General features: G+C 41.5%; 1 protein-coding gene across 1 annotated transcript; it reads right to left on the reverse strand.

The window, feature by feature from the left end:
* Positions 1–18,890: 18,890 nt before the first annotated feature.
* Positions 18,891–56,819, reverse strand: E2F7 (E2F transcription factor 7). Its single transcript, XM_030323285.1, has 13 exons — positions 56,700–56,819; positions 55,919–56,011; positions 48,724–48,999; positions 45,187–45,355; positions 41,356–41,646; positions 39,809–39,967; positions 38,200–38,334; positions 29,114–29,299; positions 28,557–28,629; positions 25,298–25,799; positions 23,675–23,930; positions 21,800–22,221; positions 18,891–20,503 (listed from the first exon to the last, which is right to left on the reverse strand). Exons 2-13 carry the CDS (start codon positions 56,009–56,011, stop codon positions 20,333–20,335), a joined length of 2,733 nt encoding a protein of 910 aa, XP_030179145.1. The 5' UTR covers positions 56,700–56,819; the 3' UTR covers positions 18,891–20,332.
* Between the last annotated feature and the right edge of the window lie 8,514 nt (positions 56,820–65,333).

Raw genomic sequence — 65,333 nt, forward strand, 5'->3', positions numbered from 1 at the left:
ACGCTCAACCGCCTGAACCACCTGAGCACCCCTGGATTTTCTTTTAATATAAGACTCATGATGCAAAGCTTAAGCCACTCATGAGAACTGTGCTTCCCTAGAAAGTCGGAGTTTTTTAAAAGAACACCTGTGAACCATACGCAATTAATAAAGACTTCCCTTAAAGCAGAGGCCAGCCAGGATCCTGCTCTGTTGTGTTCTGCCACAGACAGTAGAAGTGGTCTTGTTTCTTGCATTCCCACCACCAGTTACTGTGTGTCCACTGACCATACTTCCCAAGTATGGGGAGTGGGGCAAAGAGTGCTGGAAACAGAGGGGTTATTATGGAAGTAACTTGGTGACAAAGAACATACAGGTGCATATCTTAAGGGAGCCTGGTCTAGTGGGTACTTATTTTTATGTGTGACAGTAAAAATGCTTAACAACCAGGATGGCCTGGCTTACAAGGATGCTGGCCTTGGTAGTAACATAGCCTGTGTCAGCCTTGACCCACCCCACCCACTTCAGTCTTTGATCTGGAAATCACCTTAATCCCACTCTTCATACAGCAGAGAGTCGACCTCCTTCAAGGCAGAAAAAGTAGAGTCAGCCTCTAAAATGACTACTTAGAAGCAGAATTGAAAGCCAGAGTTCTGGTTTGGGCCTCCTTGGTCCCCATACCCAGACCTGGGAAAGCTCACCTAAATCCCCTTGCCCCAGGTGGCAAATACAACCAGAATCTTTCTGAGTTACTTGTCAACTGTCTTGGTTGGGGGAGACCAAACCACAATGGCTCTAGCACAGTAGAAGTGTATTTCTCTGTCAGTCAACAACTGGAACAAGCTTAGCAAGTAATTCTCGTCTCCATGTGGAGAGCCAGTAATTCAAGTTCCTTCCCTCTTAAGTCTTGACCGGCCCCCAGAGTTGTCTTCTCACCTGCAACAAGCTAGCTGAAGGAGAGAAGAAGAGAGAGAGGAGGTTTTGAATCAGACACATTTGAGGGCAATTATGAGCTCCACCATTTGCAAATGACAGCCTCAGCATGAACCCTCTGAGCCTGGCTTCCTCATCTGAGGGTTAAATGAGATGTCATGTTTAGTGCAGTGCTCAGCTCAATAAGTAGTATTTATTATTAGGTGCATGGAATACTTCCCTAGAAATCACTCTGTGACATTAGTATTATCCCCATTTTACAGTGGAGGAAACTGAGGTCACACAGCAGATAAATGGCAGAGCTGAGACTGGAATCTAAAACACGGGCTCCTAACGACGGAACAATACTTTCTCATAAATGGGGGAATAACTGACCTCTGGCATAAGATAACTGAGTTCCTGATGCTCTTTTTAAATGTTTTCAATATTAACTAGATTCACTAGACCTATTCTAGATCTAGAATGTCACCGTCAAATCACTTTCCTTTTTCCATCCACTCTGGGCCTGAAGAAAGGCCGACTACCTTCAGTAACTTGTATAGCATCAACAGCCTGCTGGTGAACAGCATGTGGAAATACTTGCTGACACAGAACAAAGGTGAACTTGAATAACATGTTTTTTTTTTTTTTTTTTAATTTCCAAAAGAGACCTTTCAAAATACTTCCCTTTAGAGAGTAATTACCAGAAAAGGTTATACTTTAAGAAAACAAGTTTGGGTGGAGAAGATAGAGTTTTTAAGAAAATATTTTACTTTTTACAAGTTAGAAAACATATGGAATTTCCACTTTCACATAGTTCATAAATGATTTTGCCTGGTTTTCTTGAAACTTGATTCTCCAAACTCCAAAGTCAGCAAAGTCGGAAGATGAGTTGGTGTCTGGAACTGATATTCCAAAGACTAGCTTATGATACAGGACGAATTGTTCAGGAAGGAAGGGAGACCTCTAGATTACAGGGAATGAAACTTTTTTTTTGTTTTCAGCTATCAAGTTTTGACCTGATCTTACCTCTCAGAGCCCTAAAAACTTTTCTATTTCTGGACTAAAAAAGTACTCTGCTTATCATTAACTTCTGACATTTTCAAGGAAATGAGTACAATTAGGACACTACCCTAAAAGCATTTGTATGCCACGTTCTACATACAAAGCAGGAAAAGTTGAATGAAAATATAGGGCTCCCTGGCAATTTAATTATTTGATGCCTTTTGGATTAATAGTTTTTAGTTATTCCAGCATTTGTTTAATGGGGGTGTGGTTGTGACTGAGAAAACAATTTTTGTTTTTTCACTGCAATGTACATTTTGCCGGTTACATAGCAAAGCTGTGAAACTAGAGGTTGGCACATATTTCCGATGGATTTCTATAATGTTTGGGTGAATCTTTATGGATTGTTGGGCTAGCAGGATCCTCAATATTGTTCTGAATACAAACCTTCCCTTGCATCAGTTAGCAATTGCTGAGTAACAAACCGTCCCCAAATGGGGGGTGGATTTAAAAAAACCATTTGTTATTTCTCACTAGTCTATGGGTCCACTGGGTAGATTGACTGACCTGGGCTCGGCCTGACTGACATTGACTGGGCTTGTGTATGTGTTTTCTGTGAACTGGTGGGGTGGTCGGGAGATGCCTGGTTTAGAAAGATCTCTGCTGCCACGGGGTGCCTGGGTGGCTTAGTTGGTTAAGCATCTGACTTTGGCTCAGGTCACGATCTCACGTTTTGTGGGTTCGAGCCCCACATTGGGCTCTGTGCTGACAGCTCAGAGCCTGGAGCCTGCTTTGGATTCTGTGTCTCCCTCTCTCTCTGCCTCTCCCCCACTCTCACTCTGTCTCTGTCCCTCAAAAAGAATAAATGTTAAAAAAGAAAGGAAGGAAGGAAGGAAGAAAGATCTCTGCTGACAAGAATCACCTCTTCACCAGATGGTCTCTCATCTTACACCTGGGTAGTCCAGATTTTTTCTCATGGTGGGAGCAGAAGTCCAAAGTAGAAAAAGATCACACATATGAAGTCTCTTATGACATGGTTTGACATGTCACCATTTCTACGTGATTCTTTTAGCCAGAGTAAGTCCCAGGCTAGCCAAATTTAAGGGGTGGGGAAATGGGCTTTACCAGATGATACAAAGAACTGCAAAGTCAGATTGCAATGAGCATGGATAAATAAGGGTGAATAGAGAAGTAGGGCTGTATTTATAATCCATATACCATAACCTCTAACAGTAATATTGTAAAGTGAAAGAAGTTTGTCTTTGGTTAACTCACTGGTCCCTTTCCTATGGCATATGTTAGTCGAAAGCTTAGTGGATTTGAAGTCAAAAGATTGAAGTTCTATTTCTTTTTACAAGTCGTTCTGGTCTCTGAGCGTTAATTTGTTCAACTTTAAATTGGTATGATGATGGGGTGCCTGGGTGGCTCAGTGGTTGAGTGTCAGACCCTTGATTTTGGCTCAGATCATGATCTCACGGTCATGAGATCCAAAGGTCATGAGATCAAGCCCCAGGTCGGAATCTATGCTGAGCATGGAGCCTACTTGGGATTCTCTCTCTCTCTCTCTCTCTCTCTCTCTCTCTCTTTCTCTCTCTCTCTCTCTCTCTCTGCTCCTCCCCCACTCTTTCTCTCTCTCAAAATAAATAAATAAACATTTTAAAAAATAGTGTAATGACATAGGTCCACCTGCATTCTGGGTTTTTGTTTTTTACTGTATAAACTCTCATGTGTTTAATAAATAAGGTTAAAAAGAGACCCTTTCAGGGTACCTGCGTTGTTCAGTCAAATGAGTGTCCAACTCTTGATTTCAGCTCAGGTCATGATCCCAGGGTCATGGGATCAATCCCCACATTGGACTTTGTGCTGAGCCTGCTTAAGATTCTTTCTCTTTCTCCCTCTGCCCCTGTTCCCCACTTGCTTTCTTCTTCTCTCTCTCTCTCTCTCAAAAAAAGTGAGATCCATTCTCTTAGTTATTCAGAATGTTTGTGCTGGTTCTTGGCCTCTGAAGCCTCTCCACCACCACCACCACCCTGTCCTTACTCCATGCAAATATGTTTGCTCTACTTAGTTTTGTCTTTCAAAACCCCCCTCCCACCCTGTTCTGGACCCACCACAATTCTGACATTATTCCTCCATTAAAGTTAACTCACCTAATGTCTTTTTCTTGCCTTGAAATTGTTTAGCTTGAAACTGGTAAAAGACTTCAACCAAAAATGATATTGATTTTAAATAAAATTGCCATTTTAACATCGGCCTTCTGAGGAGAACAGGACTATTTCCACACTTCTGTTAAGCTGCACTGGCTTCTCAAAGCACTTTGCATGCACTTCTTCAGTAATTACAACCATTTCTTGAGCACTGATAAGGACTTTGGATACTTTTTTTTTTTCTCCTCATATTGACTAGATGTCAAGAGTTCAGCCCTGCCATTGACTAGCTGTGTGATTTTGGGTAAAGCCTTCACTTCCATTTTATTTTTCTCACTTCTAAACTGAAGAAATTTGACAAATTGACCTTAAGAGGCCCTTCTTACTGGGAGAACTTATGATATTCTAGGATATTTACAAAGTGAGATATGGAGAATCCAGCATTGTTTTGAATACTTCTTTATTTTGTGGTTTAGTAAATCAAGTATTCTGTAGCCGATGATCACTTAGAAAAGAGGAAATCAAAATTATAATTAAAATAGCTAATATTTATTGAGTAGGTTTAGATTCTTGCTTGAAGCTGTTTGCTGTAAGAACCATCTCACCTTTTTTTTTTATAGTTCAGTGTCAATAGAAAAGTTTTCATGCTGTCAAATAATGGATATAGCTAATATGAGAAGTGCTTTCTCTATAGAGGGGAGATAACAGAGGAAGAAAGAAAGGGAGGAGGGAAGGAGGAATGGAAGAAACTAATACTTACTGAACTCTTACTAGGTGTGTGGTAAGAAACAGTTATGTACACATGATCCTTGGCAGAGACAGCTAGGTGTTGTCCAAATTCTAGGCCTTCTTCTTGGGCCCTCAGCCAGATTACATCTCCCAGCCTCTTGCAGATGGTTCTATCTATGTGCCTGAGTTCAGTCGGCAGGATGTGAGTGGAAGTGATGTGTTCTGCCTCCAGCTCCGACTTCAAAAAAGCCTTGCAAACATGCTTCTCCCACTCTTTCCCACTTCCAGCTTGCTTGGATGGAGATCATGTTCACGGTGATCTTGAAAGTCATTTGTCTAAGACAGCGGAACTGCTGTTAACCTCTTGCCCTGAACGTTTGAGACATTGTACATTTGGAAGTCCATTTGTTGGAACAGTTTAACGTATCCTTGCCAATATACAACATTAAATTTCAAATAGTCTCTATGAGGTGGAGACCATTTTTTTTTTTTTTTTTTTTTTTTTTTTATAGAAGAGGACCTGAGGCACAAAGTGAGGAGGTAACTTTCTCGGGTTATGCAAGTGGCAAAGCAAAGTTTAAACTCCAGTTCATCCAACTCTGTTCACACAGAAGACTGCAAACGGTCTGTTCATGCATAGAGAAAAGCCTAACAGAGTTCTACAGTAGCAATCCTCTTCATACTTCTTCTACATGTTGGACAAAGAACATCTTTGATGAATTAATGAGCTAAGATAGTAATTCCTACAACATTCTGAACTCAAGATGAACGAGAGGCAATGTGCCACAATGGTGTTAGTCTGACATAATCTAAATCTGCCATTTGCTGACTCTCTAACATTAGCAAAACATTTAATTTCTGTGGGTCACAGCTTTCCTATATGGAAAATGAAAGTAAAAATTAAAATAAAAAAACAATCATTTGTCTAAGAATCACTGATGAATGGTTATCTATCAAAGTTTTCTGTTCCTATTTCCCTTTTATCAATAGCTCTTTCTCAAAAATACAGCATACCTTGTACTCAACTGAATCATACAAAGTAGCTCTGTCCTGGGGTGTAAAAATCTTGAAAAAATAGTGTTGAGTATTAAATAACATTTTGAAGATTAAAAGAAATAATAAATGTGAAGACCTACCACAGTGCCTAGCATGTAATAGGTGCTCAGTTATACGATCTTTCTCATAAGGCAAAAGTGAATCCTTGTTAGTACTGTGTCTGGTACTGTGTTCAGAGTTGCTCAAGCATTCCGGTTTCCTTTTCCTGAATTTATCTATTGGGATATGATTTGCCTTACTATTAGCATAAGTCAGAAGCACCCTGCTCTGTTTTTCAGGAAAAGGAGGTAATTTGGGCTGCAGCCATGTTCTCATTAGAGAAAATGAGGGCAGTTAATGTGTTCAGGAACAACAAAGCTCTTTTAGTTGCTTAGCAACTGAAGCTGGGGGGGTTGGGCAGAGGCTACGTAAGCGGTGGGGGAGAAAAACAGAGAGGAGCATAAAAAGTGATTTTAATGTACAGGTCATTCATTCCCAGGTGGAGGAAAAGAGATACATGTATATAGCTGTGGTATTTACAGCTCTAGCTATTTGTTACCTGGCTGGAAAATTTAGTGAAATATTTTGAAATGCTGCAGTGGGTAAGTTACAGTGGACATTTATTGTTCTAATGCAATATGTAAACTGTTTATTTAGCATGCTGATGACAAATGAAATACGGGAATGATTTAGAAATCCTCTAGATTTGGAAATTTGTCCTTCTCAATAGACACTACTGCCACCGCGTGGACAATGCTGGGAGCCTACGGGGAGATGAACGAATGAGGGACAGGCGCGAGAGGGGCCCACCTCTGGGGAATGTGGGAGTGGTCTACAGACTGTTGGTTCGTGTACCCCTTAGCACAATTTTGAAACTTTCTGGTGCATTTTTAAGCTGGTATGTAAAAATTTTAATTGTAAGTTGAAATGGTTGTTAAGAATATAATCTCCTATGGTTATGAATATCGCCATTTAAAAATAAAACTGCCATGTCACTCCTTTTAATGTATATACCGTGGACTCTAAATGCCATAGGGATCTGATATATACCATCAACCATTTTAAAATTTCATGCGCAAGCTCTTTTAGATGAGTAATAGTCACATAATTCCTTTTCTCCCTTAAACTTCTATTTGAATTCTACTTTCCCTATAGACTAACGTCCTAATGTTTTATACATATATATGTTAAATATATATATATAATATATCTACTGTATATATATTATATATATATAAGGTTATACTTATAATGTTATATATATATATCATATATTTTTTTTCTTAACAAAACTATATAAATTAGAATTTAAGTTACAGAACTTTTCTGTGACTATAAGCCTTTAGTTATCTATATTTTTTTAGTACACAATTGATTGAAAAACAAATATATTACAGATGTTGATCAAGAACTATTAAACATTAAAAAGTAGTGCTGTATTCAGAAATCTACACCTTAGATAGATGAAGCTTTAAAAACATTAGGTCACTTATGTATGATGGATATTTGTTATTGCTAGAATCTGGAAAGGATCAGCATCAATATTATATGTATTATATATTTTTTCCAGTTGGAAGCCTCAAGAAACTTCATTCACAGAAATACATAATGGGACTGGAAGAAATTTTATTAGAAAATGTAACCCAAATTCTTTAAATGATTTCTGAGTCACTTGCCAAAAATGACCTAGTACTCTTTCTATATATATTTCTCTATATATTTATTTCCACAATCAGTGGACAGCTGTCTTAGCTTTGCTTCAATGGCGTTGACAGCAAAAGAATTGGAAGCTCTCTGACCAGCAAAAGGGTTTGGTACCCAGTCATTAGAATTATTTACTTTCTCAGCACCAATACCAATATTTAAAATCATCTCTGTGATGGACGTCCCATAGATTTCTAAACTCCAAACAGTGCACCTTTGCAATCTTTGGGTAGGATATAAACTCTTCTTATGAGAGGAAGGGCTTACAGAGGGGAGATGAGAACAGAGTATTATAAAAATGCAACATGGGGCACCTGGGTTGCTGGGTGAACATCTGACTTCAGCCCGGGTCATGATCTCATGGTTCATGAGTTCAAGCCCTGCATCGGGTTCTCTGCTGTCACCACAGAGCCTGCTTCAGATTCTCTGTACCCCCTTTTCTGCCTCTCTCCTGCTTGTGCATGTGCTCTTTCTCTCTCTTTCTCTCTCAAAAATAAAAAATTACCCCCCCCAGCCAAACCCTAGAATACAACGTAGCATAACATGTCATACCAGAGTAACAATTGGGCAGAGATCACCAAGGCTATTAAGTTTAGGAATTACCAAGATTATCAGTTATGATATGATTTAAAAATGAATACAAATAGAATTTGAAGATGGAAGGGAATTTGATTCCTTTAAAAATTGTTTGGATATATAACTACCCCTCAAAAATGATTTATACATCCCAGTTCAAAATCCCTGGTTTATCCCCAAAACCACTGTGTGATGACACTTGCCTAAAGTCTGATACCAAATTGGGCTGTGGCAATAGGAGGTCAGGTGGAGTTTTCAAAGCGTTGAATTTATTGAGTTTAAATAACTCTTCCTTAGTTTGCTTAAATGCAATGCTTAATGCTTAGTTTCTGCATTAAAAAGAAGAGAGAGGGAGAGAGTATTGCAAAATGTTAATAGTGATTTTGAAAGCCCATGCTATGTCGATTCTTCATTTATTACGCTTTTTAAATTGTGACAAGATAGCCAAAATGAAGGTGAGGTAGTAAATGACCCCAATTCTCAGTGATTTAAGAACAAGTTTTATTCATGCTCATGCTGCATGGTCATTGCAGGTTGGCTATGACTCTGCTCCTTGCTGAAGACGGTGACAGAGCAGCTTCCTCTTGGGACATGTGGTTTCTTGGCAGAAGGAAAAACAGACATAGAAAACCATGAGCACTGTCTTAAAGCCTGCTCCAAAGGGACACTCATCACTTCCATCTATATTTCTTTGGAAAGGTAAGTGTATAGCCTCTGCTGAGTTCCACACGGTAAGGTTGTACAAACTTCCTCCAGGATGGGGCAGCAGCTATTCTGACTGATGTTACAGCCTCCTGCACCCATGCAGGAGCCACTGACTTATCATAGAGAGATAGTAATCATTTTCTAAAATTATTGTATAAAATATTAAATATTTTTACATATTCTCATATCTTATATAAAATGTTTATATATTTATATGTTATACAAATATGTAAAAATATTTATTTTAGTTAAAAAATTACAAAATATTTCCAACATCCAGAAGAGGTTAATATAACAAAACCATGAGTGCTTGTATGCTAAAATTACCAACTGTTAACATTTGCCCCATTGACTTCAGATTCCTTTGTTAAAAAAGAAATAAAACATTGTAGATGCAGTGGGAGTATTCCACCAACCCCATCTTATACTTCTTTTAAGCCTTTTCATTTCTAGAAGTAACTATCCTGATGCAAGAGTACATTCTTTGTGTCTATTCTTTTTATTATTTATTACAAAAGTGCTTTAAAAATATACATAATGTAGAATGTGCATGTCTCTTTACCTATTACTTTTTCCACTTAGTACTCTGTATTTTAGACGTATCCATGTTGATGCATGTAGGTCTAGTTATTTCACTGAAAGTATTTAATAGTAGTATGTGTTATGAATCGATCACTATCCATGTTGTTTGAACTTTAGTTTGTTTACAGCTTTTTGTTATTTCAAAAATGGAAAGATAAACACCTTTGTATGTGCTTCTGTGTACAGACAAGGGTTTCTTCATGATTGAGGTCCTCAAAATGAGTGAAACACTTCACTGGAATGGCCTTGCCGGGTTGAAAAAGCTAATTGCTTTTGCATACCAAGCTGAAGCTTTATAAATGGCAGCTCCAAAGGGCAGAGTTAAACAGGAAATGGGGCCCAGTGTTACCTGAAACCATCTGGGCGGAGAGTTAGAGGCAGCCTCACGAGACTTTTCTGGGCCCCTGAGGCATGCACAAGGCAGTGAAAGACCAGCGCCCTAGAAAACCAGCAGTTTTCCTTGGGGCTGCAAGCCGTATGGTGAACGTAGGACTGCGAACCAGCAGACCTGACACAGGCAGTGGTTGGATGAGGCCCAGCAGGAGGTACCAGAGAGGTGGCAGAACTGGTAGGTACCAAGGGTTTCAGAAGACACAAGGAAGGGCTCCCGGGTAGCTCAGTCGGTTGAGCGTCCAACTCTCGGTTTCTGCTCAGGTTATGTTCCTGAGATCAAGCCCCGAGGCGAGCTCTGCGTTGACAGTGTGGAACCTGCTTGGGATTCTCTCTCTCCCCCTCTCTCTGCTCCTCCCCTGCTCTCTTGCTCGTTCTCTCTCAAAAAAAAAAAAAACAAAACAAAAAACAAAAAAAAAACCCCAATATATATATATATATATATATATATATATATATATATATATTTAAAAGGAATACAAGGGACTACACAGCAGAAGGAAAAATGTACTTCTCAGCTGATGTCTGTTTGAACTGATAAGGACTGAGAAGCCATTTGTCCTTCCCCAGGCAGTGATGCCATGTGACTGCAGGGAGAGGCGGCGGATGCTAGTGAAATTGCCACCCGCATCTATATCCCGCTTATTACACTCTAACAGAACCAAGTTTCGTTCAAGTGTCAACCCCACCCCGGTCGAGCCCATGTGCTTCAGTTGCAGGGACAAGTCTAAATGGGATAGAGGCAATCCTGTACCTCTTGCTAATAAGTGGTCTGGAAGTGGACATGTTACACATTTGGGGCTAGTAACAAGGAGGGATTTTCTGGGCAACTCTGAGAAAGTTCCTCCTTACTCCTCTGGAAGGACTTTCAAAGCTTTGTTTCCTCTCTTCCTTTGAACCTGGCTTGTGTGGAACTGTAATTGCTGCAGTTTGATAAAACTGGCATGTGGAATAAGGCAGAACAAAAGAGATCGGAATAAAAATGAGCTGGAGTCCTACTCTGTGCCCCCAGTGGCGTAAGCCCAACACCCCTCGTTGTTGAAACCTGTCTGAAATATGCTTTTAAATACTTGCCCCTAAGAGTACTGCCTCTAGAGAGCAGCAGGAAGTGTGTAGTGGGGAAAAGGGACTGAATTGACTGATACTATTCTGAATCCACTGAAACTAATTTCTGCCACAAGATAGAATGACGACTTAAACTAAAATTAATTTCGGTCCCAGAACCTATGCAAGCAGTCCTTGCTTTGCACAGTTCTGATATGCACACTTGCCAGTTACCATGGTTTAGTTAAATAACACCAGCCCCCATACCCTGGCTCAAATTTCAGTTACTCTGATATGATATATTAACCACGAGTAATTGCATAAAGTTCAAACATCGCTGCTTCAGCCCACAAATCACTACGTAAAAAGCAGTTGCCCGCCAGGACCAATGTCACCCCTTTCAAAGTTTGTTGCACAAAGTCTCTGTGTTCGCGCACGTGGCAAAACATGCAGTCATGGTGCGTCTTTTTCCCAGTGAGAAGAATTTATGACATGTTAATAAAATGAATGCTCAAAACAGGAATTAGCAAAGATGAAAGTGAGGTAAAGAAACAAAAAGTGATAATGCTCGAATTGCAATTCGAATCGGATATCCATGTAGTTGGGAAGAAATAGCCGACGGATGTCAGCACTGCTGCCATTCGAGAGATGCTAGATTTGCAGTTAGAGGCACTTAAAGAAGGTGAGTTCGTCAGCATAAGTGACGATTATGATAAAAAGATGATGACGCCCCAGATGAAATGAAGCCTACAAAAGCTTTCCATTAAATGAACTCTTGGAGATGTTTTATGGAATTAGAAGTACTGAGTATAAAATATGGAAGCTGACCCAAACTTAAAAAGGAGTATAACAATTCATGAAGACATGGAAAAAGATAATCAGCACTTGTCTCATTTATATGATGAGGTAAGTGCTGTTCAAACTATTCTTGATATGTTTTTTATGGAGGAATAAAACAATTCTCAATGTTTCTGAGGTTTGAAATTACATAGTAAACAAATACTAGTTTTACTATTTTTTCATTTCCCTAAATATTTATGGTCAATAGTAAGGGAGTTTAGATGTTTTGGTAGAGATTTTTTTTTTTTTTAACATTTATTTATTTTTTGAGAGAGAGAGAGAGAGAGAGCGAGCATGAGCAGGGGAGGAGCAGAGAGAGAGGGAGTCAGATTCCAAAGCCAGACTCCAGGCTCGGAGCTGTCAGCACAAAGCCTGATGCGGGGCCCAAACTCATGAACTACAAGATCATGACCTGAGCCCAAGTCGGATGGTTAATAGACAGGCACCCAGGTGCCCCTTGATAGAGATTTTTAAAGATGGCGCCTGGGTGGCTCAGTTGGTTGAGCATCCCGCTCTTTTTTTTTTTTTTTTTTTAAACGTTTATTTATTTTTGAGACAGAGAGAAACAGAGCATGAATGGGGGAGGGTCAGAGAGAGAGGGAGACACAGAATCTGAAACAGGCTCCAGGCTCTGAGCTGTCAGCACAGAGCCCCACCTGGGGCTGGAACTCACGGACCGCAAGATCATGACCTGAGCTGAAGTCGGCCACTTAACCGACTGAGCCACCCAGGCGCCCCGAGCATCCCACTCTTGGTATCAGCTCAGGTTATGATCTTGTGGTCATGAGATCGAGCTCCACTTGTGGCTCTGCACTGAGCGTGGAGTCTGCTTGAGATTCTCTCTCTCCCTTCTCTCTGCCCCTTCCCCACTTGTGTGCTCCTAATTTCTCTACAATAAATAAATAAACATTAAAAAAAGATAAAGATGACATCCATACCTTTGCACCTCTGCCTAAACGCTCTCCTCCCATCGCCATGTTTTTGTTTTCTACCTGGCGGTCTCATACGCATCTTCTGAAACCCATTGCAGACGTTCAGCTTACTTTGCACGGTGTCTGCTTGCTGTGAGAAGAGGGGACTCATTGTATAAGAAAGCCCCAACTTTCTGCACAACCAAGTTTGTAATCTGTAAAATTCACACTTCCTGAAAACTGGATAGGTTTGTATGAATGACTCCTTCTACCTTTTTGTTAAAAGACTTTGCCTTAGCTTGATATGTGGCATGGCATAGGGACAAGGGTGCTGGGTGGGGTCATTGGGAATCTTGTGTTCTGGTCTCACCAGACCAGTTAAGTAGCTGTGTAATTCAGGGCAAGTCGCTTAACTTGCTTCTGTTTCTTCTCTGTAAAATGGGGGACTGAATAAGATGATGTTCAGGGTTCCCTTGGGCACTAGACATCTGTAATTCTCTACCATTATCAAAGAGATATAAAGGGTTGATCCCCACCCCCTCACACTCACTCAAGACTACCTCCTTTTGCATAGCAATGATAAATGTTTATTGACGGAATGAATGATGCGCAGGACATTGGTGGGGTAGGGTTATTCATGATCTGATGCTGGTTAGAAGCTGTTGTTTCTTGTACTCACCATTTTCACGTTGCCATTTCATGTTAAGCTACCCCATTCACAGGTGCACTATTGTGTTTCCTTCAGTGTGATTGACCACTTATTCACACACTCATTGAACAGGGTGCTAGTACGTAGGTGAGGAGAACTTAATTTCTGCCTTGGCTGGCCTCACTGTGTGGTGGGGGAAACCAGCTCATTCTTCCTGAGGGAGGGACGTTTGAACTGGATTTTGGAAGATGCATGTGAGACAGCCTGATGGAGAAGACAAGTGGGGGTGGAAGGAGGGCGTTTAGGAAGAGAGGACAGCTGGGGTAAAGGCATGGATGCAAAAGGGAGTAGGAGGCATGTGAGCACAGAGAGGGGCATGATTGATAGAGGATGGGTGGAAGAGAAGGAAGGCGGAGCGGTGGAGACTGCTGGGGTCTGTGTAGAACTTGGAAAACATTCTAGGTATTTCCAGGAGAAAGTTTTTAATACGGGGAATTTGGTGCTTCCAAAATCGCTGGAAGGCAGAGAAAGCAGCAGTCAGGGGGTTGTTGTGAAGCGTTCAGATTGTGTCACTGTGGCTACTTCCCAGAGGTCTGGGAGACGCTGTTTCCTCTGATGGTTGGGAACAGCATGAAACTGTGGCCAGCTGCTACATGGTCCAATCAAATGTGGCAGCTGGGAAATCTCAGTGTGCTGCATTCTGTGCTTGAGGAAGAATGGCCCCAGCTTCCTTGCTGTCTACCAAATCCTGCAGGAGAGTAATTAACTGACAGAATCACAGCTAGCACCTGGTAGCAAGGGGATCTGGGAAGTGTAGTTCCCAGGCTTCCAGACCCTGTGATAAAGAACTTGGAAGAGGAGCAGAAATGAATGCAATCTCTAGCATAGGAGAGAGGGCAGGTTGGGTGCAGACTGTGAAGGGGCTAGAAAGCCTCACTCACAGGGTCAGGAAAATGCTACATGGGATAACGCCTGAAAGCCTAAAAGCATGGTTATGGCCATTTTGTTGTAGAAGCATTGGTGGCACAGGAGACGTCATTCTTTTAAACTAAAAAAGGAAAAATAAAACAAGCTATACTACAATTATTTACTCAACGACTATTATGTACCTAGAACCATGCAGTGAAAAAGGCTTCAAAGGTTTTGTTTGTTTGTCTTTTTAAGTCTTTGTGGTAACTCATCCTCTAATACTCTTTCCCCCAGTTTTTTATTGGGTGCATGTTTTGTGGTAGATACTGCGAATATGGATATAAATCATTTATGGTCTCTGACCTTAAGAAGCTAATATTGATCCCTTTGCTTTTCAGTGAAGACTAAGAAGTTTTAGAGAGTTGTTTGGTAGATTAATTTATTGCTTCTCAAAGTAACTTTTGCCAAACCCTAGTTTTGCACAGTACTCTAAGAAAAATAGTCCCACTATCAAACCAGTTAAAAAAAAATTGGGGTATGTATTTCTTCTTGCAAATTTAAGTCTAATAAATCCTGTAGTAGCAATAAATTAATTTTGTTTTATCAGGGTCACCCACTTTCATGTGACTCTTAATAACTATTGGGGCGCCTGGGTGGCTCGGTTGGTTAAGCGTCCTACTTCAGCTCAGGTCATGATCTAGTGATTCATGAGTTCAAGCCCCGTGTCGGGCTCTGTGCTGACAGCTCAGAGCCTGGAGCCTGCTTCGGATTGTCTCCCTCTCTCTCTGCCCCTCCCCCACTTATACTCTGTCTCTGTCTCTCTCTCTCTCGTCTCTCAAAAATAAATAAAACATTAAAAAAAAATTTTTTTTAATAACCATCAATAGTTGAGTTTTTCAGGGCACAGTTGGGGAAAGAGTGGATGCTTGTGCAGAAGAACTGGCAGGCTATTTACAAAATGGAATGGAAGAAAGAAAACTTTTAGCTTTATTATTTTTTAGCTTCTGAAGCATTTTCAAATGCTTAAGAAAGTACATTGACCTGATAAAACTGATCTTAACACTAAAAAATCAACAGCTATCAAAGATTACTTTTATGAGATAGTAAGTGCTGTAACAACCATCTAGGAAAACAGAAATCTTGGACAGTGGAAGTTTATAACTATCACGACAGGTTGTTAGATAGTGAGCTTGGCTGCAGCACCAAATTGAATAAAGGCTGCGTTCCAGAGAATTGATAGAAGAGGTTTTGCACATCAGTTATGCCACTGTTGAATCCGTTCACCCATAGGCCTTGGAAAGATTGAGCAAATGGAAATAAAAATGGATTTTGTGATTTCTTTGGAAACTTATGCTGTGGCTTCATACCCCTGCCTCCCTAGAACCACTAAGGGGAGGTGTGGGAGGTGTTGCTTGCCTCTCCCTCTTTTCTGGTGTCTGACACTGCCCTGGGGGATGTAGGGGATGTGGGTGAGCCAGCAGCTTTGGCAGCAAAAGGAAGGAGAGGCCGCTATGAGTTTGGCTGGACCTTCTCTCCAAGAATCAGAGCAAAGGGCACCGCATGTGGGCTAACAGTGGATAGAGGCAGCCCTGGACTGTTCTAAATCCCGCCCACGAGCGCCTGTGGAACGGACTGCAGGAAAACCAGAGACTGCGGGAGAATAGCAGCTGCAGGAAAACGTACTGCCTGCATTGCAGGAAGTTCAGGCAAATGTTCGCACGCTTTGACCTTCCCAGGGTTAGTAATCTAAGTAAGCACGTTGAGGAAGGGGAAATGCTCAGTAGAAACAAAGATCCACGCCTTCCTTGCTTGTCTTGAGCCCCAGGTGCAGAAGTTTTAAATGTTCACCTGCATAAATTGAGACTGTCTTTGTAACTTAAAATGGCTGTAGAACTTCTGTTATTGGCGGTAACCAGAGAAGTCACGGTACCTGACCTGATGTACATAACAGGGGCAGATGGGTTACCCCGGTTGACCAGGCTTCTAAGGAGTGCGGGGGAGACAAAACAAAATCGCCTTCAGGACTACCTCATGAGTCCTGCTTGTTCACTGCACTTACCCCGTGAAAGACAAAAAGGGGAGGCTTGTAGGGAGAAGATATTGGTAGATGCCTACAGTACAGCACGACCCCACTATAACGTAATATACCGCTAAATATATGCTAGTAAAATCCTAACTAATCCTGGTGTATGTGTAGAAACATGTTTAATCCTGTGTTATACAGCTATGAATAACATGGGTTTGAACTGTGCAGGTCCATTTAAATGGATTTTCTTCTTTAGCTTTATTATAAGAATACATACAATGCACAGTACCTATACAAAATATGTGTTATGTTATTGGTAAAGCTTCTGGGCAACAGTAGGCCGTTAATAGTTAAGTTTTTGGGGAGTCAAAAGTTATGCTGGATTTTTTACTGCACGGGGGCAGGCACCCCTTAAACCTCGTGTTGTTCAAGAGTCAATTGTATGTATGTGCCTTGTGAGAAGGAAGGCTAGAGACTGGGACAGGAAGTGGTGTGTTGGAAGGAAGAAGCCACAGTAAAATAAGAGAGGCAGGAGCTGACTCTAACAGTGCTGGCAAAGGGGCCAGCTCTGTTGGGCGGGGTCCTGTGGTTCCTCCCTTCACCATTTCGGGCCTTCTGAGTACCAAGACTGGGCTCGATACGGGGGTTTCAACGCCGCTTTCCCCAGGACCCTACAATTTAGCAGGGGTGGGGGGACTGACAGTAACGTGACATAAATGACTGGAGAGCTAACAAAGTAGAGAAAATCAGATTAGGTCTGTTTGGAGGTTAATTTGAAAGTGAGGGTTAACAATGGAATTTGGCTTTGACAAACTCAAGGTAGGCATTTGCTGGAATGAGAGGCATTTAACCTTGCAGATTTCATGAGAAGTTGGGGAAGTGGTCTGCATTGCATTCACCTGAGCTTCTTTTAAGTGGATAGGCATCAGGATCATCTGGAAGCTCCAAACCTATGGAGATTCTGACTCTGTAGAAATCAGAGGCTCAAGAGCATAGTCCTATCCTCTCAAGCTCCTGTGTAATTCTGACATATTAAGGTTTGGTGTTTGGGTACTGGGAAGTCTCAATCAAAAGATCCGATTTAGGGGCGCCTGGGCGGCTCAGTCGGTTAAGCATCCGACTTTGACCCAGGTCACGATCTCGCGGTCTGTGAGTTTGAGCCCCGCGTCGGGCTCTGGGCTGATGGCTCGGAGCCTGGAGCCTGCTTCTGATTCTGTGTCTCCCTCTCTCTCTGCCCCTTCCCCATTCATGCTCTGTCTCTCTCTGTCTCAAAAATAAATAAACGTTAAAAAAAAAAAAAAAGATCCGATTTGGGTTTTATGAGGGCTTGGTTAGCTGAGCTGCGACAATGAACAGTTTTGCTGAAATTGGTACACACAGCCCACGAGCAAATACAACCAACATCTCATTAAATGAATTAATTTTTATTGCTATATTGTCAAGTTTAATATTTTTCTAAAAGAAAAACAAATCAGTTTACATATAGGAAAGTTCCAAGCAGACAGCTATAGATAATATAGCCGTTAGAAAAAAGAGCAGAGCTAAATAGGATGAAAACAAAAGCAGTAAGCAGCAATAAAATTAATACCTACACAAAACTAGCAGTGCAATAAGATTAGCTGAAAGCAGCTTTACATTGAAAAAAAAAAAAGTTACTTAAATACAGAAATAGCACCTTACCAAAAAGAATTGAGCAATGTAAACCTGGTAGGTAGATTCAAGTATAAAAGTTCTCCCAACTCTTGTACCAGAATGAAAGGGTTTCACAAACCCTGGACAGTGTAGGGCACACACCTTCCCTCAGTGCCTACTCACAGCTGCGTGTCCTTAGCAGGGTCCCCAACAATTATTTCTTTTACTAAGTAATACAACGATAGACTCAAGATTGCCATTGCTTTTCCTCTTCTCCAAATACCCAAGTCTAGCTTAGCAGTCCGTTTTCATCAGTTGCTCTGTAAGGAACATACGTTCTCCTGACAGACACAACCACCGCATCATTTTATTTTTTTAGGTATCACGAAGCCACATAAAAAAGTGTGTCCCGGATACAAAAGGGATTAGTTCTCAGTTTTCTGTTGCTGAATATGGTCACAGAGTCTTAATATTCTCATTTAGGGGGTTGGTTGCTCCTTAACACCCCTCAAGAACCGTGAACTCTCTGAGGTTTTTATGGTCATCATGTGAACAGAATAATAATTAAAAAAAAGGGATAGCAAAGAAGTTTAATAAGTGGCGAACATCCAAAAACAGTGAGGGGAAAATCAGATTGGGATGTCTTCCAAATGTAGACCTCTCAAGTGAAAATATTTTTGTGGACGTTCTTAAGTATGGTATATTTAAAAATGCATGTACCCTGTGCAGATATAGATGCTGTGTGTCCTGAAAAGGGCATATTTTTATTTGTTTCAATAAAAGTATAAAACAAATATTAGCTCATATTAGCTCAGGGTAATCATTACCAGGAAATTGTGGATGATTAGAACCATAATTTTATCCATTTAATGCTAGCAAAGATTGTAAAAAAGAAAAAAATGCCATGTTGTAAACTTTATAAGTTTAGTGTTGATAAAAATTTTATATAATAACAAATTTATTTAATCTGGCTATCTACCTCAAGTTTTCAAAAATCTCGTGGGGTAATAAGGCTAATATTATCCTGTAGTTAATATAAAGCTACTTTGCTCAGACTCCCAGAGTCTCTTAAATTAATATTTTTATTTCATAGAACATTTTATTGGGTCCAAAAATAATAAAATAGAACCCTACACCAAGATTCTAAATCTAAGACAGAAGCTTAAAAAAGAAAGGGAAAAAGGAAGGAAGGGAGGGAGGAAGCCACTTACTGGAAGAGACAAGAATGAGGTACATATCAAAAAATCTAGGAATAAAAGAGCTAGTTTGGCTACTTGATGAAATCCTAAAGCAATATGGTTTAACAAACGAGTATTGCATAATTGTTTCCAGAATAGTATTCATGTTAGCACAATGAAATCCCTGCACTCACCACTTGTATTTTTCAGAAAAACTCTGAAAAATAACTGGTTTGCATACTCTTGGATGCTCAACATAATGTGTCCATTTTCCCTCTTACCCTTCCAATAATAAAGAAAAAAAGCAAAAGAAAAAATAAAACGATCACCTATCTTCCTATATCAAGTTCCACATCATTAGCTCTTCAGAATTCTACCACAAGGTCCCATCCAGGTTCCAATTTTCCATATAATCACTTGCTACCATCCTGATTTATTCAATAAACAGCGATTCTTTGAAGGCCTCCAAACCTGATACTCTACGGTTAACATTTAAATAAAACACCCACGGGGCACAGAGTGAAGGGAACTGCACATGGTAGGATTTTTACAAATGAACAGTAAACACCTCACGGTTCACACGGGTCAGCTCTCAGGCTGCTGGCGTCCCTCTTGGTTCTCGCGCCCAGACAGGGTTAGCACAGTTCAGTATAGCAAGGTGTGCCATTCACAGTTATTTTGGTCTTGACATTCTGTCATGCATATACATTTATCCACATTATTAGCAGGTTGTGAAGTAAGTGCAGGGCAAATCATAGGAAAAAAGTATAAACATTCAAGTCGTCATACCCTGAAAAAACATGTGTTTTGCTGTAGTTGTAAACTTTTTGCACTAAATCCCATTTCAGGAACAAAATAAATAATACCATAGGATTCACAACTGGAGTTGGCTTCCTGGTGAAGCCTAAGGAAGCAGTAGCTTTTTGAAACTGCAGAAAGGAAGTTTCTCTCACCACAGATCTATAGTCAGGGTGAGGGGAAATACATGCCCAGAACGCTCACCCTGGTTAAGTGCTAGACAGCTCCCCCTTCCCCCAGCAGAAAAACCACAAGGCTCCAGTAGCCTGTTCAGATCTACTTCCAGCAATAAGAGGATTCTTGAATCAAAACCACAGAAGTCAGTCGGTGCTTTCACTGTGACACCACGCACAGAGTCTGGACTCTAACTGGTACTGAATGCACAATTAGTAACAATTACTTTCCGGAAAACAGAGGATCCGTGATGACGGGCAGGTAACCAGAACCAGTGGGTGAAAGAGGAAGGACGTGTGCCAAAGACCTGACGGCCTGCGTTCCGTTTTGCATCCAGCGTCAGGGCATCACCTGCGACAGGGAAGTTCAGGTGGTTTGATCCCGCCCCCGCCTGGTGAGGCGTGGGGTTAGTCAGCCCCGCTGCTGGGGATTTCGAGTCTCCTCTGTGCCGAGCTGGTGTTTCGTGACGGATTCCTCTCTCTTCTCCTAAGGACCGGGTCTCCTAGGCTGCCAGGCGTCTTGAAAAATGTCTCACGATGTGTGCGTCGGATGCTCTTGGGGGTCACTGGAACCGGTGACTGAAAGAGCAAATAAAAACAGCAGTGAGGTCCAAACTGTCCTCGATCTCTGAACTAAGTAAACCCTGTCCTGGCCTGCGTCATTGTGATCTTCGTGTAAGCGTTCTCTCCTTTGCACTTTTCTGTCACACTCATCTGGGTTGACCTTCCCAGCACTTACAACTGAAATTAACTTTGTTATTTCGTGTGCAGAAAGGCAGCCTAGCAAACAGGTTAGAAGGGTGCCACTGGCGCAACCAGCTGTGTGACCTTGGGCAAATTACTTAACCCATGTGTCCCTCAATGTTTTCATCCATACAACGGGGATGACAGAAGTGACGACTTCACAGAGCTGCACGAATTAAACAAGATCATGTTTATCAAGCACCTTTTAGACCACACTGGGCAAATAGCAAGTATCTGCATCTGTCTCGCCGCTTTTTATTTACTTGCTAATATGTATCCTCTTGTGTTAAACGTTGATCTCCTTAATGTTCCCTCAAAGGACAGGGGACTTTATCCTGTTTACTGGCATATCTTTACTGCCTGGATCAGTGCCTGGCACATAACTGGTGATCAGAAAGCATGTTATTACATTATAATCACCTTTAGAAACTGTTTATTTCAATGTCTAGCAACCTTGTCAGCCTCTGACAGACTTGTCTAAAATATTTTTGGCCACAGCATAACTCTTCCTCTGTGAGAGAAAAGTAACCACTCTGAACAATGCCTAAGGCATAAGAGGAAATCAACACATACTTACTGACTGCTACAAATGGGAGTTTAGGGGGAAATAGGGTATTGATGAATTTATATCGATTATAATAGTCTTATGTGTACATTTGTATACATTATATGTATCTCCTGTCTCCTAAACACTGCATTTTAAGAAATGACAGATGCTAAGAATCTTTGTGTTAGTATCTAGACTTCTGTTTCTCTCGATTATTTCTATAGCTGTACAACTAAAATTCAGGGTGGTCTCCTTTATTGATCTACTGAAATGAAAGCCTGGAGAAATCATCTGACTATTCAGCATTCCTCACAAATCCCCCCTGAACCATCACTCAAATAAGTCCCTCTAATTTTAAGGAACAGATTGACAACTAAAAATATTTCTGTCTTTAAGGCACAGCATTTCCTGCCTTAATATCTCCATGCTTTATAAAATAAGCAGATAACTCTGGGTCTACAGTGGAAGCTAGGAAGACCTTGACCTAGAGCCTCCGTCCTACAGTCATGTGACTTAAAGCTAATTAAAGGCAGGCAGACCCCATCACAGAGTGATGACCTTCCTGGGCTCACTTTAGGACTCACCTGCTGTAATTTTACTACAGAGACTGGATGCCCCCCATACATGGGGGATTCAGGCTGGATGGTGTTGTGTGATCTTGACATCACAGGGCTCAGGTTGAGTGAGCCTGGACACTGAAGCTGAGGGTCTGCGGAGGAGAGTGTCGATGATTTTGGATTAACCATGTTTGCAGGACCGATGAGAAGATGAGCCGTTGATCCGAGGCCAGGCAAGCCAAAATTCACAGGTCCCACATTTGGGATAGCACCAGGGGCAGAGGAAACTGGCCTGGGCATTGTGGGAGAATAGAGAACAGGAAAAGTGCCCAGCGTCGGGGATGGTAAGACCATGCAAGGAATGCTGAGTGATGGCAGCTGACCTGAAGGTGGCCCCACAGGATGGGGGGTCTGACTGCCAGATAAGAGCACATTGAAACCATTTAATCCTGAAACAGAAGCAGAACAAGGTAAGTCAACATAACAGGAAGATACCATTCCAGCTCACATCCCGCACGGCGCTTCCAAATGAGAAAGAACCCACAAAGAATGGATTCTGCCTGACCAGCCAACCCCCTTCCCGTGTTCTCCCCACCCTGCACTGCGTCTCCTCAGCAATGGCCACGAATGAGATCCCACAACCATCTGTGTGACAATGTGGTAGATGCCCAGGGCTACTGAGAGGGTCAGTTAATGTGAGTTCCACGTCGAGGAGGAAAATGAACTTGGATGGAAAAATTGTTATCTTTATTCTTACAAACTTCTAGCAAATTTATATTTCCCTCAACTTGGATCCTAGGCAACAAATCTGACAGTATTAATAGCACCTTGACTTTGTCACTAGTAAAAATTATTTTTTGTTTTGGTACAATTGGCTTCCCCTTATAATCCTATGTATTTAATAATTTTAAGCATTTGTAGACATTGTGAAGAGGAATCCACAGGCTTTACCAAAGTGTCAGTGGGTCCTTGGCCTAGAAAAAGCTAATAATCCCTGTGCTGGGCTGTCATTTTCATTCGGCAGGAACCAAGTCTGTTTCTTGTTCATCAATGTATCTGCACCACTGAGTATCATGCTTACGTCAGACCCTCAAAAAATATTTGCTAGTGGAATAAAGAACATTTTCTAGATAAGAGAACAATAAAAAAACACCTGCCTAACCTGTGAAGTGAATGGAAAGCTGAGGAAAATCAGTTAAAGTCTCTTTGCATTGAGAGCAGCTTTACGTACATGGTGCATATCTTAAAAATTAGGTATCTATTATGTTTCAGCTTTATTTTGAAATACTAACAGCACTTGAGTCAGGTCCTATTATCGAAGTGCTTCGGATGTATGATCTTATAAAATTTAGTTCAATTTTGAGAGCACTCCCATGGCATAGCAGCCATGGTTAGTGCTGCTTTACTGGTGAGGATGGCTGAATACTTCATGAAGACTGTAAGTGGCTTTGATGTCCAGCCCTCTGTCTCCAGACCTGGCCCTCGACCACAGTGAATGCTCAGTACCTCCAGATATGCGAGACATCGGCAGGCTAGCTGCACATAGTGGCCATGAGGTTCATGTTGTTCAGTAAACTGAACCAATGCCAGATTCAGCTGAATTATAAAAACAGAATGATCTTTTGAATTGTGCTTTTTTAGCAAATGAAGTTCAACGCATTAACAAAAAACTCACTTGCCCTAATTATTTTCCTAGTATCCTTCCAGTTGGTGAAAACGAAGATAGCCTTTGCCTTCGGTTCACAGAGGGAGGAAACAAGCGGTTTAGAGTAAAATGGCTCAGAGGCTGTACACAGCATCACTAATGGGCTACTTCGGTCAGGTGACGTGGACGAAAATTTAAAAATCTAATTCATGATCTGACTACCCCAAGGGGCCCTAAGACAGGATGACATCCCTTACCGGCTGGCGATTGTACATAAAGATACTGCAGCAAAGAGGGCTCTTTGGTGCTTTCATTTTCTTTTGAAGACTTTTCAACCTCTGCATCTCTTGAAGAATTTCCCCACTCGGAAGAAATGCAGCAGTTTGCTGAAGCCTTTCCCGAAGCCTGTTCTGCAGCAGAGAGTTGACTCTCCATGTGAATGTCTTCGAGGGGCGCAGATCCTCCGGGACCCAGGGTCTTGGGAGAAGCGATGTCTGTGGAATCTGAGGGTTTCTAAGCACAACCAAGCAGGAACCAGAAAGGCACGTAAAAAATCCCAGTAGTACATTTCAAGAACAGCCTTCTCAAAATAGCTAAGACATAAGCAGAAAGGTCAGAGATCGCCATGTGCCACACTGCATCGTGTATGTGAGTTGTTTCGGTCACACTTCTAGGAATGGTGTGAAAATCAAGGACATGTCATGTGCTCCTGGAGGTTTAGGATTCTGAAGCACAGAAATGATGGAGTTTTAATAATGAAAAACTGGCCATGGTATTTACACTATGAAATAAATTTCTGAGCTGCTAACGCATCCAGAGTGTGGATGCATCTTTTAGTGGCCCAGTATGAACGGCAGGATGGGCCAAAGCCAGTCTTGGTTACCTAAGACATACCCCAGTCAGTCTTCCCTGCTGTTATGCAACCCCAGGCTATATACACAATTAGAACAATTCACTCTGGCGAGAGGGAGGAATAAAAGAGAAGGGGTCGTAACTAAGGTACTGATCTCTATGAGTCTGGCTGACCCACCATGGACTGCTGTCATGACCGTGCTTCTGCTCTCACAGTGTTTTACTGGTCATATCTCATTAACCTTCGAGGGCTACTTTGTGAGAGATACGAACAGCTCACATTTTTGCTCCCTTCGCTTTGTAGCTGGGGAAACAGGATCTCTGAACAGGGATGAGAACAGACACAGACACTAAAAGCCAAATAGCACCTGTATTCCTGACTCTGAGACTCTGGTGCCTCCTGGATTACGGTGGCTATTTCAGTGATCTCAACTTGTTTGAAAACAACAACAACAAAAAAAAAAACAAAAAACAAACCCAGAAAGTATAGAAAAAGGGAGGAGATCGACAATCATGTTAACGGTGATTGCCTCTATGTGGAAGGATTATGGGTCTTTCTTTTCTATTTTTCATATATCGTTTAGCATTTTATGCAAAGCAGGAGCTTTATAGAAAGCACTTGTTTTTTAAAATTTTTTGAGTGAGTCTGTGTGCATGCATGCATGCACTGGGAGGAGGAGTAAGGCAGAGAGAGAGGGAGAGAATTTAAGCGGGATCCATGTTCAGCACAGAGCCTGACGTGGGGCTTGATCCCACGAACCCTGAGATCATGACCTGAGCCAAAGTCAAGAGTTGGATGCTTAACTGACTGAGCCACCCAGGCGCCCCCAAAATCGCTTTTCTTATGGTACTACTTTATGGCAAGACTATGGGAGAGCCAGTCCCAGGCTTAGTTATACAAGTGATACACAAAATACCTTCCATTCCAGACTCAGTAGCTTATTAGTATCTGTGTGTCTTTACTGGGAAGGAATTCTGGGTTAACGGGATGTCACTAAACATGGCCCTCCCTCTCCAAACTCCCTTACCTTGGGCATGACAAGGGCTAGAGGGCTGTCATCATAGTCCCTGCTCTGTCTTTTAGTGGCTGGCTCCTCCTCTTGAGGCTTCCTCTCCTCACCCAGGCGCTTCTGAACTGAGGGTGTGGGTGACTGCTCTGATGCCGTGACCTCCAAGCTTCCACCGTCCCTCTCCGAACCTGAGCCTGACCCTGGGGACGGTCCCTCCTGTAGGTTCCCATACAGCATGAACAGTGAGGTGGAGGGCACGTACACCAAGGGCTGGCCAGTCAGCAGGGCTGGCTTTGGCGTTTCCCCGTCTGAGGCGGCAGAAGACGGTGAGACACCCGCTTGTGCATTCAGACCATTCTGCATGGAGAAGGACTGCAGGTCCGTTTGGGCCACAGAAAATACTTGGTGCGCTAAAGGATTAACACGATATTCTGAGTCAGCAGACAGGGTAGGGGAAGGAGCAACAGGGTCCAGGCTGCTTGACAGAGGCATCACTCTCTTACCGGCAAAGGCCTTTCCCCTGAAATGAAAAGAAACATAATGGGTCTCAACAAGTTATCGTGTTCCACCAGCTCCTGATTCTTTGCCTTCCTCCAGAGAGATGTACCAAAGCAGAAATGAGATAATGCTGCTCACGCTGCTACTGAAGTGTGCCCCTTGAGCACCTATTAGCTAATCCCAGAGGCAGGGGCCCATGTAACGTGGATAGATGGTTAGGGATTGGGAGGGCCGCCTTTGAGGAATCTCAGGTTAGAGCTCAGACTGGCTCCTCCCCTGCTTCTTCTACATCTACTAGTTATCAGTTAGCATAATATTATAATTGTTTTACATAATTATGATAATGATAGCTCTCTGCCATCAGTTTACGAGACTGAAGCTCAGAGGCTCATCAGCCTACTGAGGGTCACCCAGCTCTAACGTGATGAAGGTGGGCCTCACACTAGGCACTGTATGACATTCTGGGTAGATAGCAAAGACTGGACCAGAGTTTATTCATTTATTTATTATTTTTTATTTTCATTTATTTTTTTAAAGTTTGTTTATTTTGAGAGGGAAAGAGAGAGAGAGAGAGAGAGAGAGGAGAGGGGCAGAGAGAATCCCAAGCAGGCTCTGCACTGACAGAACAGAGCCCAATGCAGGGCTTGATGTCACAAACTGCGAGATGGTGACCTGAGCCGATATCAAGAGTCGGACGCCTAACTGACTTTAGCCACCTAGGTGCCCCCAGATCAGAGTTTCATTTAAAGGATACATCTGGTTTGTTTCAAATCCACTGTGACATAAATGAACTGGGCAGTGAGGAAATAAAGTTACCTACTAAATTATTTTCTGCCATTCTTGTCCCGTTCTGTTCAGTATCACAATTTTTAGGCAGAACACATGAAAAATTAACCCCCATTTAACATATGAGATTATAAACAATGTCTGGGCGTTTTCTATGGAAAAATGTCTAAATATTAAAAAACATTTATATTTCTAGTGTATTTTTGGAAACAGGTGAAGAAAATCCTTTTAAGACTCCTCTAAGAGGGGCGCCTGGGTGGCTCAGTTGGTTAAGCATCCGACTTCGGCTCAGGTCACGATCTCGCGGTATGTGAGTTCGAGCCCCGTGTCGGGCTCTGTGCTGACTGCTCAGAGCCTGGAGCCTGTTTCAGATTCTGTGTCTCCCTCTCTCTGACCCCCCCCCATTCATGCTCTGTCTCTCTCTGTCTCAAAAATAAATGAACGTTAAAAAAAAGAAAAGACTCCTCTAAGAACTAATCAGTAGGACCTATTTTGCCCAGTCTTGTTGTCCGTGTGCTGAAGTTAAAATGGAGGGCACCGGGCTGCAGAGGTGAGTGTATCTGTCCGACCACAGCCTGAGAGAGTGATCACTACTACTTGGCTGTGAGAAGCTCAACATGGCCATGCTGAGTCTATCACTCACCGTCCTCCCTCTGGTCATCCATCCTCAACCTGTCTACCTCCACCAACAACAGCACCACCGTCTGAGATCCAGGTGTTCTTTGTGATGTCTCTCTACTTCGGTGAGTCTTGCTCACTCACCGTCTTACAGTGATTTCTACTCTTCCGTCTGCAGCTGACACAGCTCAGATCTGCACCATGACACAGCAGAAAGGCTGCAGGTGCTGAATCCCACCTGCTTAATAAAAGCAGCCAGAGTGCTGTTCTCCATGGAGTCTACATAGTTCATTATCGTCTGTCTCATAAACCCAAACTCTTCCACCAGGCTTTCAAAGCTCTTTGCCAACCTGACCTATTCACCTCCAACACCCCAAGTTCTTTTTACGAATGATGTTTCCCTTTACTATCCTATTTGGACAAATCATTACAGCTAAACTAATCGGCTTAATGTCCCGGTACTCCCTGACCCCACATCATAATCTGTTTCTTCCCAAATTTGTCCTTAAAAACCACTCTCGTTCCCTCATTAGCACTTCCTCTGCTTCTTCTGATAATACATGATTTTCTTCAAAATCAGACCCAAAATTTGAATCAAAGAGTCTGGGTTTGAATCCTGGGTTTGAATCAGCACTGTGACTTTGGGCAAGTTATTTAACCTCTTTGGGTTTCCATTTCCTTTCTGTAAAATGAAGAAAAAACAGTACCCACCTCAAACGTTTGTTATGATTAGATGAGTTAATATATATAAAACTTTTGGAACAAGATCTGGTGGTTCATAAACAAAGTTATCTATGGTAATGACAAAATGACTCCTGGAGCTCCAATCTTCAGTCCTCAGTGCCATGTTAGTAGTGGATTGCCTTTTCTCAGTGTATTTGTTTTTATTTTTTCCCATAAGCTTTCATTAGCATAGGGGATCCATTGTTCCTACTTTTGTGTCCTTGATGCTATATCCAGAACAGTGTTAGGCACAAAGGGGAAACAGAAAATTTTTTTTTTTTAAGTATTTATTTATTTTTCAGAGAGAGAAAGAGAGAGAGAGAGAGAGAGAGAGAGAGAGTGTGTGTGTGTGTGTGAGTAGAGGAGAGGCAGAGTGAGAGGGGACAGAGGATCTGAAAGTGGGCTCTGTGCTGACAGCAGAGAACCTGCTATGGGGCTTGAACTCACAAACTGTGGGATCATGACCTGAGCCAAAGTCAGACGCACAACCAACTGAGCCACCCAGGCACCCCAGAAAATTCTTAATAAACAAATAGCTGACTTCTGAGGAAGACTGCTAAATTTACCTTTTGATGGGTTGCATTTCAATGTGTTCAAAGTTAACACCAGAAAATAGAAAAGAATACACTCAGAGTTTTTAAAAACTACTTACTGTGAACTGTCTTCTATTTTCTGTCGGTAAACAGCTGCCAGACTTCCAATTTCTAAGGAGTAGCCACCTGATCCTAAAAAGGAAATTAAAACTCTAACAAAATATGGCAAGAGACTTACACACACCAATTATATATAGTAGGATTCATTATTCACAGCTCAGGGATTATAAGATTATCTCAAATCCGTTCTGGTTTTGATTCAAAGAGAGACATTTCCAGAAGCTAGCTATTAGTGGGGAGTTCAGGTCTCATCAATAATTAGAAACAAAACAAAGAAAACAAGTGTTGCTTTGTAAACCTGATGAATGTCTGAGATGCATCAAACAGACCCAGTTGGCAAACCAGTGGATCTTCATGGCTGACTAGGATGAATTTCAGGCACGGAGCCATGTTCATTCCCTGTGAAGTCAGCAACTCTTTTGCCCTCAACCATCCTTTTACTTCAGGTAAGTGAAAAAGAGGGCATGGCCTAGAGTCAGCTCATTTTAAAATGCCTGGGTAGGGTGACTGTTACATGACAGCTGACGGAGTCCACGGAATAAGAAAAGGCATATACCTTGTTCTTCTCTATAAGGGCTGCTGGGCTCTGAGTTCACTTTCCTCTGGATCCTCTCAGAAGCCTGAACTGTGTTAAAAGAACCATGTCGAGCCAGCCTCTGTTTTGCACAGACTTGAATCTGGCCATATGTTTCTCTTTTCAATTCTGGTAAGACAGATGCAGAAACATCCACTAGTTCTTCATCTAAATAAATGAGAGAATTGGTAGTGTTGTTATATAGCTATAATTCAGGATAATTTTAGCCTTTTTAGAATATAGCTTTGGGAGCCTGTAATTGTAATGGAGCTATCCTATAAATTAAAAACTAAGACAATCAAAGGAATTTTATGAGCCTTGTCTCAAACCCCAATTTCTTTAGATGTACTAATTTTTTTAAGAGTTAGTAAAAGACTATAAAGTGAGACCGAATTCATATATATTCTAAAATTATCCCAACTGCAACAAAAGTAGAGCAAAATGTTCTCCAACCCAAATTAGAATGGACCTGACATTTCAGATGCTTTCTTTGGGCAGAGATATCAAAGGAAAACCCAACCATGCTCAGCCCAACACACATATTTAGAGATTTTAACATTAATTGGGATCAGCCGCTTCTGCCACAGCTCTAGGGCAATGAGTATACGAATCTCTATTTTCTATTATGCTCTATTATGTCTTTCTTAGGCAGTAGGAGGCTCAGTTACTAAGTGACCAAGGGAATAAGGTCAGCAAAAACGTCATGGTTGAAGTGCTGCAGAACAGTGAGAATAGAAGGGCCTTAGAGGCCCATTTTTTTGCTTAAAGAGGCTGTGTAAAATCAGGACAAAACTTCCTGTATAGAGCCAGGCCTATGTTTCTACATAGAAATAGTCCCTGTTGTTTAGTTATTCCTACCCTGTTCATCTGTGTGATTTTTCTTTCTAGGTTCAAAGCATGCACATTTGTCTGTTTATTCATTTATTTTGAAAGAGAGACAGAGGGAATGAGTAGGGGAGGGGCAGACAGAGAATCCCAAGCAGGCTCTGTGCTGTCAGTGCAGAGACCAAAAAACACGCATAATTTTAAGAAATATTTATCTATTTTGAGAGAGAGTAGGTGCCAGTGGGGGTAGCAAGCAGAGAGAGAGGGAGACAGAGAATCCCAAGCAGGCTCCACATTGTCATTACGGAGCCCGATGTGGGGCTGGAACTCATGAAGCGTGAGATCATGACCTGAACTGAAATCAAGTCAGACACTTAACTGACTGAGCCACCCAGGCACCCCAAAGCATGCCCATTTTAATGAAAAGATTAATAAACTGAAGGGCCTTGCTAGACTTACATTTTCTAAAACACATAAAAACTGAAAAACAAAATCACCTTTACAAAAACCCCCAAAATGGTCTTTAGAAAGTTAAAAATTATAAAATCAAAAAGAAAATGGGTCCAGACAGTAACAAGGAACAAATTTACCCTCCTTCCTGAAACAAAATATCAGACAAAGTATATCAAAACAATGGCTCTCAAGACACTGGACAGCAGGGTCCTTAGAGACAGGAATCAATGGAGTGAGATTGAGGATTGCCCCCCCACTTACTGTCTGGAGAATGTTTCCAGGTTGGAGTATAGGGAAGGGAACCTGGACAGAAACTGGAAGTCTCTCCACATTGAGGTTGGAGCTGGGAGTCAAGGAAAGCCAGGATGGCTAGAATTTGCAGGGCAAAATACCAGAAAGGAGAACCACACAAAAGAATGGTGGAGATCTGCAGAAGGTACTCCCACTCTTAAGTATTCCGTGGAACACCCACGCATGTGAGAAACCTACCCGATGTTACGGAAAGAACCACTCAAAAGGAGAAGAAGGAATAGTGTCTTGCAGCTCACCCAGGGCTGGGAATAGTGCCTGTTGTCAATAGCTAGCATGGAAAAATCTTGTAATTCATGGGTCACTGGTTAGAATGCTGAAAAGGGTATTATTGCCTCAGTAGTGGGGATAATGCACTAAAGACTAACTGCTGATGGCCCTGCCTATCAAAGCTTAAAAACAAGGCCTGAAAGGTTCACTGTTCCCAAGTAACTTCACTGCATCCCAGAACAAAGCTGAAGAACATTTTTAGAAAAACTGAAATATCTAGCACCCCACATCTTAGTGTCTGGCATATAATTAAAAATTACCAGGTACAAAAAGTTGAGTGAAATATAACCTGTAGTGAAGAGACAAATCAATGGAAATGGATTCAAAAGTGACACACGATAGAATTAGTAGACGGGCACATGAAAACAGGTATTATAATTCCATGAACTCAGGGAACTAGAGGAAAGACTGAAACATGTTGAGTAGAGACATCGAAAATCTAAAGGCTCAAGTCAAACTTCCAGTGATAAAAACTGTAATGCTGCAGAAAAAAAATAGTGAATTTGAAGATATACAAATAGAAACTCTCCCAAATGAAACCCAGAAAAGAGAATGAAAGAAACAAAACAGTGAACTGTGGGACAACTTCAAGCAGCCAAATTTAGGCATAACTGGAGAGTCCCCAAAGAACAGAAGAGGGGACAGAAAAAAAATCCAAAAAAATAATGGCTGAAAATTTGTCAAAGTTGATAAACACCTTCAACCTATAGATCTAAGAAGCCCAACAAACCCAAGTACAAGAGACATGAAGAAATACCAAAGCACACATAATCAAATCATTTAAAACAAGGCAGAAGGAAAATCTTAAAAGCAACCAGAGACAAAGGACACATTATATCTGGAAGAACAAGATGATGATAGATTTCTAACAAGAAACAATCCAACCTAGAAGACAGTAGAGCAACTTCTTTAAAGTACTGAGAGGAAAAACCTTCAATCCTGAAACCTTTACCCATCGAAAATACCTTTTTAAAAATTTATTTTATTTTGAGAGAGAGAGCGCAAATGGGGGAGAGGGGCAGAGGGAGAGAGAGCATAAATCTTAAGCAGGTTCCACACTTCCCAGAGCCCAATGCAGGGATCAACCCCATGACCCTGGGATCATGATCTGAGTCAAAATCAAAGAGTCAGGGACTCAATTGACTGAGCCACCCAGGAGTCCCAGCAAAAATATCTTTTAAAAACAATGGAGCAAGGTGGTAGAAAACATACAGATTTCCTGTTACATGATAAGTACTCAGGATGTAATGTCTGCCATGATGGCTATAGCTAACACTGCTGTATGTTATATACAATAGTTGTTAACAGAGTTAACGGTTGTTAACAGAACTCCTAAGAGTTCTCATCACAAGGAAAAAAATTTGTTTCCCTTTTTTTTTCTCTTTTTATTGTATTAATATGATGTATGCTAACCAAACTTACTGCAGTGATGAATTCACAATATATGTAAGTCAAATCATTATGCTCTACACCTTAAGCTTATACAGTGATGTACGTTGAGTATATCTCAATAAAGCTGGAAAATGGGGAAAATAAAGATATCTTTAGACATAGGAGAGCTGGAAGAATTCATTAGTGGTAAACCTGCACTACAAGAAATGTTAAAGAAAGTCCATCAAGCCAAGAAAAATGATACCAGATGGAAACCCGCACCTACAAAAAAGGGATGACAAGCACCAGAAATGGTGATTACATGGGTAGATATAAAGTTTTCCCCTTATGAAAGTCTTTTAAAAGACAATAGACTGTTTAAACCAAAAATAATAACAATGCATTGTGGAGTTTATAACACACAGAGCAGTAAAATGTTTGGTAATAATAGTACAAAGGCCAGGCAGGGAGAAGTGAAAGTACGCTATTATAAGATCCTTATATAAGTAGTACATCATTTGAAGGTAGCCTGTGATAAGTTAAAAGTGCATACTATAAATCCTAAGGCAGCCATTAAAATAACACAACAAAGAGTTACCGCTAATAAGCCAATAAAGCAAGTAAAAAAAAAATTTTTATGGAAGCATAAAAAATAAATCCAAAAGAAGTAAAAAAAAAAAAGTAAAAAGGGAAACAATGAGCAGATGGGACAAATTGAAAACAAATAGCAAGACAGACTAAAGTCAAATATCAATAATCACCTTAAATGCAAATGGTCTAAACAACTCAATTAAAAAGCAGAAATTGTCAGATTAGATGAAAAAACTCTCAACCATATACTACCTACTAGAAACTCACTTTATTTATTTAATTTTTTTTTTAACCTTTTTATTTATTTTTGAGACAGAGAGAGACAGAGCATGAACGGGGGAGGGTCAGAGAGAGGGAGACACAGAATCTGAAACAGGCTCCAGGCTCTGAGCTGTCAGTACAGAGTCCGACGCGGGGCTCGAACTCACGGACGGCGAAATCATGACCTGAGCCGAAGTCAGCCGCTTAACTGACTGAGCCACCCAGGCGCCCCTAGAAACTCACTTTAAATATAGGTACCAATAGTTAAAAGAATGAACAATATACACTATGCTAACTAATCGAAAGAAAGCTGAAATGATATTACCATTAGATAAAGTAGATTTCAGAACAAAGAATATCATCAGGCATAAAGGGTCATTCATAATGAGAAAAGGGTCAATTCACCAAGAAGACGTAGGGATTGGTCTTAAATGTTTATGTACATAATGACAGCTTCAAATACACATAGCAAAACCTGATAGAGCTGAAAGAAGAAATAGACAAATCTGCAACTATACCTCTACCAGCAATTGAGAGAAGAAATAAACATAAAGTCAGTAAGGATATAGAAGAATTAGACAACACAATCAACCAACTTGATTTAGTTGTCATTTGTAAAACATTCCACTCAACAAAGTAGAATATACATTCTTTCTAAGTGCATATGGGTAGACCATATCTGTACCATAAAAAAAACCTCAATAAATTTGAAAGGATTCAAGTTACATAAAGTATATTCTCTGCCCACATGGAATGAAGTTAGAAATCCATAAGAAAAAGATCTGGAAAAATCTCAGAAAAATTGGAAATGAGCTCACATCCCAATAAAAGGAAAACATAAAGGGAAATTGCAAAATATCTTGAATTGAAAGACAGAGAAAACACACATATCAAAATTTGTGGGATAGAGCTAAAGCAGCACTTACAGTAAAAGTTGACAGCATTAAATACCTACTAGAAAAAAGAACGATCTAGAATCACCTCCACTTCTACCTTAAGAAACTAGAAAAAGAGAAAACTGAACACAAAAGTAGAAAGATAGATCTACTAGAGATAAACTGAATAGCCCTATAGCTGAAAAAATTGAATCTGTTATTAAAAACCTCTCATGTAGGAAACTGCTTGCCCACATGCTTCACTGGTGAATTCTACCATATGAACAGATGTACATGACTATACACTGTAGCTTTATTTGTAAATAAATAAATTTATAAGTAAATTTCTAGCCAAACACTGGAAATAATCCACATGTCCACCAACAAGTAAATGAATAAAGAATGATATATCCATATAATGGGATACTCAGCAATGTAAAGGAATAAACTATTGATACATGATACAATACTATTAATCTGAAAGTAATTATGCTGAGTGAAAGAAGCTTGATAAAAAGAGTATACACATTACAGTCAATTCTTGTTATTCACAGTAGTTATGTTCTGTGAAGTCACCATGAACACTGAATTAGCAAATACTGAACTACTGCTCTTAGAGGAAATACAGGGTTAGGTTCCTGCCAGCCTCCAGTCACAACATTTTCATCAACTGATCAACACATAACCCTGTTTTATATGTGTGTCTGTTTAAAGACACCTTATTTAATATACATTGTTGATTCATTAGTGTTCAACTCTTAGCCAAAAGCACTAGAACGCATGCCTGAAGGAAGCTTTTCTAACATATGTATTTCCACTGTAAGGCACTTCACAGCCTTCTTGTACTTAGAATCATTAGCACTTCAGTAGGACACTTGTGAGCCATTTTAACAGCAAAATCCCCAACACAAAGCACAAAAAATGTGAATACATGGCCTTAAAAAGACCACGGAAAGGACACTTGTTTATAGCATGAGAGCCAAGTAGGAACAAGTACGAGAAACAAGAAGGCTGTGTTACCTTGTTCGACCTCAGCTGGGAACAAGGGTGTTACCAACCGAAATTTTTTGCCACTCTTTGCATGTCTGTGAATGAATGAGAAAATTCTGCGAGTGTTGATTTTGGAGTTATCAAAAAATTTTAGTGAGTATGTAAATTTGCAAATATGCACTCTGAATAATGAGCATCGACTGTATATAATTTGCTTATAAAAATTTCAGAAAATATGTACAAAATCTAGAGTGAAAGAAAGCAGATCAGTGGTTGCCCTGGGGACGGGACGGGGGTAAGGAGGGAGGAATTACAAAGACACAGGAGACTTTGGAGGGTGATGGGTTCATTATATTGACAGTGGTCATTCTTTCACAGGTGTACACAATGCAAAACCTACCAAATTGTAATTTTAACCATGTGCCATTTATCCTGTGTCATAATAACTCAAAAAAGCTGTGAAGAGGATGAAAAGGCCACGATGGTGGGAAGGAGAAGAGGAAAGAGACATTTATTAAGTTTACCCATGAGGAATTGCTACACAAGGAGTGAAGGAGAGTGAATTCAAGAAATCAAAGGTAATGTGAAGTTCCAGATTGCTGGGTTGTTGATGACGATGGTGATGTCAGTAATGAAACTAGATATACAGAAAGAAGATCAGGTTTCTGTCAGATAGAGAAAGTGGGTTCACAATGAGGTTCCTGACCTGGTCTCAAGTCCTGGTCCCCTCATCAGATTGGAGCCATTCTAGCTGGGTACACAAATCCCTTCGTGAGACTTCTCAACACCACCTCAGTTCCCTGACTACCCTATTTTCTGCAATGACACTACTACCCTTGAGTCCCTCTTCTTTTTTTAATCTATCTAAAGATCTCTTGTCACTTCTGCCTATTACATCTAGGACAGATTTCTTGGTTTATTTTGAAGGCTTCCAAAACGTCCCAACCAATCACATTTTATGTCTCGTTATCCTCTAGCCCATGCCCTACACCTAAATCAGGGTGGCTGATCTCTAAACATGCACCAGATTTGTTCTTAGGTATCTTCTCCCTGAACTCAACAGCTCTCCTTCCCTCCAAAACCTAACGGTTCCATTCATCAGAATGTCACCCATATCCTCTCTGAGCTCCCCCAGAGCCAGGACCACCATGTGTCGTGCTTAATCGTTCTCTAATTTTCAAATGTAGGCTAATTACACCTTCGATAGAAGCTCATTAATCAACTAAAGCAAGTAAAGGCACTAATCTGGGTACTATAGGGTAATCATGGATGAATACAGGCTGAGTCTGCTTTTAACTCATCGGGAATCTGCCTCTTTAGAAAACAGTTTGACCATTCCTTAAAATGTTAAGCATAGTGTTACCATATGAGCCATCACGTCCACCCCTAGATATACCCATGAGAAATGCAAACAGACGTTCGTATCAAAACTTCTCTGTGAATGTTCAAAGTGGTATTATTCATAATTGCCAAAAAATGGAAAAAATCCAAATTTCTGTCAACCGATGAATGAATAAATGAAATGGGGCACATCTATACAATGGGATAGTATTCCACAACAGAAGGCAAGGAAGTACTGATACATGCTATGAGGCTGAAGGACCTAACAACATTGTGCTAAGTGAATGAAGTTGGTCACAAAAGACCATATATTGTGTGATTCCATTTATAGGGAATCTCCAGAATAGGCAAATCTATAGAGATGGAAATATATTAATTTTCTCCTGGTGCTGGAAGGGAGAGGTTGGGAAGAAGTGGGAAGGAAGTGCTAATGTGGACAGGGTTTCTTTTGGGGATGGACTGTGTTTTCCAAGTAATTGTGGTGATGGTTGCACAACCCTGTACTAAAAGCCACTGAATTGTACAATTTAAATTGATGAGTTATGTGAGTTACATCTTACGTGAGTTATATCTTAATGTGGTTGTTAAAAATTAAAACAAAAACGACCACGTCGGGCTTCCAATGAATGCAGAGAGCTGGGGCAATGGCATGACACCAACATCACGGAGCACAGTAGCACAATACTACATCGCAACAGCTCAGATGTGACAGTCTTTGCTCCGGGTGATCAGGGAAAACTTCACGGAGGAGTTGACATTCAAGCCAGATCTTGAAAGCCGAGTAGAATATGTTTGGGTTGAAAAGAAGAGGGCTTCACAAGTGAAAAGGCTAGAAGCTAAAGGCAGAGGTGTGCAAAATGGCAAAGGTGTATAATTCATGCAGGCAGGGATGGCGTCACACGCGCCTTTCAATCTCTCGTGGCATTTAGTACAGTAACTTCATGTGCACAATGCACACACAGTAAGTGCCGGCTGGCCTGAATTAGTTATACTTGATTTTAAGTGGTTTCATCTAGATCCTAAGTGAATAATGTGTTGTAAGTGAGGTAGAGAGCTGTATCTTTTATAAGCCTGGGTTAAGTGGCAGGAATTTATGCCACTAATACCAAAATTGGAAGGGTAATTTAAAAATAACTTTAATGGCTTCTTTTTTCCAGGCAGCACAGCTATATGTAAAGTAGTTGGTATAGGAGGATCCAGTCCCCAATTGCTCAGATATTACCTGTCAAATTAGAAGATAATACCCTTTTTTGCTCTAGTTTAGTAAAATTATAACACTTGTAACCTGTTAAATAAATTACCAAAAAGGTGTTCATGACATCCATACTATATTTAGAAGCCATCTCATCACGTATTAGTTTTGTGATAGTAATTGATATAATTTTAACACTATCTGGGATTTCGAAGAAAAATAATGCTTTATTTTGCTGATGCAGAAACAACCAGAGTTCATAAGAAGTGTTATTTTTAATCCTTAATCCCAAACTTCCAGGAACTTTGGAATAAAATAAAACATGCTAATGAGTTATAATTTAGTAGTTACAGAAACTCCCACATTATAAGCTCTCAGGATCTCCCTTCCTACCATATGGGAGCTGGCCCCACACACCATTTAAACACTAACGTTCCTTGTTCCAAGAGTGATACCTCTAGTCTAATTTTGAATGTGACACAGGTTATGGGAAATGAAGATCAATCTCATTGAGTAGTAGATGCATGATTTGGAAAAGGAACTGGGGATTGAAAATAAAATAGGTCCCTAGCAAAACCATGCCACCTTACCGCTGGAACTGAAGTCCACAGGCCCGATCCATTTGAAGGCTGGTTTCCGGCCTCGCTCCTCGGTTACATGCACCTTCTTTATTAGAGCCAAGCTGGTCAGAACATTGGCTATGTCATAGAGGCGTCGTACCTTTGCTTGAAGATATAAAACACAATTATGGTCACACCGTCTGTAACACCATTACATTTTAGTTTATGTGACAGGTCACTTTTCTGGGCGGCCATATAAACCTCAAGCAGAAAGTAGTGGGGTGCAGCAGAGGCCAACGGCTCTGTCATGCAATGGCCCGAGATTTATGGATCTGATGTATCTGAAGACACATACTACGGGAAGGTCAGTGTGTCTTTCCTTTTCCACAACTTCACACCCCTTGTGAGAGGCACCTGGTAATGAGCAGGGAGCACCGAGATTTGCAGGGAGCGCCTAGATTTCAAGAACGCCAAGGGAGGGAAAGGAGCTATAATTAAAAGCTTAGTAAATGTAATTCTGATGTGTGGCATGTCAAAAGCTCGCTCTGAGTTTCTCCCAGCAGGAGGTGGTGGCACCAGCTCCAGCAGGCAGCTGGCCTGTGAAAATGACAGGGATTCCCCAGAGCTTCCCATGAGGCTGCGCTCTTGGGCACACAAGACCGTTGGGGCTCAAGGTCATGAGGTTCAGCTGTGCTGAAGACAGGCATCTGGCCACCTAGTGGGGGAGGGGAGGGGTGGTCCTTCCCTGAGTCTTATGAGGGCTGGGGGAGAGACATTTGAAAATGCAGGTACTAGAGGAGACATTCAGAAGAGGTGGTAAGACATCTGACAGGCAGGGCAATACCCACAAAGTAATGTCCATTCAAGAAATCAATTTACAGGTAGGAAACCCACTTGACTTTGTATCTAAGATCAATCAGAGGAGCTCTGATTATGGTCCAGGAACATCAAACATTCACCCCAGATGCAATCTTCTTCCCAATTCTGATAGAGCTGCATTTTACCTACTCATTTCTCCCACAGGGTGCCTATACCTCCAATGGAAACAGAAAAAGCAGAAAGCTGAGATCATGGCTTCCCAGGCCTTGAAAGGGCTACTGGCAGCCAAGGGCATTTGGCTCAACCTAGGCTTGACAGAAAAGGAAGATGCACTGGGTACGAATCTCGGAAACTCTATTCTTGCCCAGCGGCCTCATCCCACCACCCCTACCCTACCCTGGTCATTCCTCTGTTTCTTACCTGCAGACAACTTTCATCTCCACCCATCAGGAGAGTAGGCAGGGGGTGAGGAAAAAAGGGGAAAGAAAACTCAGACATTCTGTCTTGGAAGCAGCAATACTAAAGAGAAACGCAAAGCATCTTACACCCTCCCTGACCTGCATTTGTGGGATGGATGGCATTCTGCTTCCACCATCCATCCTAACTGCCGAGGAAAAGGCATCGGACAGAACTTTAATGGGAATTGTAGTATTTACTAACTTACTAACTTACCTCTCACAGCCCCAAGAATCTTTGTGAGTGCAGGAAGGACTGCACTTCTCAAAAACAATTTCTTCTTCAATCTCACAGGCAGAAAATATCAATATATGATATGACACCCTTTTTGTACTTATAAGTGGATTTAGGTGAAGATGCTTACTTTTAAATTTACTATGGTCTGGGGTATCCTGGCTTTCTTCTATCAGTATTTTGGCAGCCACATCAAGAGTAACAATCTTGGTTTTGGAGACGAGGAATAGCATGACAAACTTCTGGCTCATAATTCTCAGAGACTTGTCTTTTCTACTGTTTGCAGATGCTACAAAGGGAATGAAATGAAAGCATCAAAACATATAATTTACCACATGAAAGATGGTACTTAGAGTTTGCCAGAACTACTAACTCTACCAGCAGATGGAAAGATCAGTCTTGTTACAGGCAGAAGCTTACTGGACACACAGCACAAAAAGATGGCTTGTAAACAAATGAGATGGATTTTTGTCTTTTTTTTTTTTTTTTTTTTTTTTAAGTAACCTCTACACCCAATGTGGGACTCGAACTCATGACCCTGAGATCAAGAGTTGCATGTTCTACTGACTGAGCCAGCCAGGCGCCTCAAGAAATGAGATGGGTTTTCTTATGGCTTGGAAAATGACTCTACAGGAGGCATAAACTCTGAAATGCATATCTGAAACCACTCTTAATGCTGTACACTCCTACTTCATAGAATAAATCCATGAGGTAGTTTTCCTGGAGCAACTTTTTGAAAAGATGAATGCAGAAGGATAAAAGGAAGGGTAGACTTCACAGACTGTTTTCAGAACATCAGCTGTTCCCTCAAAGGCAAGAACTCTGTTTTTCTCTGTGCCCACAATATCTAGAATATATCTTAAACACAGTAGGCGCTCGCCTCTTCCATTGCTTTTCAGAAATAAGTGAAGAACTAAGCTGTAAATGAGTAAGAGACACTGATTAGATGTCTGTTGCTGTATATGGCAGGCAAACCATCCCTGACAGATGGCTGTCTCCTCTGGTTACTAGTATAAGAACTGGCTCATGGGGTGGAGCTAAAAGGCACGAGGCAGTAAATCTAATGAAAACCAGGCCCACATTTCCATCCCTATTATATATGCAAGGGAAATGTTGAGTGATACTTGTACTTTATCATCTTAGCAATGGGATTTAAGGTAAGAATGATGAAGATCAGTGGTCAAAACAGGAAGAGGCTCAAAAGGAGCTGGGAGGGGAAGAATAATGTAGATATAAATAAAAAAAAAATTCTGTATCAAATGACAGCAGGGGTTATCTATCTTTCTTACCAACGTGTTCTCCTAACGGGGTTTGTTCCTAAGTAATCTACCCTAAATAGAATTTAAAAAACTGAATTCTGTGAAAAGATAACTTCTTTCCAAGTGAAATTTCCTTAAAGGCTCACAAACAGAAATCAGCATGGGGCTGTCAATCAGAAATGGGAGCGCCGTTAGCGATCTGTGGTCCAAACACACCAAGTACCAAGTGAACTGCCACCAGATAGGCTTGAAGTGAGGTCGAGTGGGAAGCCCAGTGGGGGAGCCATCTGTCCCCCTTTCTTCAGTAGGTAGAACAGGAGGACATCTCCCTCCAGGGCTGTCGATCTGGCACTTCCCGCCTTAGCAGTGAATCTCTGTGGAAGGAACCATCACTCGTGTGGTTTTATGGTGCACTCACAAGAGGGGTAGTCGGGTTCAGAGAAATCCAGTAACTGTTGATCTTGAGAATCTGGGCAGCCATCTTTTTTACGTTCTCCAAGTTTATAATCCATCAGCTCTAGCTCTTTCTGTTGGAGATGTGCCATCTGCTCCTCATATTTCTGCTCCTCTCCCAGTCTCTGGAGGCTCCTCAGGGTTTTTGGCAGGCTGTGCCGTCCATGCCAGCCATACTGATTCTTGGCCACCCGGCTGACCAGATGCAGTGATTCCAGCACATTTACAATGTCATAGATACGTCTCCTTTCAACGCCTGTTTGAAAAACAGAAGTCGACAATCATGCAGGCAAACATTTTTGAGTAAAAATTCCTTGAGGGCCTGGACCATGTCTGTAAGCTACTCTACATGCTGCCCAGGGCAATGCGCAGCAAGGGCGGATGCTCCACAAACCGAACCTGTAAGGATGTTCTTGGGATCCAACCCTTAAAAGAGCGAGGGTAAAAAACATCCACCCAGAGATGGAGGATAGTCGCATCTCTATTACGTCAACACTAGTATGTCTCTTCTTTAGACCCGTTAGGTAAACCACGTGAACACCTCAGCACGTTAAAACAGATGGGATTGAGCAACACGTGTACCAGTATGTCTAATGGACACCTGATGAATGCTGTTTGGTTGATTTTGACTTCTACTCCTAATTATGCAGACTGTAAAATAAACTGTGTCCAACGCGTGACACCTCATTTGGACAATCGTATCCTTTCCTGGAGTTTGAATGATGTGGAATAATTATCGTTGTTAACTTTCTTAATGGCCCAGGAAGGAAAACAGATGGCAAATATTTTGTTTCCTATTTTGCGTTGGAAACTTAGGAGTCTACAGCTTGGGCACCCTTCTCAAGCTGCTGGAGGAAGCTACAGCCAGGGCTGAACAACATACGAGGCTCCTTTTGCTCATAGCTTGGCCGGTGGTAACTGTCCCCGTGCTCCCATTCACAGCCGTTTGGGCTAAACAGTCCAGGGGTAAAGCACAGACACTCTTTATGCACAATACTGGCTGACCATGAAGTTCTTCAAGTCTCTACCCACTTTCCCAACACTCTCAAAATAGCTAGAGTTACAGGGCTGTCTACCACATTTACCAAAAATATTTACAGGAGTTAAGTGTGGGGACTTTGAGGTCAGACTGCCTGGATTTGAATCCCTGCTCAATCCCTTACTACCTGGGTAATCTTTCTATGCCTTAGTATTTATCTCATTAGATGATGAGGATTAAATGTGACCATAAATGTAACGGGTCTCCAATAGGGTATCAATTTTTATCTACTGTTATGTATTATTTTGTAAATACTTTCTGCACAGCACTGGAAATACCTAAAATCCCTGCTAGCATGAGAAGTCACAGTATAAACAGATTTTAAAACTTTCCTGTGACTCATCCTGCTGAGCAACAGGCCCTTAGGCTTTTGGAACCCACTGGCTCCTTTACTCTCATCCGAGAACCCATAATAAAAGCCTCCGGGCATCTCCCAGAAAACTGGTCCAGCTACAAAGATGTCCTCTTTCTGTTCACTTGCCAGGAGCCGTTATATAATCAGAGCAGGCTTAGTGAATGTAGCTTCTGGCCCTTCAAAGATTTAACACAAGAAATTGATCAAATTCTGATGAAAACTTTGGAGGTGAAACGAAGTTCTATTATCTGCAGGAAGAGGCATTTCACAGTTCATCAGAACATTTCGGCTCATGACCCTGAAAGGCTCTTCATCCTCAGAAGCTCAGACTTCGGTGCCAGATGCCTGCTGGAAGGTGCTGGCAGGGGCAGTCAACAGCCCCTTGTCCAGATCTGCCTGTTTTTTTTTTTTTATTCCAGTCTGTTTTCATATATTAACACATCTTGTTTAGAGTGTAACATTCCATAAACCTTCCCATTAGAAATGTCATGTGAACGCAACTGAGACACCCCAGGGCCAGCCATATGCTGGGCTGTTTTGTGATTCTGTATTAGATACAAATTGTTAAATCTCCATCTAGTGAGTAGACATCCTAAGAAGGGAAAATAAAGGAAGATTCTGACCGCTTGGAGGTAAGATGAGTGTTTAATATGCACAATGGGTGTTTAATAGGCGGTATTGGTAAAAGCCACTGTGGCAGCTGCCTTTCAATCTGGACTGGGTTTATCTGTCTACTGGCTCGTGCACTAAAAAGTTCCATTTCACAGGTCTTGAGACCTTCAGGTTACTCTGGGGCTTGCTCCGTCAGGAAGGTTTTTCCTAGCATCCAGCCTTTTCCTTTTGTATCAGCGTAATCCTGTTAATCCTAGCCGTGGCATTATGTACGCCCCCACGGATTTATCAGTTATTACCATGCTTCCCTTAGTCCGAGATGGAGCTTGTCTGATGTTTTTGTCTAATCTTTTGTCTTCTGCACTGACATTAGTGCAAGGTCCGTGGATGGAAGTTGGGTATATGGAGGAAGCTGGTTTCATGAACCTCAGTAAGGACACTGTATGCTACTGTTTTACCCTCATCCTGTGTAAGATTAGTTTCTAGGCCTGTGCCTCAAATGGGTGTACCCTAAGTCTTCATCCGCTGGGTCACTTTCCCTTTCTTGTTTCATTGGCACTGACTCCAAATACTGTATTTTACTTCTGGGCTCCCCAACCAGGCACTGTACTTCCTTTCCCAGAGGGTGACAGGATAGCTTGGGGAGGGCAGAGAGAGATCTAGTAAGAGCTGAGTAGAAAGTGTTCCACATAACAGTAGGAGTTACCCATGCCCAGCCCTGAGTGAGGCATGTTGCTGACATTCTCCCCAAACTTTGCTAAGTTTCTGCAAGGTAGGTGCTATGATCCTTGTGTTTCAGACAGGAACAGGTTAAGTAACTTTTTAAAAACTCTCACAGCCTATAAATTGGAGAGCTCCATCTGATCCAAAGCCCAGCCCATGGTCCTTCCATCACATTCACTGCCTCATTATCTCAGTTTCTAGCAACTAAAACAGTTTTAGCCATCAGTTTGAATAATTCAGATGGCCAGTCATCTACTGGGGCACATTTGTCAGGGCTAGGGGAAGAAAGAGAATAAACAAATTAAAAATATAATCTATTATAAAGCCTGTTTAGTTGATTTTTTTTCTTCTGTGTGTAAAACCTTATTTTTTAAGGGGACACCCTATACCTTCAAATCACTGTGATTTCTGCTTAGTTAAGATTGTCAACATGTTTATCCTGGGACCAACTGCAACCCATGCCCACTAGGGGTCTCTACTCTGACGCAGCTGTCTTCATATTTACAGCCCATACCCCACTGCACATTACACACACCCATGCCATGTGAACACATGTACTCCTCTTTGTTAGAAGGTTAGCTGTTTGAGTTATGTCCGGATGTGCTTCCTCCAGCTTGACAGGCTCGCTGTATCACACTGTATGGCTTCAAACATAACGCTCTTGCTCTCAAATCCTATTTGATAACAGAAGTAATACCAGGTCTGAAATCTTAGAAGCATTTTTAAAAATAAACAGCAAGCTATTTTAAAATGTGTTTTGTCTGTCTGCAATAATATGAAATTACAAGTGATATGTTTTTAACGTGTCTTTTATACAAATATTTTACGAGGTTAAAAAAAACACAAATTTTTGTTTGACCCTCAGGCCTAGAAGACTCCCTGAAATCCTCTGCATGAGGATGAGAAATTAGATGACAGAAGGAAGCGCTACCTGCTCCTCTGTCCTCATCCTTCGGGAGCCCAGTCTTTACTTAATGAGAAGCTATCTGAAGACTTTGGCCTGCCCGAGGAAACCAGTTTCCCACTGTGACTGGAGACGGGCCTCCAGGTAATCTGATGATACATACCAAGACTGACAGCAACTTCATCCAGGGAGATGGTTGTTTTCTCGGTTGACAAGGGGTAACTTGGATAGCGAGCTAGAAACTTCTGGCACAGGAGTCCTAGACTTTTCTGTTTTCTGCTTGGCCTCTGCTTTTCAAATTCATCCACAGCACTGTCCCCAACAACATCAAGCTGCAAAGGGCAGACAAAAGGGAGAGGAGAGATGTCACCGAAATTGCATGTGGAGAAATTGCATGAAAAATGCAGAAGAAATGCATGGACTAATGAGTTATTGGCAAACCTGGGGGGACATCCCAGTCCACAGCATTCTAGATTCTGGTTAAAATATATTCATTACCTAATCCAGTTTTCTTAACATTTTATTGGTTGTTTTCTTTGGACTGATTTTTTCCTCCTTTGAAACTTGAGGGTGAGTCTATTGGTTAAAAGCTTAAAAAATGAAAAATAGTCATTTACAGCTTGCTACACCCTTGCTATGAATGTGCTCACTAGACCTATAGATCGGCATCACCGGGAGCTTGCCCCATCCAAGACCTGATGTATCAGAATTTAGGTCCTGGGTAATTCCTATTGACATAAAATTCTGAGATTCACTGGCCTGCATTGCGTCACCAATGTGTTTTATTTTTTACAACTGACCAAGGTTCAAGGAACTGAACAAGGGCAGCTAAGTCTTACTCCTCTTTATTCTTTTTGTAAGGATACTAACGTGGTATCCTTGTCTCAGCAACCCACATTTGAGAAAGGCTCAGTTCAAGCCGCAAAAGTAAAAGACTTTTCTTTTTTATTATTTTTTTAATGTTTTTATTTATTTATTTTTTTTGAGACAGAGAGAGACAGAGCATGAGCAGGGGAGGGGCAGAGAGAGAGGGGGAGACACAGAATCTGAAACAGGCTTCAGGCCCTGAGCTGTCAGTACAGAGCCCGACAAGGGGCTCGAACTCATGGACCATGAGATCATGACCCGAGCTGAAGTCGGGACGCTCAACTGACTGAGCCACCCAGGCGCCCCAGTAAAAAAGGCTTTTCAACGAACTGATTCAAGGAAGAAAGTGGTATGATTATCTCAATGGGCTTCAGAAAAAAGCATTTGATAAATTTAACACCCATTCATGATTTTTAAAAATGCTCTTAGAAAACCAGAAATGGAGAATTTCTTTAATAAAGTGTACCCATAAAAACCCAACTGCAAACACATGTCTTAATGGAAAAATCTTGGAAGTATTCCCTTAAAATCTGGAAAATGATAAGGATGCCCATTATTACTGTTTCTCTTCTATATCATATTGAAGATCCTAGCCAGTGCCTGAGGACAAGAAAAAGAAACTGAGGCACAGGGATTAGAAAAGAAGAAGCAAAACTTTCACTTTGCAGAAGATGATTGTTTATATAAAAAACTCAAAAGTATCTCAAATTATTTAAAATAATAAGTGAATTTAACAAAGTAGCTATAAAGGCAGATTTAAAAAGAGATTTAAAAAATCAGCTGTGGGGCGCCTGGGTGGCTCAGTCGGTTAAGGGTCCGACTTCAGCTCAGGTCATGATCTCATGGTTTGTGAGATCGAGCCCTGCATTGGGCTCCGTACTGAGCATGGAGTGTGCGTAGGATTCTCTCTCTCCCTCTCTCTCTGCCTGCCCCTCCTCCACTCGTGTATGTGCATGCACACACTCTCTCTCAAAATAAACATTAAAAAAATCCAATCTAAAGTATATATGGAGGAACAAAAGGCAAAGAATAGCCCACACACTCTGAAGCAAAAATGAGAGTCTTGCTTTACCTGATATCAAGGCTTATTACCATATGGTATTGGTGTAGGTATGCATTAATTGGCCAATGGAACAGAAGAGAGCCAAGAAACATATACATACATGAAAAGAACTTTGACATACCACAGAGATAGCAATGACCACTTGGGAGAGCAGGAGGGACTGAATAAATAGTGCAGGAACAATTGATTATAATATACAACATGAAAAAACACAAGCAGTAAGTTGAAATGTAACACACAGAACTGATAAAGGTATTTCAAGAACATACAATAAACTCCTACAAACCAGTATGGAAAAATGAATAATAAACATCAGCAAAGAACATGCACAAACACTTCACAGAAAAGGGAAAAAACAACATGGTGGCCAGTAAATATGTCGAAAGAGGCTGAGCCTCATGAGTAACCAAGGAAAAGCAAGTGAATATCACAATAATACACAATTGTACACCCATTCGATCGGCAGAAATTAATAAATTTCACAGTGTCAAGTGTCAGAGAAGTGAATCAATAAATGTTCGTACATTATTGGTGGATGAGAACAGCACTTGGGAAAGCAATTACTTTGTGCATATTTGCATATCCAATGACCTAATCATTTCACTACTAGATGCGTACCCTAGAACAGTAGTTCTCAAATTTTTTGGTCATAGAATCCTTTCATATTCCTAAAAATTACTGAGGAATATCTTCTTTAAATTGATTTTTTACTACCTTTTGATAGAATATTTGGTCATATAAAATATACTTACCATGTACATAATATCTTTAATGCCCCAAACCAGAACAATACTATTAATTTACATCTGCCTACCCCACAGAGTAACCTTTCTCCTAAATTTGCATGTATCATTTCATGGCCATTTTCAAATAATCCTATCACATATGGATATATTCCTATATAAAATATTGCTTAGGTTTTGTTTGGTTTGGGTTTTCAGTGTTTGTAAAATTGAAACTAGTAGATAGTCTTCTGAAACTTGCTCTTTTCAATCAACATACGTCTTTATGATTCATCCACGTTCTTGCATGTAGCTATGATTTTCTCTCATTGTCACTGCTGTTTGATATTCCACTGTATGAATATACCACAATTTAGTTATCCATTCTCCTACTCATAGCCATGTGTGTTGTTTCCAGTGTGCACTAACAGGAACTGTGCTGCTATGATATTCTTGTTCGTGTCTCTTGGTGTATACACACAGGAGTTTCTCTGGAGCGGTGGTTCTCAAAGTATGGTCTGATTTGTATTTAGTTACATGGAAAAATCTATTAGTTAGCTCTGTCACTGCAATGAAGTATACCAGATTCACTTCATTTTGTTCTATTAATTTCATGTTGTAATTCAGGATATCTTTTTCTCTTCTTTTTCAATTTCTTCATTTTGGTAATTTTTATAGCATAAAAAGTCTACCAAAAGGAGGAAAAATAGAAGAGAAATAACATTCAAATCTGTAACTTTTCTTAGCAAGCCTGGGAAAAGGTTTAATGGGAGAGTGAAAATTATTGACCATTGATTTTTTTTTTTTCTTTAAAGTATGGATATGCTGCTTATTCAATAGCTCTGGTTCTCCATGGGACAGATAATTTAAAGATGATTTACCTTTAAGGCCCCAAACCAAAGACTTCAACATATATAAAAATAATGAAATTTCCAAAGTCTAAAATAAACTGCTACCCTCAAAATCAGAGAAAAATTATAATTCACAGCAGCATTAAAAAAAGTCCAAACTTTTTTTCTATAAAGCCTGAGACACACAGCCTATTTACCTGCAGAGAGTCTGTAAAGGCATCATCCTTGTTTTCAATGGGTCTGAACAGTCCCTTTTTCTTCTCCCGGTCTCTTATGTCAGGGCTGGCAGCACTAATGAGCATCTTCAGGTTAGCTGTGGGCGTCCATGGTTCTGCCTGCTGTCTGTCAACAAGCTTAACTGGAGTAATGGGGTTTCTTTCTGGAGTGAAAATTTTTTGCTTTGATAAATCAATTGGTTCATTTTTTATTGGAGTCTTCGGGGCCATCCTTGAGAGATCAACAAATATATTTTCCTATTTTAAAAAAAGAGACCTTTTAGTAAGAAAGAGAAAGGGCAGGTATAAGCTAAGAGCATTTTGTTCCCATGATTCACCGAGACATGAAAATACAAAGAGACCATATATTCACCGCTGAAAAATACCAGGCTAGGACTAATGAAAATAGACTGAAGGATTCATGGAATCCAACAGTGGTTCAGTGAGAACATGATTATCATCTACTGCTTTTAAATACACTTCTCATGGCAGCTCTGGGAAATAAGTTGAGGGTATGTACCCCTGGTAGATGCTTGTAATTGTTGGGGATGATAATAAGGGCAAATGTGGGCTGAGTCCATACTGCTTCTCCATTTACGAGTTTGCACTAACTAGTGCAGTACAGTTATGCTTTTGTAGTTCAGTGTTCACTGGTGCTAATTTAGAAATTTGTAGCAGGACCAACCAATGGAAAAGTATCCAACAAAATGCCACATTTCAAACCAACATGGAAGGGCTGTTATTCCCTTAGAGCAGTACTTCTCAAACTATCCATGGTGAAGGGCCAGGGTTTTTTATTTCCAAACTCCCACATACTGATATGTAGTTTCACTTCACAGGACTTATATGCATTTTCCACCACCTGTAACTCTCCATGTGAGTTTGTCACTCAAACAACCTACAGCCTGTTCACTAGGAAGAGACCACTGATCATGGGCTTAGATGCCACAGGGGGGCAAGATCAAATTGTTACAGAGCTTTCTAAGTGCCTGCCTTTCAAATTCTGGTCTTAATTTTTTACGGTTTAGCAATAGTTTGTGGGCTAGCACCTGTCCCCAGATCACACTTTGAGTAGACCGCCTTAGGTAATTATAAGAAAAGAGCAGTGATGGGTCCATTATGTCCCTTAGTCCACTTTGAAAAAGGACTAAGTGAATGGAAGCCACATTTGGAAATACCAAGTAATGAAAACAAGTTTCTTTCCCCTAAAATAAGGACTCATCATTCAAAAATGGAAAGATTCTGTTCTTTCTGTAGCAGAATTCACCTCCAAGCAATTGCATTTTACATAATGATGAAGGTGGATGAGCTAAAGGTTTGTCCTACAGCTTTTCCTATATATGTAGCATCCTATATATGCTTTTCCTATAGGAAAATATATATATATATTCCATATATATATGCTTTTCCTATATATGTAGCATTCTGTAGCTACTGTGTGCTTGGATTTCCGCTAAGCAGTCCTTTAAGAAAGGTGCTTTCCCACCAATGAGCAACATATGAAGAGAGGAAAAGAAGATTGGGAGCCCCTGGAGTCTGTGTTGGGGGGCGGGGGCGGCATCTCTTGTTCCTTGGATCAGCAAAAGCTGCTGGCTGGCCATGGTGAGGTTTTGCCCCGGTGTCACTGGGGTGGGGGGAGAGGAGGGAATGGGATGGGGGGGATGGTTTCCCACCACGCAGCAGAAACAGCCAGCCTGGAGCACTGCATCTACCCATATCTCTTAACACATCCGTACTAATGTGCAGTTCTGATGAAGTCTTCTACAAGGGAATTCTGAGGGGAAAGTATTAAGTGTTTACTATGGACCACACCCCGTTTTATGTACTTTACATATATTAACACCTCATCCAATCCTGTGATCTAGGTACTATTATTTTTCCAGTCTACAGATGAAGAAACTGAGGCACAGAGAGGTTAAATAACTTGAAGGTCACATACAACCTTCATTCAGTATAAAAGTTACTGGTATGCAAGAAACAGCTGACAGCAGAAGTTTCTGAAATCTTGCATCTAGAAGTGAGCTTATCGTGGGTGCAAACTTTTGTTGGATCAACAAAAGGTACTGAGCAGGCCACTGATCCCCACTGGCACTATGGAGAGGCAGTATGGGGAAGCAGTTATGCACGCAGGCTCTTGGGCCAGCTTACCTGTCTCTGCTGCTTATCAGCGTGGGCAAGCTGCTTGTCTCACTATATTCTAATTCTCTCAACTGAAAATGAAGTCCATAAAAATACCAACCTCAAGGGTTATTAGAGTAGTTCCTGGCATATAGTGAGCCCTCAGTAAAACCTAGCTGTTACCTGTTCCCCTCTTTCCCATTCTTTGTTACCGTCCATTCTGGCACTCAGAGCTAATACAACACAATGCGTCATATTGCTATTTAACTTCCTAGGTGCGTGTCTTGACTCATTAATGTGACTGTGCACTTCTGGAGGTCAGGAATCAAGTTCCATATGGCTCATTCCTCATAGTTTTTTTGGCACAGTGCCTTGCCCCTTATGGGTGCTGACAGAACACTGTGCCTTGATTATCTCATTTTCCAAAAAGTATCCCTGTGATAGAGGGTGTGGGCCAGCCTCACTGAGGTTACAGAGATGCACACTCCTTCTGTGCTCCCTCTAGCAGACCTACCTATTCTCAAAGGAGTAATGAGCTCCTACTTTTGCCCTATGGAGGAACTATTTAGATGGATTATTTCCTTCAACACTTTGATATATTTTTACTACAGTTTAATACGTAAAGTTGGAGGGGAATTAGGTTACCTGCGAGGTTATGACTGTACACACCTCTACATCAAGAGAAAAAAGAATGCCAAGCAAATTTTTATGCTGAGATCTCAGATGGGCAGAAAGTCAACTGTAACCTAAAGTCAATTGCTTCATCTGTCTGTCTAGCCTGTAGTCCTAACACTGTATAAGTGGAAAGGAAGTTAGAATGAGACTGGAAACCTGGTTTTTGTCTCCGCTCTGGGTCTTTTTGATACTGGACAAATTGTTCTGTCTAGGCCCAAGTTTCCTTATCAATAAAATAAGGGGTTCCAACTAAAGAATCTATCTCTACAACTTTCCAACCAGGCTCCCCAGCTGTGTGGTGGACACAGGGATGTGCTGAGATCTCTTCAGGAATGAATGACTCATTTCCCCTGATGCTAGAAGCCCTTCACCAGTCTGAGAGGGCGGAGTCCTCCAGAATCATAACTTCCCAGGGAGACCCGGACTGTCCTAGATGCCAATAGAGGTAGCGCTGACATGTAAAAGCCTAGCCAGGCTTGCCCCCACTCAGGATGACTCTGAGGGGTCATTCTAGAACTCCTAGTTGGGTAAACTCCAGACTTCCCCTGAGACTGTCTTAGATCCGCTTCTCCCTGTCTAGTTCTGCTGCCTTCCCTTCCTACCCACAGACGTGGCTCCCCAGAGCACCCCTAACAAGCCTCCAGCACGTTACCTCCGTGTCCGATCTGCCTGTCGGTAAATCTAAGTGCAACACCCTGGAAGTAGCTTCTTCGATTAGAGAGGAACTGGAGAAATGTAACCCTGAAACAGGCTCTCCAATTCTCATATGCAAATGGACACAACATAGCCTCGCTTACCTGCCATAGAGGTGCTGTGAGGATGGGCTCAGATAATGAAGGTGAAGGCAGTTTGTCACCTGAGTGCTATACAAATATTTGTTATGAATTATACCAGTACTTCGACTCTGCTGTATGCCGCCATAGAAAAGCTGTGTAATAAGATCTTGGTTCCCGTCTTGCTTGGGTCTCAGATATAGCTTTGATCACGTTACCTCAAATAATATGTGCAGATATCAGCCTTGTTGGGGCCCTTGGCAATATTTTGCCAACTGCTTTTCCAGTTCTATCTCATGCATTATTCTACCTTGTGCCCAAACAGTGCACTTGCTTTTCTTCAAACCTGCCCTGCACCGTTACTTTGTCTTTAATGCTATTGGTGAAGCTTTGCCCCTTGAAACTCGACCTATGGTTTAAGGCTCACTGCAAAGATGACATGTTAGGAAGCGTCTCTTTCTAGCTTTTGACTAACAAACTCTCCTTCTCTTCAGAGCACACTTTCTAGAATGAGTAATCCACACCAAGGGCTTTCCTCTGCCCGTCTCTCAGGGGTTCCCACTGGTCTCATCTAGGTCGCCTCTCACTTGCCAAATCAACAGTAAAACACCTCATTTGACCTCACTGTACAGGTTGAGACTGTTGACTATTCTTTGCTCTATGAAACATGCAGCCCTTTGGAAACAGCACATTTTTTCTCTTGGTTCTCTCCCTACTTCTCAGTCTCCTTCGTTGGTTCCTCGTTTTCTACTCTTAGAACCTCAGCTCTCCACTCCTCTCTGTTCGCTCTCTCTGGGACAGTTCACTCATCCTCATGTACAGGGCTTTAAAACCAACCTGAATGTTGACAGTTCCCAAGTTTGTATCTGGCTAGGACCTTTCATGAATTCCAAAGTCAGGCAACCAGTGCCTCCTGCACACATTTATCTACCTGTAATCACACAGGTACAGATACATAGCTCAAACTGACCTTCCCTTCTCTCTCAATCACTCCTAAAAATGATGAATGACCTTCAAAGAAAACTTGTGCCCACTAAGTCTGGGCACTGTCCCCAAATGTATCTGCTCATTGCTACTTCTTACCAGTTGCCTCCCTCTCCACTTGCCTAAGTCTTAACATTCATCCCTTCAAGCCCTTGTTCAGGTTTATCTCCTTCACAAAGCACCCCGGTAGCTCAATCCTTATTGCTCACCCCTGCATGCCAACCCATCCATTTTCTTCTTTTGTCCTCCCCAAATGCTCTGTACACAATTTAAGAGGAGAGTCTTGTTTATTACCTCACAACTGGGCTCAGGAAATGTGGGTAATGAAACTGAAAACTGTACACTTAAAAAAAAATTCCTCCGTAAGTAGCAAGAAGATGCATGCATCATACAGTACTTCTAGTTCTTGACCAATGTGTAGAAAGTCAAGAAAGAGAAATCCTCTAAATGCCAGCTGACCCACAAAACACTGTGCCAGGCATCTCTCAGAGGCTTTCAAGCAACAATTCAACACCATCAGCTTCTGGCCATTCTGAGTATCTTGAACATTTCTAGAACACCTGCACCTCACATTATTTCCTCTGCCTACAATGTCCGTTCTGCTCACTCCTGTTTTTCTGTAGGCTGAACGTCCTCAGGCATGGAGGCGTGGTTAGCCCAGATGTTACCTGCTCTGTGAAGCTTCCCAAATCTCCCGGGATTCCCTGTGAATGTATTTCCTCCTCTGTTATTTTGCCAAACATTTTGTTCCCACTTCTGTGATGGCACTTGGCAAATGATAGTACAGTTGGGTAGTTTTGCATCTGAGTCCCAGAAAGTCTCTCACGGCCTCTATGTTTATCTTTGCGTTGTCACTGAGTACAGTGTGAACAGTATGTGTTGCTGGGTACTTTACAAACACCTAAAGAGGGAGGTGCTATTTATTAGCTCCATTTTATGGAAGAAAAAAATAAGCTTAGAGAGGTTAGGAAACTTAAACCACTGTATCTCAGCACCTGGAATATAAATATTTATTGAGTGACTGAATAAATATATTAGTTCAAGGTTATGGAGCTAATAAATGGCAGAGCAGGAAATCAAACCCAGATCTCTGTTACTGCAAATCCCACGTTCTCGCCATCCCTAGAAATCCTCCTTCGTTTACTACACAGCAATGTGAAAAGGAGACGAAAGCTCCACCTAGGCTCTGGGCAGAAGCACTATTCTCATTCCTTGCCTTCTCTTTGAGAGGTGAAATAATCCCTGCTCATACAATCCATTTTAAAAATTTTAACCACTTTTCCAACCTCTTTGTGGAGTCATTTGAGTTATTCTCCACACCTATTAAAATGGGAAAGTTCATCTGCAAACAGTACTCACTGATACCAACCAGAGTAGAATGCCCTTGTGGAAGGCACTTGATAAAAAAAATCACTGACCCAGAAGGAAAGAAGTAGACGCTAACTCAGGCTTTATATAAATGCATACACATTCCTTCAAAGCTATTCCATCCAAATTATAAAGGAAAACAAAAAGTTTTGCTCTGAAAATCCCAAAGCCAAAACTCTCAATATACATTTTAAAGTCTGGGCATTTCCATCCTCATATGGCTTAGGTTCATTTTTAGAAAGTCCTCTTGAAAACAACAATGTTTTGGTATCCTTCTTTTCCTAACAAAAAAAATTTGAAGGCTAGGAAAAAAAAAAAAAACAACACTACAAAACATACAGTTGCACACCTATCCAAAATTAATGGTTGTCAAGTATTTTTCAAAGGTCCACATAAGAGGTGCTTTGCAACCAGACAGTTTCATTGTTGATGGCAAGTCTAAAAATAAAGACAAGGAGCCTAGAGAAGTGCAATGCCCAAGTAAGTTGCTATGCTCAGATTTGTATTCAAAGTTTCTGTTATATATTTGGCTTCTGCCTAAAAATGCTTAGACATTCACTAACAAGCTATTACACCTTTTCCGTAGGGCACTAGCTGGTGAGTGCAGCTGTGCCGATGTGGGGATGGTGACAGTTTAGACATTACAATGGCCACTTCGTTATGGGTCTTGAAGACACAACCATGGTCTTAAAAGTCACAAGGGGTGCAGAAAGAGAGAGAAAGGCTCAGTACAGAACCAGGAGCAGCACTGTAAAATATTCAGAGTATGCTAGTGGGCTAAGTCATTTTATCTCCCTATATATGGGTGGCACAGGTCTTAATTTTGGGTGAATAGAATAGTCGCTAGGAGAGGGTTCATTGGTATGAAGAACACTTCACAGCACTTTAAATATCCAGTATTTACAATGTACAGTCTATATTCCAGGACCCAAGGGGTAACATTCCTGCACAGCATGAGCTAATCCACTCTTGACAACTGTAAGTATAAATTTTTGGTTGCAGTGTCCAGCACATTTTCGATTCATATAAATTGGTTTCAACATTACATCTAACAGCCTCTTTCTACTGCACAGTGAGTGAGAAACTCGACAATAATGGTTTGGATGCCTCCATTTTTAAAAAAGTATATTTCTATAATGATCGTCAACATTAATTACTATGTTTATAAGAGAAATACAAGTGCCATGTCGAAACACTTCACTGAATTAGAAATGACCATCTTAAATATGTTAGAGCATAAGGTATTTAAGCGCACTTACCTTTTGTGCATTTTCCCCATCTTCAATTGCAAAATCTAGTCTGGGTTGCCTGGGGTTGATCAGGTCTTTTAATGTTAAACAATTTACCTCCATCTGTAATGCACAATTACATTAGAAAATGATTTTACAATTGGATGTTTTCTCCTCCAACAAAAATATTTATTACTTGCTCGTGAACATGAACTTCCCCTCTCTAAACTCATCCTGGGAATTTCCAGGAGTGCAGCCACCCTCAACTCTAAAACGCACATGAATAACACGAACACTTAAAGTGTGTTTGATAATTACTAAAAATCTGAGAAGGCAAAAAATCGACAAAACTGGTAATCGTTTATGAAAAGCAACAGCACAAAACAAAGTTACCAAGTCAGAAGAGTGTAGGGCAAATCTGTCAGAAAGCACAGGGTCTCCTAGGTCAGTTAATTTTGGCGCAAAGAACTGGGAGGAATTCGGCTTTGAGGGGGTTTTGAATCAGGGGGGAGGGAAACCTGATCGCTAGACCAAACGCACTCAGCTCTTAACGCAGCCCCTTCCCAGGCCTCCAAGCAGACCCCAAGGATAAACTCTTCCAATGAACCCCCCAGATCGTGAGGAACAACAAGTCCCCTCTACTGCCTCACGGGAGGGAGAGCTGGAGCCAGGACACCCCACACACTCTTGGTCCGGCGGCAGAAATGACTCGATCCCCACCAGCCAGGGAGGCTGGCAGCCTGGGAGGGGGGGGTCCCCTTTTACCCCAATTCCCGCCTCCACGCAGCGCTTAGGGCCGCACGCTACTTACTCCCACTTTGAGAAGGAGGTTTCCTGCCTCTGTGGGGACCTTTCACGATCCCACACCGGCGAGGGACCAGCGGGGAGAGGAGATCAGCAGGCGGGCGGCGACATCGGGCGGGGAAAGCGAGGCGCGCAGATCCCCGCTCCGAGCGCCCTGAGCTGGCGGGGACCCCGCGGTGTCAGGGCAGCGCCAGCGCTCCAGCCCCGGATCGCAGTCCCCGCTAAAACACCTCCTCTGGCGCCTTGAGACCGAATTTGAGAATCAGCCAATCAGCGGCGGCCGCCGGGATGGCCCCGGCCAATCGCTCGGCGGCACGGCCCGGGCCCGCCGCCCCTCGGAGTCTTGGCGCTCCCGGCCGCGCGTTTCGCTCTCACCCGCCCAATTGTTACCGCCTCGGCCCCCTCCCCCTTCCGGGTACCTGGAAACCTCGGGCCCGGGAGCCAATTCCTGCCGAGGACTTGGGCCCGGGCGGCCGCGGGAAAGCCAAGGTGGGGGCGGCGCGGGGGCGGCGGGAGGAGGAGGGGAGCTCTTTTGTTATGCATAAAAGGCCCGCTCCTGTCCCTTCGGCTTGCCGCGCTGGGGTACCGCGGGCACAGCCAGGGGAGGGGAAAGCAGATGGAGTTTGGAAAAACGGTATACACACTCTGGACGCTGCCGCCGCCACCCCCTCCCCGCAGCAACCTGCGCGGAAGCTAAGTTGTCCAGGCTTGTTTGGGGCAAACTTCCTAACACCGCACGCTGGTGTGGCACGTGAACCATGGTTACCACTCTATGCTGCGAGCAGATGGCACGCCAGTTAGTCCTGGAAACTAGACTGCAAGCACAACCAGCTGTTTTGGTTTTTTTTTCTTTTCCTTTTCTTTCTTTTCCTTTCTTGTTAAGTCTGGAAGAGTTTTTTTGGTGTTCCTTTTTAAGAACATCGCCAATAATTAAGGGGGAAAAGACTTACTAAATAATTCTTTGCAGCATGCACTAGCATTCCGGGAAGTAGTCGAGAAAATTTCCTCGACTTGCTGATTTGTATTAAGTGTTTCACTTCCTTCAACTTTAGTTTCTTATTTGAAATATGGATATTGATAGAGACAGCTGTGTGTGTATGTATGGTGTGTTTTAATAGATTAGTGCTTAGAACAGTTTTACATTTACAGGAAAATTGAGAAGATAGGACACAGAGTGCCCATATATCCCGCACTCAGTTTTGCCTGTTTAACACCTTATATTTGTATAGTGTTTTTGTTGAAATTAATGAGCCAATAATGATAACTGAAGTCATTTCTTTATTCAGATTTCCTTAAATTACCTACTGTTTTTCTGTTCCAGGATACTGCATTATATTTAGTGTTCATGTCTCCTTAAGCTCCTCTTGGCCATGATATTTCTCATACTTTCCCGGTTTTTGCTGGCCCCCATGGTTTTGAGGAATAATTGGTAAGTCATTTTGTAGGATGTCCTGCTGTTGGTATTTGAGACATCCTTTTAAAAGCATGTCTACAGACACTTCCCAACAAATCATATACCTCCTTATCCTTTCCTGTCTAGTGCTCTGCTCTCCACTCCTCACCTCCCAAGCAGAATTTAGAATGCTCAATCAAGTCCTTCACTTTGTACTGTTTAGATTACTGATAAATACAGCCTAAAAATCACTGTTAGATGGTATCAAAGAGACACGCATGGAAACATTAAACATATAGGAAAATAACAACAGTAATAACAATTTGACATTTTTATATGAGAAATGATATTTTGAACTGAAATCTATCTTCTAGGTAGAAGCATAAGGAGACAAGTATAAAGAATAAAATTCCATTTATTAAATTTACACTTGTATAGAAGCAGAAAATTTTGATTAGGAAATATTTTTTTCCCAACTGTATTAATTTGCTGTGGCTGCTGTGACAAATTACTACAAACTGGTTGATTTAGAAGAATAGAGATTCATTTTCTCACAGTTCTGGGGGCAGAAGTCTGAGATCAGGGTGTTGGCTGAGCCACATTCCCTCTGGGGCTCTAAAGGAGAATCTGTTTTTTGCCTCTTCCAGCTTCTGGTGACTATAAGCAATCTTTGATATTTGGCTGCCTCACTTGGTTCTCTGCCTCCGTGGTTACATTGCCTGCTCCCCTTCTATCTGTTAAATCTCTATTGTGTATCTCTCATAAGGACACTTGTTACTGAATGTAGGTCCCACCTATATTCAGGATGGTTTCCCCTTTAGGTCCTTAACTTAATTACATCTGCAAAGACCTTTTTTCCCATATAAGGTAACATTCATGGGTTCCAGAGATTAGGACGTGGATATTCCTTTTGGGGACCACCATCTCCACTTTCAAATGATTAAAGTCTATTCATTCTCTGATATTCTAAAATAATAATGGTGTCTCTTTGAGGTTAGGCAGTTTTATGTTACAGACCTTTTCCTAGCATTTTCAGTGTTTTCTCTATCTATGTTTCAAATGTAGCCACTATTCAGAACAAGAATAACTCAACATATAGCTTCAGACTCTTGCATTGCTTGCTTAAAGAGTGATCTTAAATTTGGAGGGAAACTGGAAAATGAGTGTTCGATGGGCAAATTTGGAGACATTCCTCTAATACACTTACTTTGCTGCCTTCAGGTCCCAGAGTTTGTAAATGTTCTGTCAATCTCTCAGTTACTCAGTGGACACTGATGGTGGCGGGGAACTTGGGTGGGGCATCAAGAAGAGTCCTTGCATGTGGCTTCTCAGCGTAGCTTGATCTTCCTTACAGCATGGTGGCTAAGGCAATTGGACTTCTTTCAGGAGCTCAGGACTCCACCATGAGTACCCAAGTCCACAAAGTGGAAATTGTACTGCCTTTCATGATGTAACCTTAGACCTAAGGTAGCATCAATTCTGCTATATCTTTTGGATGAAGCAGTCAAAGATCCACCCATATTTGATAGGAAAGGACATATACCCTACCCTTTTTTTTTTTTTTTTTTGGTTTCAAGTTTTTATTTAAGTTCTAGTTAGTTAACTTATAGTATAATATTGGTTTCAGGGACAGATTCATCATTTACATATAACACCCAGTGCTCATCACAAGTATCCTCCTTAATGCCCATTACCCATTTAGCCCATCCCTTGCCCACCTCCCCTCCAGCAATCCTGTTTGTTCTCTATAGTTAATAGTCTCTTATGGTTTGCCTCCCTCTCTCTCTCTTTTTTTCTTTCCTTCTCCTATGTTCATCTGTTTTGTTTCTTTAAAATTTTTTTATTTAAATGTTTATTTATTTTTGAGAGAGAAAAACAGAGTGTGAGTGGGCAAGGGGCAGAAAGAGAGGAAGACAGAATCGGGCTTCAGGCTCTGAGCTGTCAGCACAGAGCCCAGTGCAGAGCTTGAACCCACGAACCACGAGATCATGACCTGAGCCGAAGTCGGATGCTTAACCAACTGAGCCATCCAGGCACCCCATCTGTTTTTTTTCTTAAATTCCACATATAAGTGAAATCATATGATATTTATCTTTCTCTGACTAACTTATTTCACTTAGTATAATTTACTCTAGCTCCATCTATGTTCTTGCAAATGGCCAGATATCATTCTTTTTTTTTTTTTAATGTTTATTTATTTTTGAGAGAGACAGAGACAGAATGTGAGTGGGTTAGGGGCAGAGAGAGAGGGAGACACAGAATCCGAAGCAGGCTCAGGCTCCGAGCTATCAGCACAGAGCCTGATGCAGGGCTCGAACTCACGAGCTGTGAGATCATGACCTGAGCCCAAGTCGGATGTTCAACCGACTGAGCCACCCCAGTGCCCCAAGATATCATTCTTTTTGGTGGCTAATATTCCATTGCATATATATTACCACATCTTCTTTATCAGTTCATCAGTTAGTGGACATTTGGGCTTTTTCCATAATTTGGCTATTGTTGATAATGCTGCTATAAACATCAGGGTGCATGCCCCTTCAAATCAGTATTTTTGTATCCTTTGGGCAAATACCTAGTGGTCTTATTGCTGGATCAAAGGGTAGTTCTATTTTTAACTTTTTGAGGAAGCTCCATACTATTTTCCAGAGTGGCTGCACCAGTTTTCATTCCCACCAACAGTTTAAGAGGGTTCTCCTCTCTCTGCATCCTCGCCAACATCTGTTATTTCCTGTGTTGTTAATTTTGGCCATTCTGACAGGCGTGAGGTGGTATCTTATTGTGGTTTGGATTTGTATTTCTCTGAAGATGAGTGATGTTGAGCATCTTTTCTTTTTCTTTTTTTTTTTAATTTTTTTAACGTTTATTTATTTTTGAGACAGAGAGAGACAGAGCATGAATGGGGGGAGGGGCAGAGAGAGGGAGACACAGAATCGGAAGCAGGCTCCAGGCTCCGAGCCATCAGCCCAGAGCCCGACGCGGGCCTTGAACTCACGGACCGCGAGATCGTGACCTGAGCTGAAGTTGGACGCTCAACCGACTGAGCCACTCAGGCACCCCTTTGAGCATCTTTTCATGTATTTGTTAGCCACAGATGTCTTTTTTTGAATAATGTCTGTCTTCTGCCCATTTCTTAACTGGATTATTTGTTTTTTGGGAGGAGTATTGAGTTTGATAAGTTCTTTATAGATTTTAGATACTAACCCTTTGTCAGATATGTCATTTGCAATTATCTTCTTCCATTCCATAGGTTGCCTTTTAGTTTTGTTGATTGTTTCCTTAGCTCTGCAGAAGCTTTTTGTCTTGATGAGGTCCCAATAGTTCATTTTCATTTTTGCTTTTGTTTCCCTTGTCTCCAGAGACATGTCTAATAAGATGATGCTACGGCCGATGTCACAAAGATTGCTGCCTGTGTTCTTCTCTAGGTAATGGTCTTTAAACACATTTAGGTCTTTCATCCATTTGAATTTTTTTTTGATACACCCTATGTTTCAATGGAAGAAGTGTCAAATGATTTGGGGCTATATTTTAAAACTGGCACACCAGGTTTCATGCTGATTGAATTATTTTGCAATTCTACCTCTATAAACTCTGCCTGAAAGGTCCCTGACTTTGGAACAGTATTGTACTGCCCACATAGCAACAGTCACCAGGGCTCTGTATTGTGCTAGGGCTGTGGTTCTCAACGCTGTCTATGCTTTAGAATCCCACGGGGGGAGATTTTTTTAAAATACCAGTACCTGAATCCCACACCCAGAGATTTCTAGTTTACCTGATCTGGAATTGTGCTCGGGTGTTTTTTTCCAATGCCTAGTTTCTTGTGCCTTAGCATCATGCTGGTTGTATGCTTATTCATTGATTTTGGGGGATGCTTCTGACTCAGTGATTTCAGAAACGGACCCTCTTGTGCCATCAATGAAGAGAGGAAGATTTGGGCAGGTGGGTCACCCTCTGGCGTAGATGCAGAATTCAGAGGGTTGGGTCTTACTGGTTCATGACTAAGTCACTGATTTTTGAAAGGAGTTGAGGTTGTAAATGAGATCTCATGGGTGAGGTAGAGAATAGGCAGCAAGGGTTGTGACCAAGAGAAAATACATTGATGACATGTGACATTCCTCTGTTCAAAGGAGGAAATCAAGCTTATCAAACTTGCAAATAGTCTTTTATCCCTTTAGGGTTGCAAATCCCAAGAGTTTTTACACTTTACAGTAAAAATACTTGGTAGTGAAATATTAATTCATGTCAGTCAGACAGGTTGAGTTGTCTAGTTAATATTTAAGCTTCCTCAGATATTTTCCTTTTCCTTTTTAAAAAAATTTTTTTAATGTTTATTTAATTTTGAGAGAGAGACAGAGTGTGAGCAGGGGAGGGGCAGAGAGAGGGAGACACAGAATCCGAAGCAGGCTCCAGGCTCTGAGTTGTCAGCATGGAGCCTGAAGCCGGGCTCATACCCACAAACCTTGAGATTGTGACCTGAGCCGAAGAAGTCTGATGCTTAACTGACTGAGCCACCCAGGTGCCCCAATATTTTCCGTTTCTTCCACTCCCTCAAACTCAGTCATCTGGGTGTAGCATCATCTGTTCTCAAAAGTTCAGTTACAGAGGGAATTAGAAGTTGACGTTTTCTCCACAAGGAGCAACAGAGGGACCTTGGCTTTACATCCTGGCAATTGTCAAGTCTTTTTTGGGTGTATCAATTTAGCAATTCATAAACTGAGGGCTGTTCTTTTTTTTTTAATATAATTTATTGTCAAATTAGTTTCCATACAACACCCAGTGCTCATCCCAACAAGTGCCCTCCTTCATGCCCATCACCCACTTTCCCCTCTCCCCCACCTCCCATCAACCCTCAGTTTGTTCTCAGTCCTTAAAAGTCTCTTATGGTTTGCCTCCCTCTCTCTCTGTAACTTTTTTCCCCTCCCCCTCCCCCCTGGTCTTCTGTTAAGTTTCTCAGGATCCATATAGGAGTGAAAACATATGGTATCTGTCTTTCTCTGCCTGACTTATTTCACTTAGCATAATACGTACCCTCCAGTTCCATCCACATTACTGCAAGTGGCCAGATTTCATTCTTTCTCATTGCCAAGTAGTATTCCATTGTATATATAAACCACATCTTCTTTATCCATTCGTCAGTTGATGGACATTTGGGCTCTTTCCATAATTTGACTGTTGTTGAAAGTGCTGCTATAAACATTGGGGTACAAGTGCCCCTATGCATCAGCACTCCTGTATCCCTTGGGTAAATTCCTAGCAGTGCTATTGCTGGGTCATAGGGTAGATCTATTTTTAATTTTTTGAGGAACCTCCACACTGTTTTTAAAAATGGCCTTTGTCTGCAGCCATTCATGGGCCTAATACATTTGTTTCTCTAACTGCTAGAAAGTTCAAAGAAGGCAGATTTATTCTTGGCTGACCATAAGCTATGTCAGGAGAGTAAGTCTATGATTGGTTCCTGCTCATAGCCTTAGCAACAACAACAACAAAAATATCATATTAATACCAAAGGGCAGTTATGGCTCCCATCTCAAATTGCATCCAGATGTCCAGCTCTTCTAAGAGAGGTACCTAAGCTGTGATCACATGTCCCATAGGGAACAGAGGAATTCATTCTTTATAGATTCGTTGTCATCGTTAGCACTGTGGAGCAAGGTCATTTTCCTTAGTGATCGTGTAATTTGTGTTCTCACTAAAGGAAAAGATAGTGTGTTTGGTGTGCATGCATGTGTATATGTGTACCCATGTGTGCATGTTGAAGGCCAGGATGTGGAGAGGGTTTTGTGCTGTAACAAACATTTCAAACCGCAACAGATAGGATGAATTCCGAGCTGGGTTAGGTGTTTCTGGAAATGTGATAGTGGAGGGTGTATAATGGGCCACCCTTTACGTGGCACCACATCTATGCTGCCACTCTGGAAGGGTCATGGTGGACGGAACAGTAAAAATGGGAATTGACCACTGCCCTGGAATTGAGATTCTGGAGAAAATGGGGGACAAGCTTCACCTTAATTTCCAGAGCCTTATAGAAGGGAAGGAATTCACACTGAGGAGTAGAGAAACAGGTTCTAGCCCAGGCTTTGCCGGAACTTGCTGGGTAACCTGAAACAGAAAAGTATTGCCTACCTGGGGCTCAGGTCTCTCTTTAAAGTGGTAGGATTAGGGTGCCACCTAACGTGGGTGGCCCAGTGAGTTGAACACCTGACTTCGGCTCGGGTCATGATCTCACAGTTCATGAGTTTGAGCCTCACATCGGACTACCTGCTGTCGGCATGGAGCCTGCTTCGTATCCTCTGTTTCTGTCTCTCTCTGCCCCTCTCTGGTGTGCTCACAGGCACAAACTCTTTAAAAAAAAATGCACGTTAAAAAATATTAAGTGGTAGGAATGATTTGGAAAACCTCTGAACCTGCCAATTCGGTCATTCTAAATACTTACTGGACACTTAGGTTATCATCTTAAAACTACTCACTACTGAGTCCTTATCACTTAGTATGGATATATAAGAATATTACTGAAATAAATTTTTATTTCCATATTTAGTGAAACTGAACACCTCTTTCCTTATTACATTACATAATGTACATACATTAGTAAGGAGAATATTAAAAAAATATCAGGCCAAAGACTGACCTTTGTGACCTTTATTCTTCTAGGCTTAGAATTAAATGGCTGAATGTATTTATATACCTACCTAATAGCATCATATTAATAACATTTATTCATTGTGATCCTTGGTAGGACCGCATGAAGATGTTTCCATTGTGCAGTGGAAAGAGGAGGTTGGGGTCGGAAGTGGTGGAAAGAAGGCTTGGCGTTAGCAGCTCAGGAACTAGAAACTTGTGCTTAAATACTACAGATATTGCCTTTCCTAACCCAGAACCATCTTATATGCAGAGCCTTTCACCTTGAAAAAACTAGACAATTAGAATATTGAACCCAAATGGAGATGTATTAGCCCAGGTCTTCTCTAAACAATCAGGGGGAAATGTTCGTGTACAAAGGTTAATGTATCGTCTACAAGAAGTCTCTGTTAAAATGCATACTGTTCCTGGAAAGAGTAATCATTTAACCAACATCGCCCACATAGCACATTAAGATGTCTTTCCTCAGTCTGTCCCTGGAGATGAAAATGGGGTTAATTTCTCTGTAATACTTCATGTAACACACTGGACCTTCTAGCTCCTTCAGAAACTCACCCCTGTCTCGCCAGTGAATTCCGAGAGTCCCTGGTCATACCTCCTCTCAAAACAGGT

The sequence above is a fragment of the Lynx canadensis genome, chromosome B4 (assembly GCF_007474595.2).
Source record: "Lynx canadensis isolate LIC74 chromosome B4, mLynCan4.pri.v2, whole genome shotgun sequence".
In the NCBI taxonomy this organism is placed as follows: domain Eukaryota; kingdom Metazoa; phylum Chordata; class Mammalia; order Carnivora; family Felidae; genus Lynx; species Lynx canadensis.

Coding starts and splice junctions, on each gene's coding strand:
- E2F7 (XM_030323285.1), bottom strand. CDS start 56,011: ATGGAGGTAAATTGTTTAACATTAAAAGACCTGATCAACCCCAGGCAA. Junction 45,356..48,723: donor CCTTTACAGACTCTCTGCAG/GTAAATAGGCTG, acceptor TGCCCTTTGCAG/CTTGATGTTGTTGGGGACAG. Junction 22,222..23,674: donor TTATGTACAATCGCCAGCCG/GTAAGGGATGTC, acceptor CTTCTGTTTCAG/GATTAAATGGTTTCAATGTG.